Genomic DNA, 72089 nt, shown 5'->3' on the forward strand with positions numbered 1-72089 from the left:
TTAAATAAGAACATATCTTTTAGTTATTTTCAACTAAAGGTCTAACCTTTTAATATAAGGTTTATAAAGCTCAGGTTTGACTATGAAAAAAAGTGCATGGAAATGCTCATTGTTTGTGTTGAAGGCTCGGTCGGTTATGGTGTTGCCTCTTGTTATTGGTCCATGCCATTTCTCATGAAGTCACTCAGTAAAAAAATAAAAGGAATTTAATAAAATAGTGTCTTCCTTTTATATAATAGTATCTCATTAACATGACATTTACATCTTAATACATTTTTTTAATCAAGTTTTCACTATGCTACCTCGTTAGTTAAGTTATTGTCAAACTGATACCTTCCCTTTTCTCTAAAGTTAGTTGAAAGAATATTTTTCCTTAAAATGATAAAAATGACCACCAATCAATGAGATTGCTTCATAAGAATTAAATGAGTACCTACTTGTAAGTAGGTGTTATTAAAAAAAATATTCTTAAAAAGGAAAAAATCTTTGCAGATGTCCTATGGGAGATACATGATGTATCGACAAAGTCCATCCAGCCCAGAAATGAGGCGGATCCAAATCTCAGGTGGGCCGCGCCATTGAAAACAGTATGATTCAATGGCCACCACTTAAAACTTTCTAGTGCCCGCCTTAAAGCCCATGATAATGTTTATTTCCCATACAACATGTTGATCATGTTACAATGACCTGAATGAAGGCAAAAGACAAATATCAGCTTTATCCAAAACTTTTATATCCCATAAGAAGTTTTTAATGGTAGGCGTTCATGGCCACTATTTGTGGTGTGGTACAATTAAGATTTTGATCTACCTCGGTTTTTGCCAGAAAATGATCTGTAAAAATGCATAGATAATGTGGATTAAACACATACGGTATGGTAGAGCCCACAGACCACCTTATGCAAACCAGTTGAAGGTACAGCTTTGGTGTCTTTTCCCCATGCGGAATGCCTGTGAGAAGTTTATGTGGTACGGAAATGATGTGGGGCCGCAGAAATTCCCTACCATTTTTTTAGATCACATACAAGTACACGAGTCTAAAGATGGGGACAGATCGAAAATTCATGTAGACCACATCACATCAAAGGATGGGAATGTAAATGAAGGCTGTTGAAACCTTGTTAGAGCCGAGCATGAGTTTATTAGTTATCCAAACGGTTCATAGGGTTATTATTACTCAGAAAAATTGTAGGCACAAATATCATCCTGATACAAAACTTCTGTGGCCCTCACAAACTTTCCATTGGCGACATCGAATTCCTACTTTTTCAGATGGTGCGGTCCATATAAAATTTGGATCTCACTGATTTTCAGATTCTTGTTCTTTCGTGCTCTTGAAAAACTGATGGGCGGAGTAGATTTGTTATGAAAATCTTTATAGACCCCACACAGCTTTTAACTAGAGGAAGACCAGGGAGCTCAGGCAACCTGATACAAAATCTTTACTAACATGATTAATGAAGTACCTTAATGAAAATTTAATTAAAAAGGTGCTGGGATGTAAATAGAATACCAATGAGGTACTATTTTTTTTGAAAATTTTAAAAATAAAACTGCTTAGGTATTTACATATATTTTGGTGATATAGGTATTTCTTCATTCCCTGCCCCGCATGTCTCTTTTTTGTTTTTTTTGTTTTTTTTTTTTTTTTTTTCAGTTAGTACACACCCATGTCAGTACACACACTCCATGTTAGCCACCCCCACTAGGGATCGATAGCAAGACCTCAAGTGTTGAAACCAGGTATCTCCACTCGGTCTACCAGTTGAGCTATGGATTTAGGTGTGCCGCGCATTTCTCTCATTGGTAGAAACCGACCTATTGGCGTGGCACTTCTGTGGGCCCACCATGATACATGTGTTATATCCATGCCATCAATCTAATTTGCAAGATCTTTTTGGGTAATGAACCCTAAAGCCAAGTAGATCCAAAGTTCAAGTGGACCACATCATAGAAATCAAGGGGATAGTGATGCCCACCATTGAAACCTTCCAAGGGCCCACCGTGATGTTTATTAGTCCCAAAGACACGGATGAAGGTAAAACGTAAATATCAACTTCATCCGAAACTTTTTCAGTTTTTTAGTGGTTTGGTCCACTTGGACCTGGGTATCCTTCAAATTTTGAGATTGATGCCCAAAATTAAGTTAGACGAAATGGATGGATGGTGATAATAAAGTCACATTTACTGTAGTGGGTCTCACAGTGTCCTTACCCCCAAGAAGGGTCCCGCAATGTCCTTACATCACCAAAACGAATACGCGGGTCAACAGCCAGCTAACTAGGGTCAAAGCACTGTGGGCCCACCATAATGTACGTGTTCTATCCACTCTGTCCATCCACTTTTCTAGCTCATTTTAGGACGTGAGTTTATGATGTAGATCCAAAGCTCAAGTGGACTGTTCCACGGAAAAAGTGGAGGATTGAACTCTTACCGTTGAAATCTTCTTGGGGTGCCATGGAAGCTTGGAATCAAGCTGATATTTGTGCTTTCCTTTGTCAAGGTTTATGTGACCTGTTAAATGGCAATCGAATAAACATTAGTCGCCCGAGGAAGTTTTTTACTGTGGGAGTTCAATCACCACTGTTTGGAGCTGATGTGGTCCACTTGAGATTTAGATCTATCTCATTTTTGGGCTCATGCCCTAAAACGAACTGCCAGAATGGATGGCATGCATGGATAAAACTAGAGGTGGGCATCAAGTTCGACCGGATTGGTCCAACTCGACTCAGTACCAAATTTTCAATGCTCCATCGGAACTTGATCCGATTCGGGCCAAGTTATGGCTCGATCCGATTCGTCATACTGCTGGCTTGACCTGAACCAAGTCCGACTCAGTCAGGGAAACCGAGTCGAATCGGGTTGGGTACAGTTTGGATCAAATCCTCTGTTTCAATGGTAGACATTCAACCCCACTGTTTTTTACATTGTGGTCTACTTGATCTTTAGATCTGTCTTATTTTTTGACTCAAGCCTTAAGACGAGCCCACCAAATGGATGGACGGTTTGGATATAACAAGAACATGGTGGTGGGCCTCACTAGGGGTTAAAAGAGATTCCTCTACCTCTGTGTTACGAAGGCTCAGAGACAAGTTGTGTCCAGTTGGAATCGTTGGTAACCCCTGCTTCACTCAGGGAAAAAAACAACAAGCTCTGTGTGGCCAACCATGCTTTAAATATAAAGGAAGAGGATTGGCTGGTGTACCACACGCCACCTATCTGGCTGCTGTGTGACGTCATCAACTTCTGTGGGTCCCAACATGTATGTGTTATAGCTAAACCGTCAGTCCATTTCGTGAGCTCATCATAAGGCTTTATCATAAAAATATGAGATATCCAAAGATCAAGTGGACCTGATGTAGAGCGGGTCGCAGACACTTTCATGTCCAAGATGGATCAGAGAAGGCCCAATCAAAGGCAGAAGTCATCAGGACCGTCAGAACCTTAAAACAGGCATATCTCACAAACTGGAATGAGTTACTCGACGTACCAAATATGATTTTGGGGTAGGACGAGCTACTTTAGCCAACCAACTCGGCTATGCCAGGATGCCCACGTCTAATTTGCGAGATTCCATCAGATTGACTGTCAAATTTCATGTTTATTTCCGTTTTTACTATTTATACTAAGTTTTAATTTGATTATAACTCTTCATCCGTTGGGCTTTAGGAGTTGTGTCCAACATTAAAAATGCTTAGAATAATTAGGAGAATAATGTCGTTAAGCAACATACGACACTTACTAGCAAAGTAAATTTACTATTTATATTAAGTTACGAATTTTAAGGAGTTTTAGTTATAGTTTGCTTCTGATTTCTCTGTCATTGCTTCGTATCCCTATTTAAAAGGTTGTGAACTCGTTTATTTAAATCAATTAATCAAAATTTGAATTTATTAGAATTTATTTCTATTTTCTTGCTTTCTTTCCTCGTGGATTCGAGAAGTCTCCACGAGGTGTCCCTTGAAGCTCCATGGGTTCGGACTAGTTATCCTTGAGGAAGACGGTGATCGACCTCATCACGTTCATCCTTGCATCAAGACCACAAGTACAAAAATAAGTGGGGGATTGAACATCTACTAGCTAAACCCTTTTAGGGTTACGAAAGTTTTGGATCAACATGATATTTGTTTTCCCTCTTCATCCAGGTTTGTGTGACCTTATGAACAGATTAGATGGAAAATAAACGGTATATGGTGGGTCTACCAATGTTTTAACAGTGACAATCATTTTCCCTACTGCTATTTGTGAGCTATTTGTGATGTGGTCGACTTGAGATTTGGATATGACTCATTTTTAGTATCATGCTCTAAACTGATCTCTTCAAATGGATATATCATTGTGGGCCCCTGTAACTTTGATCTCCTTTGAACCATTTTTACAACTCAGAGCTTGAGGACCGTCGCCACTCATCTTCGCACGACATGTACCCACACCAACCAGGTCGGTGGTGTGTGGTACACTAGCCAATCAACTTTCATATGTATATAAAGGATTTTTCCAAACAAAACTCCTTTAGGCCTAAAAAAAAAATTGCTAACGTACCGTTTCTCCTAAAACCTATGAAGTACAGACGGTGTTGCATGCCTGCTTGAGTTTTGAATCACAGAGAATTTTGTGTCTTCTTCTTGGTGAGTTACACCTATTAAGGTGTTTGATTAAAGATACTGACCCATACACAAATGTATGAAGTAGAGTTTTGGCCTGAGGTCCTGTGGAATGGCCCATCCCCATTGTTCCATGTGGAATGGCCCACCAAAGTTGTGCATCTGGCTGATATTTTGGCCTGAGGTCCTAGCATCAATGATAACCTGATCAATGAAGTAGAGTTTCCATATAAATCTTGAAAGTCCCCCTAAGATTCTGGTTTGACCTCCAAATTCGAAGAAATACGAAACTCCTTTTCCTACTTCATATGACACCGTCCGTGTGACAAAACTCTGGGCCATTATATCTTGCCAGCTGATCTTAGGACATGAGGGCAAAATTAGGCAGATCCAAAACTTAAGTGGGCCACACCACCAGAAATTCCCACCATGATCAAATGTTCAATGTTTTGGATCAGTCGCACACTATACAATGGGCCACACATGCATTTAAATTCATATGGCCCCATGTGCACTGTGGGACCCACATGCATGATCAGATGGTAAGTAGATCAGATCATTGACTGGATCATTAAACCGTAGGTCCATGGCGCAAAATGTTTACAGCCCCATATAAATGCACTACCAGCCCATTTGTCTGTAAATATCGATGATTGAAATAAAATCGTCTGGATCACTAATCAACGGGGCCTATGGTGCGGAGCATTTACAGTGCCTTGTTTTCATAGATGGATCTATATTGCTTTGTTATTATAGTAAAACTAAATGATTAGAATTACTATCCAACTAATCGATCCAGAGGATCCAAAATACATGGCAACCATGAAAAAAAACCACACCCATCCATGTTGCAAGTGAGCCATCTCATTCATACGTTTGGTCATGAGGCACTTGTTGTTTTAAAGCATCACTTTCATCCATGGGTGGGGAAATGGATGGCTATAAAACAGAATGTCAACTTACAAATTGATTGGATCATCAAATTCGTGCAATTTTTTCCTATGGTAGCCCATGAAAGATTCCATTGATGTAACCGGCAACTTAGATCGATCAATTGGACTACAAGCTCTTACCCATAGTACTTAATTAGAACACTATAACTCTTATTACATTCAGAGCACAGGATCATTTCTCTTATGACCAAATGAATTTTGTAGTGATAAGTTAATTACATTTTCATTTTTGTAGATTTGTGTAATCTGGAGAATCTCCAAGAACTGGATCTTCGAAGAAATGAATTGGAAGGGAGCCTTCCTCCATGTCTTAGCAACTTGTCATCCCTCCAACTACTTGATCTCTCCGAGAATAGACTCAGTGGGCAAATCTCCTCATCTCTCATCTCTAGCCTCACAATGATCCGGTTCCTTTCTCTCTCTTACAACCGCTTTGAGGGGTCTCTCTCATTTAGCTCATTTGCTAATCTTTCCAAGCTCGAGGTTGTGGAACTTTCGGTACTGAACGGTGCACATCCTGATGGCGATGTTATAACTTATCCCAATCAGTTAGAGGTTGAAACTGAATCCACACCTTGGGTTCCAAAATTCCAGTTGAAAGTCTTCCACCTATCAAACTGCAACATCAACAAGCTCACTGGTACCATTCCCAGCTTCCTTTCCACCCAATATGACTTGATATCATTGGACCTTTCCCACAACAACATGAAGGGAAACTTCCCATCTTGGTTGTTAGAGAATAATAAAAGACTTGGAATGCTAGACCTTGGAAGCAACTCCTTAGCTGGCCCATTCCATCTGCCACCTCATTCTAACAACCTGAATGCATATTTTCTGGACGTCTCGAGCAACCACATCTCCGGACAACTTCCTGAAAATATCGGTTTCCACCTTCCAAATTTAAGCTACTTAAACATGTCTACAAATGCTCTTCATGGTACCTTTCCTCTGTCGATGGGTAACATGAGAGAATTGTTTTCTTTAGATTTGTCGAGAAACAATTTCTCAGGAGAAATACCAGAGCAGTTGACCATGGGTTGCATCAGATTAGAAATTTTGAAGCTATCAAACAATAGATTACAAGGCCCAGTGTTTCCGACTCGTTCCAACTTGACTTGGTTACAGTATCTGTATTTGGATGGCAATCAATTCACCGGGAGAATCTCAGCTGGTATATTCAAAAGCCCTCATCTACAGTTTTTGGATGTTGGTAAAAACAACATATCAGGTCGTCTTCCTGCACAGATTGGGAACTTTTCTGAGTTGCAGTGGCTTTCCATGCCAGAAAATTATTTAGAAGGTCCTATTCCAGACGAGTATTGCACCCTATCTAGTCTTTCGCTTTTGGACCTTTCCCAAAATAGGATTTTTGGTTCCATGCCTTCATGCTTCCATCTATCTCTGAAATTCTTACATTTGGAAGGAAATGAGCTTACAGGATTGATGCCAAATGCTTTATCCAACATTTCCTCCCTTGTTACATTGGATGTCAGCCATAACAACATCTCTGGTAATATTCCAAATTGGATTGGAGCATTTCCTAATTTAAGGGTTGTTCTCCTCAGAGGAAATAATTTGCAAGGTCACATTCCCATGCAGTTGTGTCAACTGAAGGACGTCAGCATATTAGATCTTTCACACAATGATCTCTCTGGTCCAATACCGCCATGCCTTGGTGATATGACATTCTTACATTTGGAAGGAATAATTGGCTTCTCAACTTTTGTTGTCTATCCAATGGTTTTCGGTTTCAGTGCAGGCGAGCTACCCGGATACCGTATTGAAGTTTTTTTGCCTAGTAAACATGTACGTTTGACAAAATCTGAGGAAGAAGTGGAGTTCATAACAAAGAAGAGGTCTGAAACTTACAAGGGCGATGCTCTGTACTTCATGTCCGGTGTAGATCTGTCATGTAACCAGTTAACAGGTGAAATTCCTCATGAAATTGGACATCTAACTGATATTCATGCATTGAACTTGTCCCACAATCAATTGAGTGGACCAATTCCAGAAACCTTCTCAAATCTAAAACAGATTGAGAGCTTGGACCTTTCTCACAATAGATTGAGTGGGGAGATTCCTCCGCAACTAACTAAGCTCAACTTCTTATCTGCATTCAATGTCTCTCACAATAACTTATCCGGCGTCCTACCGGACATGATGAAGGGGCAGTTTGGCACCTTTGGAGAAACCAGCTACGAAGGCAATCCCCTGCTCTGTGGACCTCCACTGAAGAGTTGCTTCTCCACTTCTCCGCTACCACCTTCAATGCCAACAACGTCAGGCGACGAGGATTATGGACATGACATAATTTTCTATGCGTGCTTTTCGGTGTCATGTATTATGTCGTTCTTGGTTTTCATAGCACTTCTCTACATCAACCGCTATTGGAGAGGTCTATACTTCTATTTCGTTGATGCATGTATCTATTCATGCTATTATTTTGCTTTAGACAGCTACTATTTTGCTTTAGACAATGTTCAGGAGGCTTTCACCCAGCCACGTGCATAACCTTCAAGTCAGATCAGTTTCTCCCTGTAACTCTTATTGTAAGACAATAATAATCATCTTTATCATGGCGTGACTTTTATTTCAACTAATGTTTCCATCGCTTCTTTGTTTGGTTGTGCAAGTGAACTGAAGTATGCGGTTGCATGTAAGGGGAGACCCACAGATGCTTGCTAGTGTGAAATCAGAATCATTCGTTAAATTGCCCAACCACACATGCCATGTCTAATCCGAATATTTCTTAAGGGAATCCGGATCCTCTTCAGGTGCTCTGCAGCACGCACCATGTGAAATCCAAGTCAGTCATTAGGCAGTCCCCACCACATTTGGAACCGACCAAAAGAAAAATAGATACATTCTTCCTGGTCTGGCCATTGCATATACACGATGAGGCTGTAAGATGTCGTCTTGCTAATGTTTAGGTGGGAAAAGGTCAGAACACTTCCCGTGGTCCAAATTCAATAGACGTTTGATGCCCACCTGGTGAGTGGACTTGCAACATCTTTTCACCTTGCCCATAGAATATTTCTTCCCTACTTGAGCTTGGACAAGCGGAGGCTGCTGGATGATCAAGACAGACGATTTAATAGGCCACGACATAGATGGAAGACTCCACAAAATCTTTAAGATTAGAAGATCCTGACCGTCAACAACTCTATGGCCTCTTTCCCACACAGAAATTCGATCACGGCCCTTTTATATTTCTTGTTAACCATCTATTGCGTTTAGGGCACTCAGTGAAAAGAGGTAGAATTTTTTCACCAGTGTTAGTTTTTGCTTAATCCTTTATTCATAGTAGGGCCCGTAAGTTTTAAATCAGTGAGAAATGGGCCTCACCATAGGAGGGGTATACCTTGGGCCTCACCAGTGAGAAACCAGCCTAAAAAACGCTACCACAAGAGAACTTTGTCATGTCAATACCGTAAGATGGTGATCCGTTCTGCACTACGCAGTCAAACACCCATGCTACAATGATTCTTCGTGGCTCGACGAGGATTTCGCCATGTTACAGCAACAAATGTGGTCTCTTCTAGGTAGAGGTGTACACGAGTCGATCCGAGCCGAGCTTTGCCCAAATCGGCTCGACTCGGCTAGCTCAGCTCGGCTCAGCTCAGCTCGGCCTTCAAGCTTGGATTAGCAACTTAGTCCAATTGGAGCCGAGTTCAAGTTCGAGTCTTTGGGCTGATATGAGCTTAAGTTTTCAAGCCGAGTTTCGAGTTCAAATTTTCGAGTTCGAATTTTCAAGCAGGGTTCAAGTCCGACTGTACAAGAGCCACCCGGCCAGTGGTCGGGTGGGGTCCACTAATCGGATGAACACTACTCACCAAACAAATGCTGGAAAAATGGAGAGAGAGGAGAGGAGCCTCACTTTTAGTTGTCGGTCATTCAGACAGACGCTAGAAGGAGAGTAATGGCCGGTCAGGCATTGGAGAACGGCGAGAAGTTTGGTTTAGATTTGGCGAACGACCGAGTGGATTTGGGCGAACGGCCAAGAGGATTTGAGCACTGGAGTTAGACTCGGGCAAATGGGTGAGACGATTTGGGCGCTGGGGTTAGGGTTGGGTGAATGGGAGAGAGTTGACTCGAGACTATTTGGGCGCTGGGGTTAGGGTTGGGTGAATGGGAGAGAGTTGACTCGAGACTATTTGGGCGCTGGGGTTAGGGTTGGGCGAATGAGTAAGGATTTTTTATTTTTTTTAAAAAACATATATACTTTACTCAAAAATCGATCCGAGTCGATCCGAGCTAAACCGAGTCGAGTCAAGCTCAATGCCGAGTCGATCTAGCTCCAACTCGGACTCAACTCGAAATATTTTGAGCTCATTAAAATTGGTTCGACTCGACTCGAACATAGTTTCAATCCGAGTCAAGTTGAGCTTTTCCGAGTCCATCCAATTGAGCGAACGAGCTAACTCGACTCATGTATACCCGTACTTCCAGGGTTGGCAACATAATGTCGGTGGGCCCAGCAAGACATATATGTGACTTCCACTCCATCCATCATTTGAGCCAGATAATTTTAGGCAAAAAGTCAATAATTCAAGCCAATTCCAGAACTTAAGTAGGCCAAACCATAGGTAAATATGGGAATAGAAACCTCCACCGTTGAAATCTTTGCAACGTGATGTTCATATGACATTCAACTCATACATAAGGTGCGTGCATGAAAGTTGAAGGAAAATAAATAAATATATGCTTTATACAAGAGTAGGATGGTTTACAAGGAGATTTCAATGGTACACGTTCTATCTTGCTATTTTCTATGTGTGGCCTACTTGAATTTTTGATGGGCCTGATTTCAGATATCGAGTGTTACAATACCCACTGCTTTTGTGCAATGTACAGCAGAGCATAGGATGAGTTGTTGGCATGCATAAAAGCGTGAATCACCCGGGCGAGTCTCGCGGAGCAGTCTGCGGGCATCAGTCCACGAAATTTCAGAATGGCATGCGTCCAATGTCTTTCACGAGCAATCACAAGGCCCTTTTTCTTAAACGTGGTGCTATGGTTTGGTGATCCAAATCATGACTTGACCAGATACATAGTTTGGGGGCTTCACTCAAAATCTTTAAAATTACAAGCAGCCCACATGAAAATAGTCAGGCGATGGTTTCTATTATAAAAAAATAAAATTAAAAAATAAAAATAAAAAAAATCTGTTAAATGCAGCTAGTGTCCTCTCACCTACTGGAAGGAAAATATCTAAATGATTATGAGTGCTGAAGCATTACCAAAGGGAGACATCCCAACGCTGGACGTTCACGGCATACACGGACGGAAGTGGATTGCGCAGTGAGTAACTCAGTACACTAATCGTACTGGGTAAATTCTGTGGGGTCCACCATGATTTATATATTTTATCCACTGCTTCCATCCATTTTACAAGATAATTTTAGGGCTTGAGCCAAAAAAATGAAGCATATCCAAAGTTCAAATGGACTACACTTCGGGAAACAGTGTGAATTATATGTCAACTATTGAAAAATTCTTGAGGGCCACTGAAGTTTTGGATCAAGCTTATATTTTTTTTTTCCCTCCATCTATGTTTTTTGATCTCATGAACAGGTTGGATGACAAATAAACATCACTATGGGGCCTAGCAATTTTTCAACGGTGGAAATTATTGTTCCCATTGTTTCCCGTGGTCCACTTGAGCTTTGTATATACTTTAATTTTAGTCTCAACCCCTTAAATGATTTAGAAATAAGGATGGACGGTGTGGATAAACCACTTACATTCACAGTGGGCCCAACAAAGTTTACTCAGTACGACGTGAGCCTATTGAGTAACTTATAGTACCTAATCCGATTTCGTCTGGGAAGGACACCGTCCGTTTTCCTGCGAAAGCATTTTGCAGGAAGCTCCTCTGTAGGAAACTTATTTGGGGCTCACGTAATGTTTATTAGAAATCCAGCCCATCCATCTGTTTTGTGACATCTTTTTAGTACATGTGACCAAAAGTAAGCAGGATCCAAGACTCAAGTGGGTCGTGGTAAAGGAAAAGGTGCTTAAGAAAATTCCCACTGTTGAAACCTTACTGAGTCCACAGTTATGTTTACGTGCCATCCGTGCCATTCATAACGTCGTTCCTACTGGGATGAACTGAAAATACAAATATTAACATGATTCAAAGCTTTTGTGGCCCATGAGTATTTCAACGGTGGAGTTCAATTATCATGTTTTCAGTCCACTTGATTATTGGAGCAGCTCATTTTTTGCCCCATGTCCTAAAATGATCTCACAAAACAGATGGATGGGGTGGATTTCTCACAAACAGCACGCTGGGTTCCATCTAGGTTTCCATAGCAGGAGCTGGCCAATGGCTTACACTTGAAATCCGTGGAAGCCCTCTTTGGGGCGTGGGGAAGGCCCAACTCATAGATGTCTCCATCTCCTACTCCCCTGGATTACTCGGAGGGGTAGCAGTAGTCAGACCCACCATGTCTTTTGTCCATGTTCAAAGGCCTTCTCTTCCTGAATAAAGTAGGTCTAATAAGTTATTTACATGAGTTGTAAAGGGCATTTGTCGCCTCTACTTTATTTGTGGGTCTGCCTCTCCTGTTTTTGCCAGCAGACTCATCCATACGGTGTACAGCTCTTCTTTAGGGATATATATATATATATATAGACACACACACACACACACATATACATATACGATGGCTCTCTTTAAAATAAAAAATTAAAAACCAATAATTTTTTTATAAAAAATTTAAAAAAATAATTAAAAAAAAAAAAACTCATGGGATCCACATTGATGTATTTTTGTAATTCACACCACCCATTCTTTTTGACGTGTCATTTTAGGGTTAGACACCAAATATTAGCCTAATCCAGAGCTTGTAAGAGCTATATAATAGAAAACAATGGTAACAGTGGCATCCACTGTTGAAACTTTCCTGGCTCACTGTGATGTTTGTTAGAAGTATACCCTGCACAAGTGAGGTCTTCTTTGTTCCACGGTGAGCCGGCCGACAAGATGGACGGAACATATTAGCCTATTGTGGGCCCTAGAATAGCTATTGACATTCGCTATGGATTTAGTCGGTATCCTTTAAACCCATGACAACCTCAGCATGGCAACCGTTTATGGGGTCTATCATTAAATATGTGTGGAATCTATTCCATCCATTAACTTTGGAATTTCATGAAAGGTCATGATTGAAAGCATGATCAACATCCGCTAACTATATTAACTACATTATAAGAAAATAGTTTGTATCGAACGAACACCATTATAAATTATCAAGTTTTGTGGGCCACAAAAACATTATGTCATCATGAAATTAGCATCTTTTTATATAAATAAATGACCACGGACAGACAGAATGAATGAATTGGAAATATATTCCATAAGCCCGATAACAACTTCGGTCAACCTCACAATCGACAACTACTAATACAACGTGGTGTGAAAACTTTTCAAGTGAGATAGCTACATGAGAATATTTAAAAGTTCTCTTCTATTTCGAGAACTCAACCATAGTACGGTCAAAATTCGGTACTACCCATATGGTCCCTAGATAGGAAGGGACCAGTGCTCTGAAGGTCACCGTGATGTGTAGGTTTTATCCACACTGTCCATCCATTTTCCCATATCTTATTAGGGTACAAGAAAAGAAATGAGGTAGTTCCGAAGCTCAAGTGAACCACAGTGAACCACACCATGGGTATTAAACAGATACCGTTGAAAACTTCTTGGCGACCGCAGGAATTTTGGATGAAGCTAATATTCATGTTTTTCCTTCATTCAGGTCTACGTGACCTTAAATTGGATGGCAACTAATCATCGCAGTTGTCCCTAGGATAGTTTCAACGGTAGGTTTCACGCTTCCTGTGGTGTGATCCACTTGAGCCCGAGATCTGCTTCTTTTTTGTGCTTATGTCCTAAAACGATATAGAAAATTGATCGACTGGATCAAATCCATACATCAAGGTGGCCACTCCCAGCCCCTGTCTGTTACTAGCTGTTCCCGGAGTGAACGGCGGTTATTATTCCACAGAGAAATTCCTTACAATGCATGACTGAAATTTCAAAGATAACGGCGTGCTGTCTCAGTCACGAGGAGTCATAGGGTCCTCATCAAACGGTACATTTGATCAGGACGCACGTGATTTGATACAGGTGGGCCACGTTTTGGTGATCCAAACCATTGACGGGACGAGATACATCGTTGAAGCGGCTTCATTCAAAATCTTCGAAATTACAGGATGCTATATTTACCATGAATGGTTCACATACAGACGGTCACGGAGATGGTCTTGTTATTATTATTATTATTATTATATATATAGGGAATTGGTACTATGAGGTCGAGTTGTGTGGGCCCCACCGTGATGTGTGTCGAACATCTATCCCATCAGTTAGATGCACCATTCCATGGTGAGCCGGGGGATTAAACATCAAGTCAATATATGCATGACTTGGGTAGGCCACACCACATACAATAGTTGAGAAGGTTTACCCTCTCATTAAAACATTCATAATCATTTATTGGGCTCATCAAGATGTGGTTCACAAATCCAAACCATCCATCGTGTGTATCCCAGTTGGATGAGGGCCCATACCAAGTTTCAGCCCTATACAAAACTCAGATGTGCCCTATCAAGTGCTTTTATATATTTTAGGCATGTCTTCACATGGTTTTAAATGTTATGGCCCACCTGAATTCCATATATGGAAGTTTTTTGGGAAATTCCATAACCTAAAGGGGACCCATCAAATGCGCGTTGTTAATGTTCGACTCACGTCATGGTGGGGCCCACACAGCTCGACCGCATGGGAAGTTCCCATGAGGTCAACCTCATAGGGCCCCACCATGATGTATGTCAAACATCAACACCGTGCATTTGATGGGTCCCCTTTAAATTATGGGATATCCCAAAAATCAGCCGTATACGAACTCAGGTGGGTCATACCATCTAAAATCATGTGAAGACATGCCTAAAACATATAAAAGTACTTGATGGGGCCCACCAGAAATTTGTATGCGTCTGAAACTTGGTCTGACCCCTCATCCAAGTGGGACACACATAATGGATGGGCTGAATTTGTGAACCACATCTCGATGGGCCCAAGAAATGATTATGAATGTTTTAATGGAGGGTAACCCCTCTCAATTTTTGTATGTGGTGTGGCCCACACAAGTCACGGATTGACTTGATTTTTAAGCCCTAGGCCCACTATGGAATGGTGCATCTGACTGATGGGGTAGATGTTCGACATACATCATGGTGGGGCCCACATAGCTCGACCTCATGGGGAGTTCCCATGAGCTCGACCGTATAGAACATTTTCATATATATATATATATATATCAAAAGTAGTTGGTGTGCTATCACCTTTTGGAAGTAAAATAGCTCAATGTGATTAAGTTGCCAATGTATTCTAAAACTGAAAATATTTGAATTGCTTCGGATCCATGGTGAGGCCCGTCTGATGCATGATTTTGATTATTGAAACATGTCCTCAAATGCACGTATATGCAAATGTGATATATGGCCTTTTTGTGCGTCTGAAGAGTAATTGTAAGATTCTAGAGAGGTGCACGAGATCCTCTATCCTTAATATTGTAAGTGGACCCATCTCTTCCTAATCGAGACTTGTGAACTTATGTGCCTCTCACCCTGTCCAAAATGAGCTAGTATCTGTGGATACATGTTAGGGCCTGGAAGTAAATGCCAAAAATATGATGGATGGGATCTTCTAATTTACGAGATTGCCTGGCTTCAAGGTGTACCCATCATCGATTTTGTGGCATGTCATGTGACATTGACATTCTGATTACCGATCCAAGTACCAACTTGTTTGAAGCTTTGAGTCGCTAGCATGGCTTTGGCAAGTGCTCATGAATGTTGAGAATGACCAGATTAGTCGGTGGCGAATTGACGAAGAAAAACGTGTTCTACCATGGTATGGAATTGTCTATCAGTACTGTTTAGGCAATGTGTATAATGGCCTCCATCTCTCATGTCCTCCACAATTAGTTTTAAAATATGATGAATGACACATGAACATCTACCTACACCTACAAGGCATGCTTAATTTCCAGATTATCACCCAAGTCCAAACCCTAGAGAAGCAATTACAAACATAAAACTAGAAGAAGATGCTCCTATAAGATATGTCCTCAAAATATATGAGATCACTAATTAGCTTAAGATTTTGGGAACAATCAAGGAGAAGGTCGCCATAGAAAATGCAATTCTAACGTCTTTCACTCCAATGTATAAAAGGTTCGTTAATAACTATAGCATAGCATGAATAGGTTTTCTTATTCTAACGAGTTCACACTCATTTAGTCATCTTTAGGGCCAACAATAAGACCGATAAACCCTGTGTTGCTCACTTAATTGAGGCATCCTTTAGCAATAAGCCCTAATTTAAGGGATATTAGAAGAGGGGGCAAAGGGAGAACGGTAACCCTAATAACTGAAAGGGTAATGTCCAAAAGCTAGGAAAGGGCAAGTCAAGGCACAATCGCAAGAGAAAGAACCCTATTGGCATTGTGGGAAGCTTGGCCATTTCAAGAGAGTGTTTAGCACTCAACAAACAACTTGCTCATAAGGCAAATGAAGATGATCGAAAAGCTCAAGATAAAAAGTGAAGTGATGACGAGGCTTGCAGGACTCTTAAGTTGAGGAGTACAATGAGGATAGAAGCACAGTAGCCACATGATGCATGCTTTGAGGATTATCGGTCCATGACCAGCTTACCTACTTTTACATTGGTTGACACTATAGTCATTCATTTGAGAAACGGTCTTACACTTTATAATTACCAAATTGAGTTTTATCACTATTATTCATCATTATGACTTCATGTCTGATGCTCATTCTCTTTTATTGATGATTTATGCTGTGTGGCATGGTGGACGTAATCCGCATCAGGGGTTGGATTTTGATGATGTTATTTTGGTGAGTTGAATCACAAATATTAATCCATAATAGATATCCAATTAAAGGGTTCATAACTTTGATAAATACTCATAATGAGATGTCATATGGGATGTTTGAAGAAGATGGAATTGATAATATGATGCTCACTTCATATGAAAAGATTGATTCACTACATATGTCAAGATCCTTAATAAAAAGTGTTTACCCTAGTCATGTACTTGAGATAGTAGTAGTTTAAATCTTAAAATTTATATGAGTTACATAAAAGATATATTAAGATGGAAGTACCCTTATATTCCATGTGGGTTTGTTAACATGATTGAGTGAGCATGTAATCCTAGAACAAAGCATCACACATGCTTCATTAATATTTCATCATAAACTTGGCTTGAATTATATTAGGTGGCTCTTTTTTCTTTTTTCTTAACGCACGCACACACACCCCACACACTCACGCCTAAGTGGAATTTCACCACCTGTGGGTACTTGAACCCTTGACCCGGTGTTGAAACTCTTGAGAGTCTACCACCCGAGCAAGAGTAAGGACCCTTATTAGGTGGCTCCTTAATACTCTAAAGCAGCCATTATGTTATCTTGTCTAGATATTCCTTAAAATGCATGATATGTGTATATGTCATGGTATCTCGCTCATGTCCTAATGATGGGGCTTAAGATGTTTATCACAATGGATGTGATATGTATCATACTCGTGGTAGGTCACCACATATAAGATGGTTCGAGGCATCACTCGTTCTTACTAGTAATGGAGAAGGATGCCTTCAAGTAGGGTTGTCAACGGGCCTGATTAGGATCGGCCAAGCTCTCTCTAAGATAGCCTGCATTGTTCAACATAGGCTTAGACCCAGCCCCTTCTCATGACAGATCAAAATAGTCCAACCCGAATCCAACCCAAAATGTTTAAGCTAGGCCTGAGCTCAAGCTCAAGCTCAAGCCCAAATCTAAGTTTTCTTGGTAGGCCCATCACAAGCCCTAAGTTATTTCTAAACACACACACACACACACACACACACACACACACACACACACACAGAGGCGAATCCGCTACAATGACCACGAGAGGCATGGATTGTTGGATTGGGGGAGGCATGGGTTGTTGGAGAGAGAGAGAGAGAGAGAGAGAGAGAGAGAGAGAGAGAGTTCTTTTAGAGAGAACGAGGAATGGGATTTTTTATATTCTTATATTATAAAATTGCCCTCTCAAACCTTAATGGGCCAAATTGGGTCAGTTTCGGGTCAAACCGACGGGCTGTTGTAGACGATCCAAACCTAGCCTGACTGAAAACTGGGATTTAATTTCAAGCCCAAGCCTGGCCCTCGGACCTGATACTCCACCCCAAGTCTAACTCAAGGTAGGTCCAACTTAAAAGCCCAGCGGGCCAACCCAGCCCATTAACAGCCCTACCTTCAGGAAAGTTTGATCCACTACTAATAACCTTTAAGTGAAATGAGAAAGTATGGTTCTTGACCTTTATGATTAAAAGGAAAGTGATGTACACTGTACATTGTATATGAGATGTATAGACTTCTTATTCAATGGGAGAAAGTAAGACACACCATGAATACCTAGTTATAGATTTCACATATGAGGTAACTAAATGTGGATATTGTATTTGTGCACTTGAGTAATATTTCATATAGTGAATTTTCTTATCCTTCTTATAATAATGTTGTCAAGCATTGTGTGTACAATACATGTTAGTTCCATGATTATTTAGATGCATGGCTTGTGAATGTTTCCTTCTTGAGGATCATGACATCCTTGGGTGAATTTCGGTTTGTTTGATGAACGGCTCGAATCACATGATTAAATGCACAATGAATGGACAACGGTGGAAGGTGTTGCACAATTTGTACATATGGCTTCGTGTTGTGATTAATTTGTGCATGTGATTGTGTTAATAACCATTAGAGCTTACATGCTTGCATACTTTCTGCCAAGCTTATGTTATGATCCTCGGTATTACTATGATTGGATGAAGTTACACTCGACATGTGCACTTAAGTTTAAGGAAAGTATAATTGACGCAAGTGAGAGTTTGTTGGTATTGTGTCCTACCAAGCCAATGTGTTAATCTTACCTTTGATTTTATGATATTCACTGCAGATCATCATGATGACCATGGGCCATGTTCGGACATATTATTAATGTCATAACCAATATGTAGGTATGCCTTAAAACATACACGTAGATCAGATAAAGAAGAGGGACTCCCTTAGCTATCCCTAGGGACTTAAGATTCAACACAACAGTCATGGGTCAAGGGAAAGTTGTGTTCCATGGATCTTGGTACACTATTGTTTCATAACCACCTAGCAGGTTGTAGGACAAACTTGCGATTGTTATTTTTATATGATTGATCCTCTGTGAGGAAATCGGTGACTAATCAGGATGGATAGTCTCTACCGTCGGGTTTGATGACCAATCATTGTGTTTGTGCCCTACCCTATATAGGAGTGTTAGTATTTATGGTAATGGAATCATGGTATTAGACCGGTTGAAGACTTACATTGGATGATTACTTCAAGTCATCAAACTCATCATGCTTGATCCATATTGCCTTATGTATGTACTAGCTTTTAAGTAATCCTTAAACTTGAGAATGTAATAAGCATTCAAGTTGATGATATAATATGTTTGAACATGCCTCACCAAGTCAATTGCAATAACTCATATGAAAGTGTTGTTAGGTTCATGCCTTAGGATGCAATTGAGGTGCATATAATCAATCATACAAGAGATCTACTAGCTGAGATTCGATGGATTGAATCATCAAGTGGTTTTTATTAATATCGATACCTCAAAAGCTTTAACTTATTTTACAAATGCTTTTAACCATTGACATCTTATTTTAATCATTGAATATCTTCATCACACTTGATAATTTCGACAATTAGGATCTTGTAATATATCACTTGATTTGCATGAGAATTAGATCGATGATGAATAACTATGTTGAGTAAAGGGATAAAGTCAATTTGGGTGCAAGGTTAACAGGATTCCAGACTTAGATGTAGTGGGGTATTATACCCAAGCCTATATGGTGGTAAAGTACCACACTAGTAAGTCTTCCTAAAACCCTAACTCCTTATAAATAAGTTCTTATCCCAGAGGGAGAGTATATAGAGAACGAGAGAGCTTTAGACACCTATGCCTCATAGGACGTCACCGCTTAAAGATAGAAATGGAAAAAAAATGAGATCAAGAAGAGAGATTGCTACTCTCCTCCTCTTGCCCCCATCCATACGTCCACTCGTGCGGAATCCACTGAGCGTGCATCTCTCAAGTGCATCCCTAACCCCATTTTAACGTTTGCATGTTGGCACGTTTGAAACAAAAAGAGAGAATAGATGGTTTCTATTAAGAAATGACTGCATGTATGCCCTTACACAAAAGCGTTTCATGCATTAACCGACCATATTACTTCAACATTTTTTTTTCACTTGAATTCTAGTTTCCCTAATAGTATGAAAAACATTTCCAATAAAAGTTGCACAAATGTTACCAATCACTAGAAAATAATAAGTTCAAGAAAAGTCTTACACTAATAAACTGATCTCTTGAAATGGGCTTCAACAACATATCTTCTACATGATCATTGTTGTGGATCTCCTATAATGAACTATACACATCTTCCACAATGTCATGAACAAAGTGATGTTGCACATCAATGTGCTTGGTTCAGGAATGAAATATTAGATTTGTTTTTCTCTAAGTATAACATGCTCTGATTGTCACAATTAATCTTTGCAACTTTCTTCTTGAATTTTAATTATTCTTGCAATCATTTCCACCAAATATCTTCCCCGCATGCTCATATAACTAACATGTACTCTACTTTCAAAGTAAATAAAGTCACCACTAACTGCAATATCCACATCTAACTACTTGCACTACTAGCTAAAGAGAATGTAACCAGTGATATAGCTTCTTTCATCACAATTTTTTACATAATCTGAATCCATAAACTCAAAGAACTCTAAATTTTGACCACCATAACAAATAACTATCTTAGAAGTACTCTTTGAGTGACGATCGATCAACTTCACCACAATTCAGTGATCTCTACCTGAGTTTGTCATGTATATATTGTCTGCTTCTATTACTTGTGCAATTTCTAATTTAGTGCATGCCAGGGTAAATATAAGACTTTCTATCACCAATGATTATAGTACTTGGGATACATCTGCCTTTTCTGCTTTTGTGCTAGGACACTAATCTAAAATAGCTTGAAATCAACCAGTAATGGAGTACTGACTTGATTAAAATCCCCATATTGCAGCAACACAGAATTGTCCCAATACAACATGAGTTATCCAAACTTTCTTATTCCTTCAACATAAAACGCTTATAATAACCATTTTGTAAGGTAAAATAATTTAGTACATTGTTCATCAAATTATCCAAAACAAGGCATCGATATCAAAGAACAAAGTACGTGCAACAGTAATAGCGGAAGACCTAACATACATTTCTTGATGTCTAACTACATTATGTATTTAACAACACTTCATTGCTCAATGTGTAATGGCATAGTGACATTTCATTTACATCTTTCAAGGTTAAACTAGATATGCATTAAGTAATTCATGAGCTTGTGTTTATACCCAATATTGTCAATTGCAATTGCACATATGCATATGCGATCGGATATGCTCATATATGTGAAAAGATTGCATATGCCATGCTGGCAAGTATACCATAGCATACTTTGTCATGCGATCACATATGTGAGTATGCATATGCGATCACATATTGCCCTGCAATCAGAAATATTATCAGTGGGACTTTTCTTTTCTTTTCTTTTTTAATTTCAGCCTCTCTCTCCCTCTGTTCAAAGTTTTTAATAATTAATTCTCACTTAATGTAGATTGTAGATTATCTTATTAAAATTCATGTAAATATAATATAAGTAATTAAATATATAATTTAATGAAACATTCAAACAACAACGAAATAAGTAAAATATGTTATCCAATCACTTTTACTAATTAGATAATTTCTTCCCTAACTTTTTATAAATTTTTTATTTTTCTTTTTTTAGTTTTTTTTTGAAGAAAAAATAATAATAAAAGAGAAGAAAAAGTGATTATGCAATCGCAGATGCGAACAGCATATGCGGATCGCATGCAATCGCATATGTGATTTGACAACATTGTTTATACCTTTTATGCCCTTTCACAAATATATAATTTCATGAATCAATCGTCTCATAATACTCAAGTTCTAAAATATCTCAATCTTTATTTTAAAATTAGTTCCAAAATAGAGCTTGGTATCAATAGTGATGTTGAGCTTAACCAAGGGTCAATAATGAACAAACTACTTCACAAGTTGTCACACGAGTTGAATTAATTTGAGCAAAGAAATATATTTTTCATGAATAATGATCCCATGGGCAAAGTGGATGGGACCATTTCCATGAACATAGATTCATTTGAACCCTGTCATCTAACATCAAAGACAACATTAACCTTTGATTCTCTCATACCCTTCACTAAGGCAACTCAGTAGCAGATGGACTTGCGAAACTTGCTAGCAGCAGGATCCCGAACAAAGTATATCTCGCTCGAAACATCTTCTTCCAAGATACATCAGAGGAATCTTAGTGATGGATAACTCTGGCCTTGGGGAAATTAGGAGGAATAAGGCTAGAAAGGGAGTGGGATGACTCTCTAGGCGCCTCCCTGCCTTTTCGATTGCTACCGCAAACTTCTTATGCTTAGTCACAATCAGAATTTAGTAGCAGTGGGTGGTAAGGCCAGTGTCCAGCCTCAAGCTAAGTTGGGAGCTTCCTCTGGTTGCAGGAAGTTCTTCCTGCTGGAGGTCCAGGCGCAGCTCAGGCGAAGTGTTCGATGCAAGAGGTTTGCATGATTCTGGATGTTTGCCATTTGCTGCCGTTTTTTTTTTTTTTTCTGCGGAGCTTGGGTCTGGTTCCTAAGGTGCTGGGGCAATCCTCTTCCTGAGTGGAATCTAAGCTGCAGGGATTTGTGTTGTCTCGATGGAAGGTCCTGTTTTTGTTTCTGCAGGCAGGGTCTCAGCTTCTAATGAGCTTCAGGTTGCTGGTAGGAGAGATCGGCCTAAGTAGGAGCAGGGATAGGTTTCCTCTACTGGTAGGAGAGATCAGCTGGATCATGATGTGCTTCAGGGAGGTTCAAGCCTTTCCTTTTTCCATCTTGTGTATGCAATTTAGGAGATATGATAGATGAGGCCCGGAGTTTTTGTGGAGCCCATCCGAAAATCAGGATGTACATCCTCTGTTCACTCCATAAGAATTATAGGGGCGTGCCCCATCTTTAAAAAAATAATAATAAATAAATAAATAAACCCTGTCATCTCCATCACCTATCCAGACCATCCATTAGGTCCAGTGTACTCTTCAAAGGCTGTCTTGAAAATAATCATACCGATTAGATTATCTAAACCATTCAGTTAGTGGCATGAAAAATGGATGTAGACGATTGTTTTGAATGACAGGCACAATCACAGATGTTTAGAACCAACTAACTACTGTGATTTTTGCCCAATAGCAGAAGAGGGAACTGGACCTAACAGACAGTTCAGATTGGTGATGTGAATGTCAACAAGTCCAGATGTAATTATATACATGGGAAGGTTTCCAAACACTTAGCCCACTAGATCATTATTCTCTGTTCATATGTATCATGGAGAAGCACAAAGAAGACACCCATATCTTGGGTTTTACCACCCTTTCTATTTGCCCATGGAAAAAGAGGTTGGCTCCAAAATATACCCAAGCATCGCATTAAAAGTGAAGAACAAACCCAAACATTACATCAGTATTTGAAGAACAATGGAACCAAGTATTTCCGAACAAGGTGACAATATTTAAGCAGAAGTACATTCAACAAAATAAGTAGATCTAATATGCATTCATCTATTGAAGATGTACTCATTCAAGAAAGGTTGCATAATTTTTTATGAGAACGTCTCCTGTTAAGGCCTTATATAAATTATTTTATCAAAAATATATAAACACTCTATAATTAAATTACAGTACAAATATGCATGTCCTTCTATGGGTGATTGAACATTGGTGCCAAAACAATGTAGATCTAAGGTTGTGATTCGCGATTCAAGAAAAAAAAAATGCAAGGCAGGCCCCTACATATGCCATTGCAGCAATGGCACCCAATAAAGTCCAAATGACAAGCGGCAGTCACCTTATAAGATGGAAATTGCAAATAGGGCGTCCACCATCTATGGTGGAACCTATCAATTACATCATTTTGATTGAGAAAACACGAGCCCACATGTACCAAGACCCAAAATGTGCTGTCCTAAGACTCCAAAATCTCTTGATGGGAGGCAGAAGATCTAGGCCTCTTCTTCAAGGCACTTAGGGCACCTACATCTGAAACCATAATCCGCAAGTAAAGCTTGTCTCTCTTTGTACGGAAGGTCCTCATCAATGTACGAAATGGTAATCTGCAAGCATGTGAGAATCAAATATTGTGTTTGCTCATGTTTTTATCCCCAACAACTAAGATTGTCCAGAGACATGAAAGATCATTCCTCAAGGAACTACAAGGTCCTGAAGCACTAGTGTGCATAGTGACTAGATGCATCTAATTTGTACAAGTAGGACTCGTGCCAATGATCCAGACCATTGACATGATGTTCCCCACCACGGATGGAGAATGCCCCGAAAGTTTTCCAGGTCAAATGCATATATCCATCCCACCATTTTTTTTATAACAAAAAGGTGGAAGCACACCACTTGTAGCTTTGTTGATATGATAACAGGATGTACAAACATTTGGGTGGGCTCCACAGAAAAAAAAAGGAGGGGGGGGCCTCTGATCCATAATTCTCTCCGTCCATTTGTTCGTTGGCCACTGATCCAAGAGTTATTTATTGTTGGATAATGGGATCTACATGTGGGTTCCAACAGCACAAAAGTCAGGAACAAAATGGAGCACCAGGATATTGTTCATGTCCTATTGCATCAAGAGCATATAATTCCTCTTGGTCATCCAGGAGCCAGGAAGAGTTTGTAATTATAAATGAAAGCTTGAATCAGAACCAGATACCATGGCTGAAAGTGAATACCTCTTCTCCTTTCAAGATGGGCCGCAGAGCTATTATTGTTGCTTGGCCATCTCTATCCTGAGAGTGAGAATCAGCCATTCTATATGATTAAGGTGAAAAAGTAAAAGACTCATCAATAGCCATGACAAGAGCTACCAATTGTGGTATTATAAGAGTGAATCTACTGAACGAGTTAAAGGGAGTGCTATTTTTATCCATTCACCCTGTCTTTCTACTTTTTTTAGTACAATACTGCAAAGTTGTACTACACTACTAATGAAAGTAGAAAGAGGGTGCCTCTATCAAACAGGGTAAGTGCACATATCAATTCCCTTAACAGCCTAATGTGGTGGATGTTTGGCTCCCTGTAAAAAATAACACCAAAATTCAATGATTACCTCATCTCTTTTGAATGCTTTGGCATTTGGATAGCAAGAATGATTCATACAACTTTGTATAGGAAAGAATGCGGTGCCTGAAACATAATAGGGGAAACAAACACTTGAGAAGGATATAAAATCTCAAGGCAAAAGGATATAATAAACTGAAAAGTTGAAGATCTGAAATAACCAGCAATTAGCTTATTTTGCAAAGAGTAACGATAGGAACTATGAACACTAAGCAAAATATTGGAAATGAGAGGATGTCGAGGTGTCTAAGATTTTCCAAAAGTCCATTTGGAAAGCTAAATTTCGATCATAATTGCACAAAGCATGAAATGAAGAGGCAACATGTTTGGGTGACCATGCAGGGAAAGGTCTGTCTCGTCATTAGCTAGTATAAACAGTTATGAAGCAGGGAACATGAGTCTGGAGTGTGATCCATAATTCAAATACTGTTTGGATATATGTTTTGACAATATTTATAAAAAAATAAAAAAATAAAAAAATGTTTTGACGTTAGACAAATTCATATTGAGCACAACTCCAAAAGTACAGTTGATAAACTTTCTAATCCAATCTATATTTTCCTTTTTCGGTGCTCATTTTGTTGGTTCATTTCGATTCACAAGCCAAATAGGAAATTACCCATTTTTTAAATAAATCAACTGGTAACTTTGTGAATTGGATCATATAGAAGCAAACAAGGTACCCTACTTTTATTCACACAACCAATTCCAAGACAGAGAACCCCAACTTCTCATTAAGAACCCTAATAAAATTTCAAATATGCCAACAAGGATGGAATTTACTCATAGAAGGATTGAAATTCTAAGCCATACCTTGACAACAAACTGAATAATCATCGCCAAGAGCATCTAGAAAGGGCTGTGTAACTTTTTCAGCTTCTTCCTACAAGATATGATGTTATAATCCTAAGAAAAGGGCAGAAACAACACTGGCATATCTTCAATGAGCAGTCTTATGGAAGTCACAGAACAAGTGGTGGGAGAATTGCACTAACCTTATCAGGATATGGGAGATCATCAATGTATATAAAATAATCCTCCACAGGTGATGCTACAACCAAATCACTACACAAATAACAAAGATGTTGTCAAGGATTTTTGTACGTGAGGACAACCAATAGAGTTGGTTCGGAATGGAGTATCCCAACCTTTTTCTGATTTTCCATCCGAAAGGATTTGAATCAGAAAAAGTTGGATGTTTGGTCTCTCCAAGACGTCCAGCACCAAAGTGGAAATTCATTGAAAGGCCATCTTTCTTCAATCCATTCTCTTCCTTCTCCCACTCGTAATGAAACAGTTAGGGCTGCTGTATTTGATTCAATTAACGCCAACATATGAAACCAGCCATTAATATATTTTACAAGATAAAAGGATAGCACTCATTTACATGAGAGACCATTCAGAACTGGTTTCTCAGCAATCAGGAGACATTCTTGGCATCAGGAGACATGCAGCCCCAAGCCGATAATTTAGGATGCTTTCCGAAGCACAGCAAACCAGTTGAGAATGGTTTCCCACCAAAACACACCCCCAGATGTCCCTTTTAATGCACGCTATTATTAAAAAGAAGACTACGACATGAATATAAATGAAAACAGAAAAGGAAACATGATAATAATTCTTGCAGAAATGCCATAACTTACAGATTGTTTAGCTCAAACATGCCAATAATATGCCCATAGATTTCAAGTGAAAATACTTTAGCAGAGTCAAGGAGTCTGATAGATGAAACCCACCTGATGAATAAGATATTCACTTTTGCACACAATAAACAGAGAGCCGCTAACTTGTAAACATAAAAGGATACATGGCGCATACTCCTTGTCAAAGATGGCTTCCTTGAGAAGCTGCAGCGACTGCAAAATTAAATTGAATCCTTAGAACAAAAGATTTAAAAAATTTTAAAAAAAAATCTACGTAACTCCAATTATAACTTCGATGAGAACTATAAGCCTACTTAAAGAGAGTAGAAGCCTACTTAAGAGAGTAGGATTCCTAGTCCAACTCTCGTCATATATCCAAATGCACCACATGCATGTGAGATCCGGATTAATCCTCAGCTGGGCCCTGTTGTCTATGTATTGTGGCCCAAAATCAGGCTCTCAGGTCGTTATATGGAACATTCGTACAAGAACAAATACAGTTTAAAACATGATGCAGAGGTATTGGGATCAACTGTTGTCACACAATGTATCATAGAGCAGACCAAGATAATGGCCACAAAGTACTGGGCTTTTGCAGCTTCACTTGAGGGTCATCCTATTCAACCTGGGAGCAATTTTTTTGCAGTATCAATAAATCGACCAATATTATCAGTATCGTATGTATCCGATATGATAAAGAAGAGGAATTATAAAATTCACCGTGTTGCATGATATTTAGCCATTTATCGTCAAAAATTCTTTATAATGTTCCCTTGAATCATTGATCTATGTGATACATATTGACAATACTCAGACAACACTGGTACCTCCTGAAAATTCCACAAAAAAAAAAAAATTACAATCAAAACCCCATTTTCCGGAGAAGTAATACTCATCCATTTTTGCAATTGTTATCATACTAGGCCTCCCTACAAATTTCAGTGTGCCCTACAACATCAAAAATCCATCATCCTGCCCATTCCACACACCCAAACAGACCGATGTCCTTCCACCTTACTCTGGCATCCAATCTAAGCCTTCAAAAACCCAATGCAAGGCTCTAAATTAGATATCAAACGATCTTACCATTCGATTTCCATCAAGCTTGATAAAAACATATCTATAATGAAAACAAACAATCCAATGGTTAAAATTCATCTAAAAACATCTGAAAAACATATGACGGTGTTGGCCGGCTATTTTAAGCTTGATGGAGCATCCAAGAGGTAGGTCTAGCTACTAAACTTAATCCTAGGCAACAAGTGGATTCTTTTTTGAAGTACATCAAGCCTCACCTGAATCTTAACATGAGAACCCAATATCGCATGTGCCAACCAGTATGTAATATCAAAGGTGTATCAAAGACCTATATTAAGACCCCTGAAGTCCCTTGTAATCTCAAGTATGAGGACAAGTCCAGGTTAGTGCACGATTAAGTTGCTCCAGTCCAAACATGATGGGTTCTCTTGGTAAGGAGACTTCACACGATCCATCCAATGTAGATATTCAATCGAGTATAGAACTAGATCTCAATAAACAAATGACCTGTACTATTGTCTGTGAAGGACAACAACAACCAAATGTAGATGGTGAAGATAAATCCATCCCGTTTCATCATTGGCTAATATCACGTAGGATGACCATAAAACTGACCAGGGGTTGCCTTCCCCCACTGAGATGGTTGGGGAGAATTATGGGTACTCAAGTGTATTGAACATCAACCTCCACTAGCCAATCTGGGCTGTTGTGTCCCTTGCATTCTTTACCCAAAGGTAAAGGAATTTCAGGAGAAATCCTTACAGCCCATTAATCTGTCCCAGTTTCCAATCAAAATTAACAATAAAGCGCATAATAAAGTAGATCACAAGTGAACCTGTTCCATTCACCAAAAGAGGTCACTAATGACCAAATTCCAAACATCAAAACGATCGAATGAGTCAACTTGGCTTGAAAGGGCACACATAACTCCAACAATGGATGCATGGATATATCATGTATGTGGGGACAAAGATAATGACTATGAACCGCCTTATAACTCCATGTGGGTTTGAGGCAAAGGTATTGTTTTCATTCTCTTTGATTTCTGGATGTAATGCTCATGTTTTATCACTTGCAATGCATGGTTTGAACAATATGAACTCATTTTGAATATATCATATAACTGCATTGTTTTTTTTTTTTCCAACAGCACTTGTTTAGGGCCTTATAAAAAGGAAACTTATTATGTATATGTATTGTCTGCAATATTTTGATACCTAAATGTGTAAACATGTATCATTTGACATCTCTTGAGATGTCATTGAAAAAATCCTCCTTTTCCCAATGTTCCCTCAGTCATCGATACATGTAACAAAACCGATACTCTGAATAGACCCTTTGATCTTCATTGAGTCTTTGCATATCACCCAATTTTGGAAGATTTCATATTTCCATTCTTGAGTCCTCATTGAGACCAGTATTCTCAACCGTATCAGGTAGTGTTGGGAATTCGACAACCCGGCCTATGTTACTTGGCATCATATGGCACAATTCACCAAAAGGAAAACAATTACAATTCAGTTGAGTCGGATCAACGAGTTGGGAGATGAATGCAAGTTCATACAAAGTTTAGGCAGTTGCACATACGTATGCCAAGCTTTTAACAGTCAGCTTAAGTCGCTCTCAGATCCCCAATTTCAGAGGTTTCAGACTACCCATGCTCAAGCTCCTCACTAGCTTGGAATCCTCACCCCATAGCCAATTGCATCGTGAATTCGGTGCTACTGGGGCTTGCTTAAGTTGGTAACAGAGTAGGGTTCTTCGGGAGGGAGACAATTGCAATTGTCGGATCAACAAGTCGGAGATCAATGCAATTTTCTACAACCATTTGGTAATTGTAGATACACACACGAATTGTTCGATGATTGCTTGATTCATGCAAATTTCTATGAAGGTTCGGTGAATTGTAGTTGTGCACATCAATTTCAACCAATAACAGTAACGGTGGTAGTAACAGCCACTGTCGTTACCGTTATGATACAGGCCGTAACAGCCGTGATGGCATTTTTTATTTTTTATTTTTTATTTTGAAAAAAAAAAAAAAAACATGTTTCTGGACCGTTATGGATCCGTTACAATTACAGGGCCATTACAGGCAATTTTTTCTGTAATGGCCACTACGGCTGTTTCAGCCCCGTAACGCGCAATTTTTATGGTTGTTACCTTTACGTAACAGTTTTTGTATACCTTGATTTCAATAAAATTGTTGGATCCACATCTAGGCTCTAAGGAGTTAGTTGCAACTACAATCTGCACATGTTCGACAGATCACTCGAACATCGACAAAGTTCTTTAGGAGGGGCGGTTTAGCTTCAAAGACTACGTGTTCGACAAATTGAATGATCCAGGTAACCTCTCCCTACAGTCTTCCTTTCTATTTCCATTTCCTTCCACAACAAGCCGCCATACCATCCGAATCCCATCCATAAACCCCATCACAGATATTACCTGTCCATCACCAAAAATCACCTCAACCACATCCAACTGACCAAACATCCAATCAGCCCAACAGATTTTGCAAATTTGTTCATACATCCTTCATGGCTCTAGATGACCAAGGCTGTGGGCAACATACCGAAGACACGAAAGACGGAAATTGGAGGCCTCCAATAACAAATCAAACAATTGACTCAACACATTGAACTTAAAACACTATGAGCCAAGTAGATAACACAAATCTAATAGCTTGCAACCCACGTGTGGTCCATTGATTTACACACGTAATCAGGTGGAAGACTCCAACCACTTGATCGTCACCAAATTCCCTATGGCTTTTGAGCATCTATTCTATGAAGTTATGCCTCGTGCACATGTGAGATAGTTGGATTTGGACAAAACTCCAATCTTCAATGAGGTGCCTAACGAGTACCCAGACTCCATTGGAGATTTGACCTACGACAAGGAACCAGAGAAGTATCAAGACAGAGATCCATTCTTTGACAAATGGCCAGAATAAGTGTGTAAACTTCAGTAACTATTGGCAGTTGGATCTAACAGCTCCCACTATTGCCTACTTAGATGAATATGGTGATTACGATAGTCCAGGCTAACAAGATGCTAGCATTGGTCTGCATTCATCAAATCTATGACAATGGAAATGATTTTTATGGCCCCTTGGTAGATGAGTTGCAGGAAGACATAATGAAGCAATTTCAATTACCTCCGAGGGTACCCATGAGCCACAATGCACTCAAGTTAGGTAGATAGCATTCACGGACATAAAGCTTACCCCAGGACAAGTTCTTCACAACCGGAGAAGACTGATGCAACACATCCCTCACCACACCATGTGTCACCAAGCAAACCATGATCATGGTCCATGAAGTGTCGGGTTTTCACAGCTTCACTTGAGGATCATCGTATTCGACTCATAAAGACAGCAAAGGACCTCGCTTGCAAGCCCCATGGGCACTGAGACATTTAGATCACCAGAAATCTTGAAGAAAACACCATTCAAGTGGGCCCATAAACAATAGGTCCCAGGATAAAGCCCGGATGGAAGAAAATCATTGATCAATTAACACAATGAAAACAGGTGGAAATTGTTTTTTGCCAGCCTGAGATGTTTTGGAAACCATTACCAGTTGGCAGAAATCCATTTCCCACCAATCAGACCGAGACAAGCTTGCATGTTTTGCTTCTCTACTTCAGGAATAAGTGTGTAGTTAACAACTGTTGCTATGTTTTGATCGTTTTACAGTTGAAAACAGATGCTAAGGGATTGATCAATGGTCTAGATTGCCAGTTGCTAGGGCTTAGTATATATACATCTAATGTAATATAATGGGGAGACTTTTTGCAAATGAAATGAAATTTATTTCTCTTGTGAGAAAGAGGACAAAAGATGAAGGATGGATTTCCCTTCTCCTGTTCTAAAGATCAGATCCAATCTTTAATTGAGTCAATCATGGATCGCCCAATTGGAGGATTCCGTGTCCCATTGCTTGAGTTGCTCACTAGGACTGGAATTCTTAACCGCATACAATTGTTTCATGGATTTAGCACATTCAGGCCTGCATTAAAAGCGTTGATTGACATCTAACAATTGATGCATAAATGTCACTCACTGGTCCAGATCAGACTAATTTTCAGGCCACAAGACATGCATCAGTGCCTACTTGATAGACATTCTGGATCTTGGACACATAAATGGGGAGGGCAGGACTCAAAATTGAGTAGCCATAGTATCTAATGATAGGGACAGTACAGGTTAATAACTTAGAATGAATCACATGCTCATATGATGACGATAAGGCAATACCAGCTCCGACGTTTATGATAATCAACATTAACAAGCGTTACAACAATCTAAAATATGGTTTGTTTGTTTTTTCAATCTATCCATCTAATTAATATATAGAACCCTAATGAGTGTGAAGCAAATAATGAACATTTTATTTACTCATATAAACTCAATCATAACTTTATCATCATTCTCCTTTTTCTTGTTTGGAACCTGAACTCACCATTCATAACTTATCATCTCTATGTTAGAACATGGGACATAAAAGTAAAAGGTGAAAAATAGAAAGGGGCCCAGAGTGCAAAGAGTCCTCTATCTAACATTTCTGGGAGGACCTCATTCTAGTACTATCTCCTTGTTCCATCATCATCTAGTGAAATAAGACGGTATAGTTCTCTTAGACATTGTGGCACCATGTGTAGGTCCTGTCAGCCATCAGTTACTATAGAGTGTCTAGTTAATCTAAGTATGGTTATCTTAGGTCACATCCAATACTGTATCTGATAGCGTAAACAACTCTGTGAGAGTTGCAACTTGGGGCACCCACCAATTTTCTTTTAATGATAACAAAAATTCTTTTCTTTTTTATGGAAAACAAATTCTATTCAAATAAGATGAGATTACCCCACTGGCAACGAATTCCCTGTACAAAGCAATGTGCAATAGAGCCCTGTCATTGCTATTTCTACATTTCATCTTGTAGGTTTTGTTGTAGGGGTCTCTACTTCAGTTGCTGCTAAGAGTGCTAGTTTGTTTCACATTACTTTGCCGATGTTCAGCAGGGTAGCTCAGGTAAAAATACTTTAAAGGAAAAAGACTAATGGAACTTCAATGCAATCTGCATAACAATAAAACTTAGTTTGAATAAAAACAGCAGAAGTGATACATTTATACTCAAGGAGAACTATTAGTGCATCAAGTTTCAGTCATAACTTTGGAGAGGGAGGATGGTTAATGCAAGACAATTAATCAACTTTTAGAGCAAGTGGTTAATTGTCCTGCATCAAATTAGTATCAGAGCAGGACGTCTCATGTTCAAGACTCCTCACCGGGGGTGATTAATGCAGGGGTATTTTCATACCGGGCTCGAGTGGGGTGGCTTGTGGGATGCGGGGACACACTCGGGGTGGGAGGCCCGTGTGAAGCGGGTGGCTCGTGTAAGGCAAAACCCATGTGATTTGGGGCCCATGAGGGGGCGGAACCCATGTGATTTGGGCCCACGAGGAGGGTTCGGCCGAGGACCTAACCCATGGATGTGGAACCCAGGCTATGAGATAAAGGGATTAATTCGCCATGCTCTATCAGTTCGAGCTTATAGAGCAAGTGGATAATTGTCCTGCATCAATGGTGTACCTCTATTCATGCCCTCACACCCTCAACAGAATGGGCTAGCAGAGTGTAAGAATGGACATATCATTTAAATTACAAGATTTCTCTTTATGGCTTCATGGATGCTCAAGTCATTTTATCAGAGCAGCAGTTCTTGCAGGAGAATCAAAGAGCTTCCATGGTTTGAACAATAACATTCCATCTTTTGGTTAACAGGTAGGCATCATTAGCTTTGTGGTCATGTGTACATGCACAGTAATGGATCCCAAACATGAGAGAGACAAACCTAAAACACATCAAAATTAATAAAATATTTTAATGATAAAGAAACAAAATGTTAATGTATATTTATTAGTGCCTATCTACCCTGTGATTTAGGTGTAAAACACATCCTACACAAGATCTGTACCAGTCCAAAAAACCATGCCCAAGAAACATAGATGTCCGTTTTTTTTTCTTGAGCCTATACCTAAGATACTTTGCACGTATCAACTCAAGTCAAAAATAAATAAATAAATAAAATAATAACAATAAACTGAACTTACTGATGCTCAATCATGCGAAGAACTAAAAAGATCAGATTATAAAATATTTATTTCTGTATATTGTGTACACAGTTTTCCATTGAGACTAATGGGCTCTCCAAGTGATTATGAGAAAGATACTAGTGCAATTTTCAACTTAAAGGTCCTGAAGAATCGATACTGTTAGGAGGGATGCAACACTAGAAATCTATCCAAAAATGATGGTCCATGCACGACACCAGTTGCTGGAGAGCGTACCGTGAATGCAAGTTCCTTTATTTGCTGTCTAAATGATGTTTCATCATGACAATCAACATCATCTGGCAAAGCAATGCAGTCCCACCACCTACAGGCATATTATAAATACATGTCTTAATTTGTTTTAACAATAATCTTCTACTCCCACAACAAAGCAACATGAAAATGAAATGAAAAAGGAAAGAAATGAATTAAGAGTAACATCCATAATAACTGATAACTTATGATACTCGAAACTTAATGATATGCATCAATGGAACCATAACACCTTAAAATTATTGAATAGGTAAATACAAGGGAATTTATGCTGTTTCATATAATTCAATACAACATGAGAAGGTATAAGCATAAAAATGGCGCAGAACTCGTGTTGACGCCAATGTACTAACGAGTTATGGGACTGACCAGGACCTAGGCATGAACCATAGCAAGTTGCCATGCTTGACTCCAAAGAGCGGACAAGGCACCTATGTGCAGCTCCTTGTAAAAATGAGGTGCTGCATGGGGCCATGTTGGTCATTTTACAACCAGAAAAGGATAGGAATTTTTTAGAAAATATCTTTTGCAAGGAAAATTCACTCTCAAAATTTTGTCTTCATTATGGTATTCATTTTAAGTAAGCTTCTCGACACTGATGGACACTCAGATATTAAACATGGAGGGACGCTAGATTGCTTTAGCCTTGTGTGTCCAAATGAATGGTTTAATTATTTAGTATATGGATGTTTAATTGTTTACTTTTAATGGTTTGTATATCTCTGTTTTTTATTTTTTTTTACATGATTTAGATAAGATTGGATTTTTATCAAAGGAAAAAAAAAAAGTGAATGTATCTTGAAAAGAAGAGAGTATATTATCGTTTGTCAGAGGAGAATGAAGCTCATCAGGTAAAGTCCCAACATGGTCCATCTAACGCACAGTTGGTGGATGTCCCTATAAAAGGCCTATCAAGGGAACGAAAGCTGTCTTAAGCAAGCTTTCAGTGCACCAAAACTGCATCTAATCTTGAAGGGGAATGTTCAAGAAATGACATGACTTAATATTTTTTTGCCTCTCATCATTTCTTCACATGAAGAGGTTAGAGAAGGGTGCATCCATCATCTGTATTTTACTAGTGGAAAAGCCTGAAAGTTCAGTTTACATGTGTAAAATGTATATCAGATTATCTAAGCCCGCACACAGCAGACAGTCATTCATGCATGTGGAGCATTGGAGCCAAGCATCAGGTGGGGGCCCCTTGTAGATGATCAGGCTCAAAAATCAGGCTAGTCCATTTATCAGGTGGGGCACACGTCAGTGGATGTGGATCATCAGAAAATTTTGTTAAGCTGAACATTGTTTTCCCACGTGTGACCCACCTGATGACTGGACTGTCCTGATATCCAGAACAACACATATGCCCACCTATGACTTGGATGTCCCAGAAAAAGGCTAGGTATGCATGCATGTCTGTGTGCAGAGATACATGCTGGCCTTAGGGAAGCTCATGCATATGCATGTATCAACAAGGAGTCCAGTTTTTTTTTTTTTTTTTTCCAAAGGTAACAAAAAGTCCAATAGCACTTTAATAAGATTCTTAGCTCAACAACGTCTCACATATCCATGCACAAATATCTCTACATTGTTTACATTATAAGGCAAATGCTTTGACTAAATTGATAAGCTACATCAATTGTAAGATGACAGAGAAACACGACACACCTTCTCTTGAATCCCATTGAGATTGGTTTCCAAGCCTCCAAAAGCAGACGAAATCTGGAATCATCCACTCCATTTACCATGGTAGGCTGTTTTTGGTCTTGATGACATGATTTCAACTTCTTGTACCTCAAAATCGTGAATGAGATAACCTACAAAATGCAAATGAAGAAATATGATCAGGAAAGAGGTATCATTTAACTTCCATCTGTCTATATACATATCATAAAATTTTCTCCATTTGTGATGTGCTAGTTTGACCCTTATCCTTTTTCAATTAACGTAATTTTGTTAGAAAAGTATGGGACGTCTTCTTGTATTAGAGTGAGCATAAAAACATTGAGAAAAGCAAAAATTAATAATAAAATAATAAACAACGACGAAGAAGAAGAAGAAAATAAAAAAGTGAACACAACATGTTCACAAAATATTGCTCATGAATAGTGTATAGAGATGCTTACCGACCTTTTTTTCCTTTGCTAACCTTTTAGTTAGGAAGTTCAGCAGATGATTGGGCATAAGCTTTGGGATGTAGAACACTCAAAAAATACAACTTTGTATAGAATACAAAGGTTCTTTCACTTATTTATTTGTGATAAGAAGAAGTACTTAATCCGACCCATCATTGTCACAAGCAGACGCCTGTGTACCCAAGGGCACTTTAATCAGGGCTTCAAATTGGGCCAGGCTCAACCTGATCCCAACTGGCCCAACCTGATTCTAACTTGGGTTGGGTTGGTTTGGTTTAGGTTCAGACCGGATTCTTGTAAACTGATTCTAATCCAGATCAGGTTCAGGTTGAGTCACAACTTGTAACCCAACCTGGACATGCAGCACTCAACCCAACCTGGCTCCAATCTATAAGAGTTTTAAACCATTCGTGGCATGGTTTACGTTCCCATTTTAGAATGCAACTCGTTTCAAACCAAAACCGAGTCAAATTGGACTTGATCAGTTTGTCCTAGCAGGTCATGACAAAACCAACTCAGCTCTCCCTCAAGGCTTGGTTACTTGCTATATTTAAAACATGATCCCTAGTGGGGATCTTCATATCAATGGTTTGGATCAAGTTTCATTACTCAAACAGAAGAATTGGGGTCAAGCCAAGTTCAAGTCATACAATATGAAAATGGGTCAGGTCAGTGTTCAAAATATCGGTATCGCATTACATATCGCATCCTTGGGATACAAATACGCATCGGTTATCTCACGGAATACATCATTTGTATTAGATAATTTATCATACTTTTTGCAAAACATGGGGAAACATTGGTAAAATGGTTGAATTTTTCAATGAAACTTCAGGGATTGTTAAAAAAGACCTTAATACACACTTTTAAATCATAACATCTAAAAAAAGAAGTACACATAATAGGTTTTCTTCGTATAGGGTCCTAAGTTGTGTTGTCTGACTGAACTAATGCAACTATATTCAAATTGAATGCATAACAATTAGAATGTATGTGATGATCATTTAATCAAACACTCCTAAATATTTCAAAATTAGTCTCAATTGACAGCTGGTTGAAGGAAAAAGTAAATAATAATAATAATAATTTTTAATTAAAAATGATTTTTATTTACCGAAAATTGTCTAGGACTTAAGAAATCAGTAGATCGGGCCTCATACATGCTCTGATTTCATGTGTGGAGTGCAACATTGTAAGCAATTTGGGAGAAATTGGGAAATTTTTGAATTTTTCTCAAATCGGATCACCTACACTCAAAATTTCGAAATTAGAGTATATGTGATGATCATTTCATCGAATACTCGTAAATACTTCAAAATTAGTCACAATTGACAACTGGTTGAAAGAAAATTAAAGAGTTAACCTAATGAGTGTCGGGAAAGAAAGGAGTTTAGAGAGGATACATTGACATGATTGAGGATATGTATAAGGGAGCGGTAACAAATGTGAGGACCACTAGTAGATAGACAAGTGACTTTTCAATTACTGTACGCTTGCACCAAGGTCGGCATTGAGCAACCAAACAAGTTAGTGAAGCATTTCCAAGAAGAGATCCCATGCATTATGTTGTTTGCAAGTGGCATAGTTTGATTAACAAGATGAGGGAGGGTGTAAGCACAAAGCTAGATTTATGGAGAGACACTTAATGAAGGATTTAAAATTAGTTGGTATATGGAATGCAATTTTAGTAACAATAGTAATGGAAGCAATGAATAGTTAAGATTGCCAACCAAAAAGTTTCCCAAAAGGACCACTTTCAACATCTGGGGTCAACAATTCATGAGAGTAGGGAGATTGAGAAGGATGCCCATAGAATTCAAGCTAGGTGGAAGAAATGGAGATGTGCCTTTGGAGTTTTATGTGATCATCATGTAACACTCAAACTGAAAGGGATATTTCATAAGATAGCTATAAGACCAGCCATACATTATGGGGCAAAATGTTGGGCAGTTAAGGAACGACATGTTCATAGGATGAGAGTAGTTGACATGAGGATGTTGAGATGGATGAGTGGCAAGATGAGGAAAGATAGTATTAGAAATGAACGCATTCAAGGGAACTTAAAAGTAGCACCAATAGCTGATAAGATGAGGGAAAGTAGATTTACATGATTTGGTCATGTGCAATAGAGATCATGAACAGCACTAGTTCGAAGGAGTGAGCAGGTACAAGTTGAAGTCTCTCAAAAGAGGGCAAGGAGAAGGCCCAAAAGGACATGGGTGGAGGTAATAACAAAATACTTGATGACCTATGGTCTAACCGAAGTTATGGCCCTTGATAGAGTGACTGATGGAATAGGATTAATGTAGCCGACCCAGATTAGTTGGGATAAGGCTAGATGGTGATGATAAGTGCTAGTGCATGAGGTTCTTGAGCAAAACTTAAAATCTCAAACAAATGAAAATAGATAAATATCATGAGTACCTTGGCAGCAAGGAGGAAAATATCATTCGTTCCTGGAAAGAAAGAAAATGATATAAAGATAATTAGAAGGGATAAAAAGTATTAGGACACAATTGTGGCTTCAAAAATGAGAAAAAGAAAATTATTAAAATGGTTCCCAATGAGAACTGTATGATTCTAATCGAGCAGAATGTGCACTGGAGTTGACATCTTACTGTTAGCATGTTCTATAAATTTAACAAGTGCTTCCCGATGTGAGGATCCTGAGCTCTCTCCAGTACATAGTAAGGAATGAAACAATTCCCAATCAGCCTCCGCACATAATTTGCTACAAAAGGTTGGCAATTCAACATTACTCACAAGCATGTCAAATTACGTACCTAGAATTAAATGAAAGAAAAATAGGCATCAATCACTAAACCAAATTAAAGAATGTAGCCAAGCTCAGACAAATTACATTTGGGAAACAATGTCATGGGGTGTATCCTCCATGTAGAAATTATTGGGTCCTGATGTGTCACACCATGAATGACTGCTAATACACCTATTTTGTACAAGCAGGCTAATGATCAATGATCAAGAGTGTTGATCTGATGAGGCCCAGTCTTGGGGGATATCTAAAAGATCTTCCAGATTAGAGGATCCTGAGCCATCCAAATGTTCAGCCTTGTTTTACTGACCATTGTTGTCCATTTCCATTAATTTTCTACCAAGGATGCCCGAATAGCAAATTGCCACTCCTCTTGAATCCTGCCCTACTCTCACTCAGTACTTTCTGGAACCAAGCTTTTATCTCCGCCAACTCCCTGTCACCACCATCATCACATCCCTTTCATCTATCAATTTTGATCTAGATATTAGCTATTTATTAGTTACAAAATTTATTAAATGAATCTTACCCAATCAAAATTGAAGGGAAATTTTTATAGGATTGCCTTAAGACCAGTCATGATTTATGGGAGAGAATGTTAAGCAATCAAGGAACAACATGTTCATAAGATGAATGTAACTGAAATGAGAATGATGAGAAGAATGAGTTGCAAGAAGAGGATGGATAAAATTAGATGACAAAGATGAGAGAATTTAGGAGTAAAACTAATAGGTAAATAATATGAGAAGTCAACTTAGATGCTTTGGCCATGTGCAACAGAGACCAAAAACTGCACTAGTATGAAGTGAGTTGGTTCAAGTTGAAGGCTCTAAAAGCGCAAAGAGAAGCCTAGAAGGATGTCGGTAGGTAGTCAAATGGGCCCAACCACCTGGTCCAAATGTTAGGCTGGTCCAGTCATCATGCAGGCCACTGTTGGCAATTTATTTGATGCTAACGTTGGCGTGACCTGTGTGATTAGTGGATCACCTCCATCTTTAGGCCAGGTTATCTACACAATGTGGTCCACTTGATGCATGGGTACAGTGTCACACACAAGTGCCATTTTGAAATGATTTGCTGCTTTTTGAAGTGTGCAGGTGCATGTGAGCTTTAGCAAAACTCTAGAACAGAAACATGTTGTGTTACCAACATCTATCTTTCATTTACTAAGGTAGGAAATAACATCAGTATCCATAGAAACTTACTGACAGTAAAGCAACAGAAATTACATTTAACCATAACAAATTCTCATACAAATCCAGAAAGATACAATCTCTTTGTGGAAGCCAACTATCAAAAACAACACTCAAATTTTATGGAATATACAACCCTTGCTTAGAAGTTTCTTGCGGCCTTGACTTCTAGGCTTTCGCTATTGCTTACACCTGTAATTATAGTTAACATGGCTACATTTCTCTATAACTAGAATCAGTCTTTATAGGATTACATGGATTGAATACAATAGACATGTGATATGTTGGCAAGAAAGACAGTTGCATGTGAAAGTTCACAATCACATGCATCCCATGAATGGAAACTTCACCAAGAAGCAATGTGTGACATGCATCAACTGAACCCAAGCGCAGTTAAAGGAGCAGAATTTATGTCCAGTGAGCAGCCCATTGTAGAACTTTTTGCAAGAATCATAAGAATTCTTGCTTTGGATATGATTGGCAAAACGGAATAGTAATGCCAACCCCAAATAGTTGGGAGTTGGGACAAGGCTATAATGATGGGTTGAACACAATAATGAAAATTTGCACATGAGGTGCGCATATTTATTAGCTTTGTTCACCTGCAGTAATGTTCTTCTTCACACCCTCGAGGACATGGAATGACCGAAGGCAATGTAAACTGCTTAGAGTGAGGCAAAGCCAAGCTACCATTTACTAGCGCCTCCAAGACCTCTTTTGGTACAAGATTGTTGTTCTTCATATTACTTGAAGAACATGACTGTACACTGTCATAGTTCGCCATGAGAGTATTATCTTCTTCATCCGATAATTCAACTGGACAAGGCTCTTCTAAAGAATGTGAAGATGTCTCATGATCATGTTCTGAATTTGCTGGTAATCCCAGAGATTGCAAATAGAGTTTCCTACCAATCTGAAGTTCTATTGAACCAATATAACAAAAACAGTAGCTACATACAAGGCAGTCAACCTGCAAAACATAAGAAATTAGTGAGCGATATGTATATATGAGAGGCCAATGTAAGAAGAGTGAGACTAAACCACTGCATGACCTCCACACTTGTTGGATGGCGGTTACTCATCCACCATACACGTGGGACATGGCATATATGTATTTCAATGCCAACCACCAAAATAGTCAGCCCCACTGTGGGTGCAGCAAAGCCCAAAAATCACACCGAGTGACTGATCTTAACCACACATCCAACTAATTTGGACATTTGACCATTTTCCTCTTAGGCGTGTGTTGGCTGCAAATTGGATGGCTACATACATCCAATAAGTGCGATTTCAGGACACAATACATCCTCATTAGAACCGAGTGACCATGTATGCCACATGTACAGTGGATGAGGCACCACCATCAAGAAATCACAGAGAAACCATATAGAAGTCTAGCCCAAGAATATGAAGAAACTGCAAATTCCAAAGAAAGAATGGAAAAATGAAAGATTAGATAGAGATAAAAGCAAAAACATGGTCATTGGCACAACCTTATTCGAACTGTGTTGAGCACCAACAAGCATTTGGTCCCTAAAAACCAACTCCCCCTCTTTGAATTCCAAGCTTGCATAGACAGCTGCAGTTGCCAATCCAAATTGAAGATATCACAATTCATGAGAAGTACAATAAAAGTGAATAGACAGTGCAAATAGATTTTTCTAAGGGAGTGTTTGGGTTGAGGGTATACTACAGAAAGCAAATAATTTTCCTTTGATTTGACATTTCCTTTTTTTTCTCTCTTTTTCATTTTTCCTTTCGAAAGGCTTTCATTTGACATTTTTCTCTGTTTGATAAACATAAAAGGAGAAGGAAATCAATTTCCTTTGCTAAGCAAGGGAGTAAAACCTTTTTTTCAAAATATCAATTAATGGGGAAAGAGGTTTCTGTATGATGTGACGCTTTTAGTACAAAATTGGAAGGAAAAATGTTTCCCTTTGAAAATTGAAATTCAAACCAGACAGTTTCTGTAGTAAAACGAACAGGTGCAAAGGTTTTCCTTCCCCCAACGTCAATCTCACTTTACCATCTGCTTGTGTCACACTTGTACTTTCCCTTGCCTTCCCTAGTTTACCGTCAATCCAAACACACCCTAATAGATCACAAAATGTAAAAGATAATCCTCAACATTGAAAAGGCAAAGTATGATCTACGAATTGTTTCTAGCATCATTCGTAATGCCTTTTCTAACTTTTCCAATTTTTCCTGTTTTCTCACACATTAGTAATTGAGCACAAAACTTTTTAGACCCAGTCTGCAAAAAACCATAATCTTCAGCAAAGCATTGGAATGCAGCTGCAATACACTATAACAGAACTGTACTCTATAGTATATACTGTACCGAAGCGGGTTGGATGTCATAAAAATTATTGGGTGTACACAAAAAAAAAAATATATATGGGGGTACTATCATCGAACAGATTCTAGGCGATACACTAAGATCATATGCATATGCATCATTTCTTGCATTTACATTTTCGAGCATGAGAATATTATCCTCATATGGAAATGTTATGAATTAGTTTATAGTCTGGCAAAGCATGACCATCCATAAGCATGCACATAGTTATTGTACACTTAGCATATACATGTATGCTGTAATTCAGTCCAAATCACACCCAACTAGAGATAGTTCATGCCTCAAAATGGACACATGGACACATACTGCTGAACTAGACCCTTGGCTATTTTACATTTTACACTTGATGGCCGCTGACTGGATATTTCGGATCATACTTTCAGTGTGATCTTTGGCTTATGAGACCCATCTACAGTTTGGTGCCACTTTCTTTTTTTGAAAGATAACGATTTATATTAAAAGAGAAGGAGATACAAAAGAGGAGAATCTGCTGAGAGGGCAGAAACTCCTAACAAGCCAAAAAACAAAAAACGTTACATGCCAATAAAACAAAGATCTTGACCCTTAAGCCTATCTACTTGGGACGCCCATTCAATCAATAGGCGTTAAGCTCTAGAAATAACCACATGAGCAGACATAGAGACATTCGAAAAGCATCTCTGATTTCTTTCCTCCCAGACTGCCCACCAGACCGCGAGAATGCCCATCCTCCATAGGATGGTTCTGAAATTACCGAAACTAACCCCATGCCAGGCTTGGAGGAAAAGGGCTGTCGAGCTGGGGGCGCACCAACTGACATTAAATCGGAGGCAGAACTCAGCCCATATTTGGGAGGAGAAGGGACAGTGAAGCAGAAGGTGATCCACAGACTCTTCATTCCGCATGCAGCACAGACATATGTTGACAAGAAACATACCTCTCTTGCGCAGATTATCAATGGTGAGGATTTTCTGCTTACACGCAAGCCAACCGAAAACCTGGAATTTTGGCTGGACCAGGTACTTCCAAATACAGTGGACCTTCTGAGCTTCAGGGACCGTCGAGCTGTTGAGAAGAGAGATATACAGGGAATTTACGGAAAAAACACTATCCTTTTCCAAGTTCCAAATTAAGGAATCTTCAGCGGACTGATCTGGAGAAGTTGCGGCAACACAATTCAATAATTCTGCATATTCAGCGACTTCCCAATCCTACAAATTGCGTCTGCACGGCAGATTCCACACGATATTGTTGCCGAAGAGGTCATAGCAATCAGCTACAAAGGAGTCCTTTGAAGGGGCTAAGAGATAGATGTTAGGGAATCTATCTTTCAGGGGGGAGGAACCGATCCAAAGATCAGTCCAAAAACGAATTCTAGACCCTATACCCAACTCAAAAGCCACGCCTTTCAAGACTACTTGTTTCTGCTTTAGAATACCTTTCCAGATTGCCGATGCCTTGTAGAGTGAAGACGCTTTGGTCCACTAGCCTCCCGGAGATTTACCATATTTACTTTTAATAACCAAATTCCACAAGGCCCCATTTTCTATCCCTAATCTCCAAACCCACTTGCCAAGGAGAGCCCGATTCATAACCTTTAAATCCTTTACACCAGCCCCGCCTGCTCTGTAATGATGACACACCTCTTTCCAGTGCAAGAGGTGAAACTTCCTCTCTTCCCTGTCATGCCAAAGGAAGTCACGCCTTAATTTATCAATGGATGACATAATCGACCTAGGCATCTGAACAGGGACATATAGTAGAGCGGCAGATTCAAGAGGGCAGCCTTGATGAGGGTGAGACAACCTCCCAGTGACAGATAGCGACATTTCCATCTAGCCAAATAATTCTGAACTCTAGAGATAACCTTCTCCCAATAGAACTTTGGGGGACTGCCAATGCATAGAGGCAACCCCACAAAAGTAGATGGAGGGGCAGCAGGCGAGCAGTGGAGAATTCTAGCAAAAGATTCAAGCTCACCAGGCTCTATGTTTACCCCAAACAGCTTGGATTTGGCGAGATTGACTCTCAAACCCGACACGGCTTCAAAACAGCAGATAGTTGTGCGCAGATTTTGCAGCAGCTAAGGGATAGCTTCAGAGAAGATCAGCGTGTCGTCTACGAACTGAATGTGCGAAACGGGGCTGCTCATTCCTTTGATATGAATGCCTCCTAGGATGCCGATAGAAAGACCTTTAAAGAGGAGCTTTGATAGGGCCTCGACCACCATGAGAAAAAGGAAAGGGGAGAGAGGGTCGCCTTGCCTGAGGCGTCTAGAGTTCTTAAAAAACCCCTTGGGGGGCCTATTGAGAAGCACCGAGAAGTACGATGAACCGATACATTCTCTTATCCACTTGCGCCATTTGTCCCCAAAGCCCATCCTCTTCATCATGTAGTCTAGGAATTTCCAATCCACATGATCATAAGCTTTCTCGATATCTAATTTGCAAACAAGACTCTTCACCCCAGACCTGTGGCTAGAATCCAAACACTCGTTGGCTATTAAAGCGCTGTCGATAATCTGCCTCCTAGCTATGAGGCACTTTGGTGGCCCGAGATTACCTTGCCGATCACCTGCTTAAGTCGGGAAGCAAGGACTTTCGCCAGAATTTTGTAGGGCCCTCCAACCAGACTGATCGGTCTGAAGTCCTGGAAGGAGGCAACCCCTGGCATTTTGGGAATGAGGGCGATAAAGGAAGCCCCCAGACCCTTAGACAATCTGCCTCTATCAAAAAATTCCTTGAAAAAGGCCATCACGTCTGCGCTAATGACCTCCCAGAAGCGTTGGAAGAACATAATAGGGAAACCATCCAGCCCTGGGGCCTTTTCGCTGCCGAGAGAATCAATAGCTAAGTTCACCTCTTCAACGGAGAACAGGGCTTCTAGTTGAGTGGCTTCATCCAACGAGATGCTTTCTATATGAAGTTGATCCAGACTTGGACGCTGTCACTCCTCTCCTTTGAGTTGAGAGCTGAAGTGCGAGATCGCCTCTTCAGCAATGGAGACTTCGTCTTCAATTCTGACACCTTCCACAATAATGTTGGAAATCTTGTTACAACTAACATGAATGTTGGCAATTCTGTGGAAGTAGCTGGTATTCTTGTCCCCCTCCTTGATCCACTTAGCTCTTGACTTCTGCTTCCAAGCAATTTCCTTTTTGAGAGCCCTCGAGGAGAGGGATTGAATCAGCTGGATTCTGTTTCTCATCGATGCAGGGAACATGGGGGAAGATTCAGTTTCCTGATCTATCCTGTGCAGCTCAGATAACAGCGCGTCTATTTCCTGTTCTCTGGCACGAAATTCCTTCTTCTTCCACAGCTTCAAACGCCCCTACAACTGTTTCAGTTTAGAAAACAACGAGTACCTTGCAAAACCATCGTCCTGAAAGGCAGCCCACCATTCAGCTATCATCTGATAAAATCCTTCTATTCTAAGCCAAGAGGAATCAAACTTGAAGGGCTTTGGCCCCCAATTATGGTCCTCATTCGAGAGAAAGATGGGGGAGCGGTCGGACGTCACTCTGGGAAGGACCAACTGAGAGACCGTAGGGAAAAGATCGACCCAGTCATTAGAGAGGAGAAATTTGTCCAAGCGAGAGAGGATTGGAGAGGCTCGGCCATTGGACCAAGTGAATCTAGAGCCCAGCAGAGGAAGGTCCACTAGCTCCTGATCGTCGATTCATTGCGAGAAAGATGCCATCGCGGGGGAGCTGTGCTTCCCATGAGATTTCTTAGCAACAAATCTGATAATGTTGAAGTCTCCTGCGATACAAATGGGTCCTTGGAAGCTCTGACGAATAAGGCTCAATTCCTCCCTGAAATCTGCCCTGCTAGCATCAATGGTGGGGCCATAAACTGAGGCAACAAGGACCTGAACACCAGACGATGTCTCTTGCAAAATAGCAGAAACAGAGAAAGCACTTATCCTGCTACTCTGCAGAGCCCACTGAAACGACCTCCACGCTAGAAGGACACCACCTGAACTACTAGTCGAGTCCAGCGCATTCCATTTTGCGTCTGCTGCCCTCCATAAAGTGCCCATCAGCCAATCGTTGAAGAGCTGGACTTTTGTCTCCTGCAAACAGATGACGTCTGGGCTGTGTCTACTACATAGATCTTTGATGAGGCATCTCTTCTGCTTGGATCTCACTCCCCTAACATTCCAGGAGATGATCTTCATTTGGTAACCATGTTGCCCCAATTACCCTGATTTTCCATGGATAGGTTGATCGAATTCGGCTCGCCGGACTGCGACTTGAGATGCTGCAGGTTTCTGCTGCGACCTGATCTGGAGGTTCGTCGACGGGGGGAAGATGAAGCTGAGAGAGGCCTCCCGCGCGATTCAACGCATTGGAATAGGGCAATGAAAGACAGGCCTAAGCATCTCCCTACGTGGCCAATCGTGTCCCTGATCCACTTTTTCTTGTGAATAGTGTCGAGGATCTTTGCTATGTGGGCAGCGTCAATGAACATGAGCCCGTCTCCTTTGACAGAGGCCAAGTCTGATCCTGCACAGCACTGGAGGGGCTTGACTTCAATGATCTCGACACCGCAGTCCCCCTGGAAAAGCGTGAGGAGACCATGGTTCATCTTATCAGAGGAAGCAGAGGGGCTGGAAGGGAGACTGGAGATCGGCGATGAAAGGTTCTTCGACAGCATGGAGAAACTGTCGAAATCTACTCCAACATCGGAAGACCAATATCGATTTGAACGGGCAGGATTGGGCTCAGGGATGGCACCACAGGCTATCCAGAGAGGGGACAGCAGTTTGGGTTGGAGTACTTGAGATGGAGAGGAGTCCTTTTCTCTCAAATGAAGGGGGATCAGGATACAATGAGGTTCCGGGCCTGGGGGACTAGGATAGTTTAGAGTAATAAGGGTATCCGGTTCCACCGGGTTTGGACCCGACTCGTGAGACCTGGATCAACCTAAAGAAACATTAGCTCGGCCGGATTCGGATTCAGGTCTCACACGAAGGACTCCCGAGATAGGAGAGGTCCCACACGTGCGCTAAAGTTGACCGTCGAAACTCTGTTGATGCCGACATGTCAAGATCTCTGCCCTCCTATCCGACAAAGAGGGGCGACGTGGCGATAAGGTATCGAAATTGGCGCCCAATACAGAAGTTGGGACGACACGTGTTTGGTGGAGTGTACGATGCAGGCTAGGCATCGACGCGTTGTTGGCACGCGTCTCTCTTCGGGATGGGAGACTGACCAAGGCGTCAGGGGCGACAGCCGTGGCAGGAGAAAATGGAAACGTTGGCCCTCAGGAGCATGGATTACGTGCACCTTCTTGGCCCTGGATCGTAGCCGACGCCATGAGAGGAAGGTCGGCTTCCTTCGCTCTCCACCGAGCACCCCACCTTGGAACAGGCCTATCTCGCTCTTCCTTATGGATGGGGAGATTAAACAGTCTTCCTTCAGCGAAAACCTGGGTATGACTGGGTAGCATCTCTCCCTTGTTCCGCCGGACACGCACCCTAGCAACTCCCATCTCTTCGCCATTTTTTGTCAGGGGGTCGAGTTCAATGAAGATCCCGAGTGAGGAGGTGGCCGAAACGAAGAAGTCTTCGTAACATAGTTGCAGGGGAATCCACCAGATGAGGATCCAGACGTCTTCCTTTCCGAAGATAGAGAAATCGTCTCAGGATTGGATTCTAAGAACTGGACTGTCTGAATGTATTGCTCCTGCCATCAGCAGGCTATCAGAGCCTAATCCCGGAGCGATTTTACACCATAACTCATTGTGCCAAATCGGTCTGATGGAGTAAGAATCCAGTCGGATCCGTGTGCAGCCATCGATCCACTCTCTGACTTGAGAGATGGATATCCCCTCTTTGGTGCCATTTTCAGCATCCTGAGCTGAGGAATCATATGATACACGGCCTATATGTTTGCTCAATATACACAGATTTTCAGTTCTGAAAACTGGGACCCACAGTTCAGCAGTCCAGACAATTGGTATATTGCCTCGCACTGCTAGTGGACTACTCCCCAAAAATTTCCCAGATTGGTATATCCCAGCAACCAATCTTGGAATTTTTGATCAGCTGAATGTGGACCATCACTGCATTTCTCTTCTTAACTATCCATTTGTGGACCACAAATCGAATGGTTAGGATTGTCTCATTGAGGAGAGTTTTATGACTTGGATAATAAAAGTCTTACTTTTCAGAACCAAAAACACACAGATAACATGCAAACAATTCCTCTTTCACAATATGTTCAGGACCATCCCTGATATATACGGCATGAAACATTTTATCATGGAGCCAACCTACAAATGGCTCGGTTTACATGATGGTGGGCCGCACTTGTACCATTTCTGGGCCAATTAAAACAAACAATGTTCCTCTCAATCAAGCATTATATAATCACTCTCCGCAACATATTATTATGTGGAGTAAACATCGTCAAGCATGCCAAATTTACAGCAAAAGGAAGTGAATATCTACACTGACTATTACTGCTAAACATGCCATCATTTCTATTCTTGGTTATAAATAAATAAATAAAAGTATAAAATATTTACCATAGTATAACCGAAAACAGGAAAGATAGGCGTATTAAGTAGACAGTGGGTAAAATGAGTAGACAGAGAAGATACCCTTTCCATGTTCTTCACTCTGCTTAATTTCGAGACCATGACATCGCCTTTCTGTAATAAGCTGGTCATAGTAGTCCAGTATCAAAAATAAGGGTGAGAATGTCAACTTAGGTCACAGGCAACCAAATTGATATTTACACCCGCCTTTTTATATACTTGCACCCCATTTCTTAGGCACATTGAAAAGGGGTATGTGTATAAAAACAGAGGGAGAGTTTGGAAAATAAAAATACAAGAGAAAGGTGTCGTTGGAGATGGAATGCCTGAGAAGATTGAGGAGAGGGAGGCACGAGCAGGGCTGCAATTATATCTGAGTACTCCTTGTCCAAAGGGCAGATTATACTCGCCATCCAAAGGTTTTGAAAATCCTTCGAGAGTGCCGGGAAGAATGGAAGAGGAAGCTTGCCACACGAACGCTCCAGCTCTACAAGAGATGATTAATGTGGTAGGTACATGGATAAAGAGAAGAGATCATCATTTGCTTCTCAAGTGTAGAGCTTGAATCGACAAAGAAAGATAAATTCTCTAAAAACAAGAAATGAACTTTGATACAATTGAATTAAGTAATGTTTACATCCTATACAATGGCATTGTATAAGCAAAATAAAAACTAGATCTTTGATTTGAAATAAATACTTTCCCGAAATAGTATAAATTAACAAAAATAGTAATAAGTTGTCTAATCGTTTCAAAACTCATAAAAAATCTGCAGATGAGTTAAACTCGAAGAGGTTGTTTGCCAGTGACGATTTGGAGGTATTTGGGGGTATTTAGAAGTTGTTGAGGTTTTTGGGTGCATTTGGAGGTTGGATTTGGGGTATTTGGGTTCCCCAAATCGGTGATTTTGAAAAATGCAATCCCCCTCTTGGACCGTTGCTACTATCGTTTATAAAGGAGATATTCGCGGCGGTTAGAAAGAGAGATGTAGAGAGAGCGAGAGAGGTAGCAACCGGTGCATGGGAAGAGGGATAGAGAGAGAGTGGCTATAAGAGAGAGAGGGAGCTGACCTGATTACGAGCGTCGTACTTTTTGGCCGGAGAAGATGGTAGTGTCGGCTTACAAGAGATGGAAGCGGAAGAGGAATGGGTTTCGGACGCGGAATGCCAGCGACCACGAGGGAGGAAGTTCCTGCGGTCGGAACCTGTGTGGGGCCCACCGTGATGTTTGTGACAAATCCACCCCGTCCATCTGTTTTTTCTAGCTCGTCTTAGGACACTCGCCCAAAAATGAGGCAAATATAAAACTCAAGTGGGGCACACGAGGGCAAACACTGAGTATTGAACGACCACCGTTGAAATACATGGACTACGTTTTGGGCGGGGGCGGATTGGGTGCTTCCCCGCCAGTACGAGGCCGGCTTCGGCGGATCCCCGGATCCACCAGGGTGGGTGGCACCCCTGACTGTGAGGCCCACCATAATGCATGTTACTACATCTATGGCATCCATCTGCATTGAGAGCTCATCCTATGTCATGATCCAAAAATTTAAAGCAGAGCCAAATTTCACATCTATGGCATCCATCTGTATTGGGAGATCATCTTAGGTCATGGTCCAAAAAATAAAGTAGATCCAAATTTCACATCAATGGCATCCATCTGTATTGAGAGCTCATCTTAGGTCATGGTCCAAAAAATAAAGTAGATCCAAATTTTAGATGGACCATTGTAGAGGAAATAGTGGTAATTGACCATTAACAAATATTTTGTGGGCCAAAAAGCTTTGGATGAATATGAAATTTGTGGTCTTTATATATGTCTTTGTGACCTTATCAATAGGTTGTCTTTGTGACCTTATTAACAGGTTGGATGGCAAATAAATATTTCGATGGAATGCATGAGGTTTTTAATGGTGAGGTTCAATCTTGATTGTTTCCTGTGGTGTGGTCAACCTAAGATTTGGGTCAATTTTATTTTTGAGATCGTGCCTTAAAATGAGCTTGTCAAAATGGTTGGATGGTGTGGATTTACGGCACATACATCAATATGAGCCCCTCGGACGGGTCCCACCAAGCTCAATGGAGACGCGGATTGGGTACAACCCCACCAGGACGTCGCTACAGACAGAATAGATTAGGTGAGACCTCGGCTCCACCTAAGATGGTGCGGCCTTACATGGGGCCCACCTTGATGTGTGTATTCCACATTCATTTGATTCATTCGAATTAGGGGAAATTTTATTTGCTAGCATGTAGATTTTAGGATCACTTTTGAAAGGTCAAACATGTTCAAACGAAATGATTTCAATGTTATTTAAAAGCTCGTTGAATTATCTTTTCAATGAGTCAAAGATCACTTTGATTTAACTTGTAACGAGAGAATTATGACAATTTTTGTAGGATTGCACATTGCTAGAAATGAGAGCAAACACAGATAGTTTGTTAATGTCATTATAGACTTTAGGCCCACTTTCGAAAAGCCAAAGGTATTTAAATAAGATTATTCTAATTATATTTGAAAGCTTGTCGAATTATCTTTACAATAAGATCAAGATCATCTTGATTTAGCCTATAATAAGGGAGTTATAATCATTTTTGTAAGATTGCATGATGCTGGAAATGAGAGTGAACATGAGTGTACTCGCATTCGCGTTTGCACTCCTTTCTAGCATCAAACGATTCCACAAAAATGGTCATAAGTCAAATTGGTGCGTTCTTGGGCTCATTATCCTTATGGTGTTCAAACGAGACAATTTTAGTCATATTTGAAAGTCTATCGAATTATCTTTACAATGAGACCAAGATCACCCAATTTGCCCTATAATAAAGGGAGTTATAATCATTTTCGTAAAATTGTATTTGTGTCTGCACTTCTTTCCAGCATCGAATAATCCAATAAACAACAATCATAACTCCCTCGTCATAGGTCGAATTGGAGCATTCTTAGGCTCACTATCTTTATGGTGTTTAAATGGGATGATTTTAGTCATATTTAAAAGCTTATCAAATTATCTTTACAGTGAAACCAAGATCGCCTCGATTTGGCTTATAATATGAGAGTTATAAGCATTTTCGTGAAATCGAATGATGGTAGAAATGAGAATGAATATGAGTGTACTCACATTCGTGTTTACATTCCTTTCTAGCATCAAACAATCCCACAAAAACGGTCATTACTCCCTCGTCAATCATCATAGGTTGGATCGAAGCGTTCATGTCACACCCTAGACTTAGTAACCGGACTCACAAGGAACCCGATGACTGGTTCTGACCACAACAGCCTTCATAGTACCTCATTCTCAGCTTCTGAGGCAGGTTCCGATCCTGGGATCCTACAAGGAGAATTTCCATAATAGTATAATCATTTCCGATAGAAGCATACCCAAGATCACAGCAAGTACATCTGAGAATAACTAAGGGCACACATCACAAAATCCACTAAGAATTTGAACTTTTACAAATATCCATAAGGTCCAAAAGGACATACATAAGATAATAGAAGAATGAGAGGAAAGGAAAGTCTGCAATACTAGGTCCTCAAGCTTAGCTCTAATCCACTCTCTGCCGCTCTACGACAGCTGCCTAGGATCACCTGCACACATCAATAGTGCATAAGCTTATAGAAGCTTAGAGGGTGGTGAAAGTGTGTGACAATAGTGCACAGAAGAATAGTAGGAGTTACAAGAAGGGAAACATGCTCAATGACAATATCATTAGCCTTACCAAGGCTTATCATGAATAAGATGCAATGAGTACTGGGGGCCATACCAAGGCGATGCATGGAGGGGCTTATATAGCCGATGCGAATGTGATGCAAAGTAATGCCTGTGCTCATAACCAATCCACATATCAAGTACATTTCTAATCATAAGGAAATCGTCGGGGTCCATTACACTGCTGAATGACTGCTGCTCTACAGACCTCGCACAGTCAAACGAGTGTAAGAGACCTCACTACCCGCCTGTGAACAACCAATCACCAACAGGGCCGACGGTAACGAACCCATTTCACGAGCTGATTAGACTCAGCCTAACAATGCCTCCTCACACCAGGTAGGTAAGGCCACACCCTTACCCAACCGACTACATGACGGTGGGAGTCACAGCCTAGCGGTATAAGGCCCTCGTGCGCTCATAATTTCCACTCAGTCGCGTATTGGGGTAGATCCTTGGTACCATGGAAGTTTTGGGAATTTCACCCACGGGCATCTTATGCACCCGATATGCTCAAGTAATATTTTTGGTGTCCACACATCCAGTCATCTAAGAATATCCTTGTGGAGGCAAGGCCCTGATAAAGCAAGGGCGGTATCATCATGAAATGCGATGTCAATGCATGAGTCACACATACTGATCATGCACAAGCTTCAGGCACTCAACGTGCACAAGGGGAAAAACTCCGTCCCTCAATGACCACCGTATAATGCAATCAATTCACACAAATGATGCGTATGGGTCATAACGACATAAGTTTGCTACCTATAAAATATGCATTCCTCATTCTCAAGGAGAGACAATGACAAGATATATATATATATATATAGACAGGTACTCTAAGGAGAAACGAAGTTCTCTTAGTGGGGGCCCAACAGTTCAGGATGACCCACAAGCTAGGAGAGTTCTAAGGCCTCCAAAAAAGAAACGGGCCTAACAAGGTCCAAGGTGGGCCTTCAACCACCTATAAGGTCCTTATGGGCCTATCTTAGGGCCACCAAGGAGGACATCTAACCTCAATTGGTTCCCAAAAAGGTATCCTGCTACGTATGTAAAGAAAAGTACAAGGCCCAATCAATCTATGGCCTAGTGGGCCATACACTAAGCCCAATACATAAGCAACCTGGTGGGCCCTTAAGCAAGGTTAGGGCCCAACCATAAGGGTCATGGGTTCACTCATTATGGTGGCCCTAATGGGTAGCCCATTATCCCAACATATGAGAAATCCTTATATTTAACATAAGTAAGTTGGGCTTTACATCTCGGCCCAAGTATGGACTTATTGTAGTGGGCAAGCAAGGGGCCAACTACTTGAGTATTTAGCCCATAAGACCTATCACAATGACATAGTAAATATAAGACCCAAGGGTCCAACGGGCCTATCAAAAGTTCTGGCCCAATCAAAGTTATAAGGCCTATTAATTAACTAGAAGACTAGCCCAAGAAGAATCCAATTGGAATGAGCATTTAATCATGCACTAATTAAGCCCAAAAATAAAATTAAAATAATAAAATAACTAACTTAAATCCTCCTTAAATTTAGTGGGCCATATAACTCATATATCAAGTGAGCCGTGCCGTTGGAGTGCAGGCCCAGCAGCGGCCCAAGACAAGGATGCCTCAAGTGTAGGCAGCCCTATGGGCCCAGGTATTTAGCCCAGAATCTCATCTAAATGGGCCCCAATTGGAAACCAACGAAGGAGAAGATGATCAAGTCCCTTAAGGACCCCACATGGATGGATGATGGGATATACAACACGTTTAGGTGGGCCCACAAAGCAGACTGGACAGCCACCCAAGGCTGGACGCCCCGGCCTGGGCATCCCTGCCTGGTGGGCCAATCCAGGCTGCACCACGGGCAGTTCAAGCTCCCGATGGCTCTGAAATTTTACAGGGTCATATTTCCATGAGTGGGCCACACCCCAACAAAATTTCAAGATTTTTGTACATCTAAAAATATTTTAATTAATTTAAATAAAGCAGTTTGTCCATAAAATTGGACTGACATGGATGTCCCAACGTGGTGGGCCAGTCTAGCCCTTACCACGGTGTGCACAGGGGTCCGTTGGCCCCAAAAATTGGTAAGTGGGTTCTACCATGGGTGGATCACACCTCCACAAAATTTTAGAATTTTTGGACAAGTAGATATATTTTAATTTATTTTAAGAAAACAATCTGTCTTGAGATACTGCCTGATCTGGACGCCACAATATACTGGGTCGGTCCAGCCACCACCATGGTGTGTACAAGTGTCCATTGACCCCTAAATTTTGTAGGTGGGTCCTACCATGGGTGGGCCACCTCTCTAAAAATTTTTATAATTTTTAAGTTAGTATAAATATTTTATTTAATTCGCACAAATTATGGACAGCAAGGTCCTGAAATAATTCATGCTGAAATAATGTTGCTGCCCCTGACTTGTGCACCCTATTAGAGTGGGCCCAGATCTGCCAAAATTTGGGAAATCATAGGGCCAACATCCCTGTACAAGTATACAACAAGGTGGGGTCCACAAAGGTAGCCCACCATTTCAGAAACAAGCTGATATTTATGTTTTTACAACATGCAAAGTGGCTGGACAGTCCAGAAAATCTCGACTGACCAACCTTCTTGGCCCACCTTTTTGGGTGATCAATCAAGGGCGGATGGAGGTGGGATTCAACACACATCAAGGTGGGGTCCACACCTCTAAGAATCATCTATCAATGGGGGTGAAACATCCCTCTTATCAGTTCATAATCCTGACCCAAAAACCATCCAGCAACTGTCCAGAAAATTTCTGGACAGCAACATGTATATGAAATGGACTGAGCATGGGAACCAACATAAGGGGAATCTCCCCATGAAATCAGTGTTGTGGTCCACCTTAGTGGGCCCCACAAACATCCAGATCAATTCCCCTTCATAAAACCCATTGCATGCATTCGATATTGAGCAATTAGGGTGCCAGCGTCCAAGGAATGGACAACCATGGGCGTCCACCTTGCGTAGACGGTCTGGATATTCTAGGGCCCCCAAGTGGGCCACACACATTAGAAATGAAAGATAAAATAAGGAAAAAATGAATGTCTGGCCACAAGAGAGGATCTCCGCCAATATTGAGATCCTCCATTCATCACAACACATTCATGTCATCCATTGGATCATATAAAATCTAGATTTGACACATGCATGTAGTTAAGAATCAATCAAATGGTGGGAATGCCTTTCTTACCTAAATCTATGGTCTAGATGACCCGTAAAGGACATGCATCAAAGGAAAAAAGCCGTGATGAGGTCCATAGAGAATGACCCATCTATGGAACTTGCATGCAAAGGAATGGACCATTGGCCTCGATCATGGAGACATGGGGTACCTTCATCATCACTTGATAGGCCCCATAAGATTCTAAGGATGAGATGAAGGAGAATCTACCACAAGAAAATTAGAAAATCTTAAGCTAAGTGCACCCACCTTAATGGATTTTCAAGATTCTCCTATCTCCAAGCTCCTTAAGCTCCAAGGGTTATAGATCTATGGTTGAGATTACTTTTCAAAGGTTAGATTAGGACGTTTTTGAGAGAAAATGGGCTGGAGTTGCTGGAATATAGGGAACGTCAAGGGCTTTCTCTTGGGTTGCTAGAGGAGAGAAAATGAAGGATATGAGAAGAAGATGGAGTGTTGTAGAGAACTCATCATTGCAATGTAGGGAAATCATTGCTTTTTGGGAAGAAAGCTCATGATGACCTTTTTGGGAAGAAAATCCATGATGGCTTGTAAGAGAGTTGACTAGATAGCTATAAGTAATGATAGCTCTCATAGGAAATGATGGAACTAGGGTGGGTCCACCTAGGAAAACGTGCACAAGCACCAAGTGGGTCCCACATCGTGATCAATGACCCAAATAATGTGCGGCCTACAACTTTTGATGCATACGTCGGATTTACGCATGAGACGCGGTGTTGGAACCACGGTGACGATGCGGTCGTAATGACATAGGTCTTGGGTCAATCCGGGTGGGTCTTCGTGACCAAACTCAAGGATGACTGCAAACACTACCCGATGGTCGCAGGTCGACGAAATTTGATTCATAGGACCGCGGGACCAAAATGAACGAGATGTATACTCACACATACACATGCATACTCACACATCTATTTTGAGGATGTGATAAAAGCAATTGATTACTCAGATCGGTTCTTGTGTCCCTATATCCAAAAAAGATGGGCGAGTTCAGTTCGAATCTTCATCAATCAGGTGACTTTTGGTTTCAAAGGAATAGCCCAACTTCAAAACTACTGAGCGTGCTAGTGCGCAGCGGTTTTGAAGCAGCCAGGAAGCTTGCTGGCTTCATAGCTTATTACTAACCTAAAATGCGCCGGCGCAACAAACTTCTTGAGGTGTGGGTAGGGCAGTTGGGGTGCATGCGGGGCCACTGAATAACCATAAAAGAGAGTGGGGCCCACTGTAATGTTTGTGTTTTATCCATGCCGTTCATCTGTTTTTGCCCGCTCATGGTACGGCATCAGCCAGAAAAAGCCGTAGATCCAATGCTGAATTGGACCACACCACAGGAAAAAAAAAAAAAACCGTAAGATTAGTGACAACCTTTCCAGGGCCCACATTAAAGTTACTCGCCATCCAACCTGCATAAACTCACACGGACCTGGAAAAGCAGGCCTTCAATCGTCACTGTTTCACTTGAGCCATGCTTTAAAATGAGCTTGAAGAGCGGATGGACGGTGTGTATAAAACACATACATCACAGTGGGCCCACAGAGTTGGGTCACCATGCAATCCCCATCCGAAAAAATGCGGCCATTTGATAGGCTAGTATGATATGACCAATGATGCATAGATATGCTGCTACTGTACAAGTGGCACGATCCTAATCGTCCGAATGGTGGGCCACACAGTAGATGGACTATGTTCCTAAAGAAAACGGATTGGACGATCGTAGCCTCATATTGATATGTGCATTTGTCTGTTGATTTTGGACCATTGGATTGTTTTATTCCAACCGTCAATTTTCTGACCACAAGTCGTGCTGATCCTTTTGCGGTGATTTGTTGTGTTATGATGCATCAGATCTCATCCCCACCGTTCGAACAGTTTGAATAAGGAATGCATACGCAAGTATCAAGATGTGCATTCGCATGTCTGCACTCTGCATTTCACTTTGGAAGTTTCGTCTTCCACATTCCGTTTAATCCCAATGATTTTAATGAACGCTTCCTCAACGCCTGGCCTACCTGATGAGGCCCCTGATGAATGGCTTGGATACTGCTTTCATGTGCCACATTGACACGCTTACATATTCGTATTGTGTTCCTTCCTCATCACGCTAGTTTCTTCGTGCTGGGTCCTTACTCTTGCTCGGTTGGTAGACTCTCAGGAGTTTCAACTCCCGGTCAAGGGTTCGAGAACCCATAGGTGGTGAAATTCCACTAGCGTGAGTGTGCGGGGTGTGTGTGCGTGTGTTTAAAAAAAAAAAAAATAATGTTTCTTCGTGCTCTCTAGTTTTATCGCGTAGAAGATGATGCACACCATTTGTTCGACGTTTGGCCTCAACGAGATTTAGTACTCTGCAGTGTACGTGTAAGCAGCAGTTGAAAAGGTAGGGGGGTAAAAGGTGTGACTTGATTGAAGAGACCTGCAGAAGAGTGAAGACTGGGACCGCATGACAAGTGATTGTTTAAATGTCTAAAAGAAGAAGAAGAAGAAGAAGAAGTAAAAGACTTGGCTGGTAAAACTATCCAATTTTTTTAAAAATCTTTACATACAAAATAAATTGGAAACCTCACTTATCCTGTTTCTCACTTTCAACAATGATAGTCACAAATCTTCATCTCAGCAATTTCTTGGGAGATTTAAATATTTTGATGGCGTTATTTATTTATTTATTTATTTATTTATTATTATTATTATTATTATTTAACGGAAAAAATCCTCATAAATCCCAAATTTACCAAGGGATTCCGCTACAAATCAAAATACCTACTAGTGCTTTTTGAGAAGGAAATTACAAGTACCCTCGTTTATTGTTTTGCTTTGGGCCTGTTGGTTCATGTAAGTGGACCATCGCTATCATTTCCCATTATCTGTTTAGACAAGTATTAGGCACATAAATCTAAATGGAGAGAGGTCACTGCAATTTTACCTTCATGAAATCTCAGTCTGCACAATTTTACATTGCTAAAACAAATAATGGAAGAACCTTGTTGTGATCAAATGTGACTGACATCACCAAACAAGTAAACAAAATAATAATCATTACCCATTTCATTCATTTACTAGGGTAATTGGAAAAATGAATATACCCTAAAAGTAATATAATTAGGAAAATCTGGGGCCCAAATGGTTTTTGTTTGAGATCCAGCCTGTCAAGTAGACACACTCAACCGTAATAATCACATGAACTGAAAATCTTTCTGATTGAAACCGTAGATGGACCACACATGCATTTTGATGTTTTTGATTGGTGTATATTATTTATTATGGTGGGACACACATTATGCTTATATTGACTAAATTTTTGGTTCTTTTGAACATCATGGCAGAGTACATCAATGGACGGGTTAAATATCATAAAATTATCATCATATGGGCCCCACATTTCTCCACTTTACCACATTCTAAAGAAAGAGCTGCACAGTGTGCATTATGGGAATATCACCACTCAAAAACAACTAAATTTCAGTTATAGAGTCATTGGGTTTGGGAGGAATTTTGTGGTAAAAATCCCTATTTTAAAATCTACTAATATTTTTAAAAATCTTGCGATGAAATGGTTTAGTGTATTTCGCGAGATTTTCAAAATCTCAATGACACTTGTCCCACCCAGCAGAGTGATCTGGGTTGAACCATCGATCCACTAGGATTGTCCTGTCTAGGAGATTTTGTCCTAGCCAGTAGAGTGATCTAGGTGCTGAACCATCAGTCCACTAGAACTGAAGAGCTTAATATATTATGCAAGAGAAAAACTTTGATACGCAGGCAGGGTATGGTGGTCGACACATATAAACATATGCACTAAGAAAGCATACAAGTGGCATATAAGCAACTTAAGTTAAACCATTCAAATGTCCATTAATCATAGGATTGTATAATATCCACTAGTTGAATCAAAATAGAGATTTTAAGAAATGGTAGATTTATTCACTCTATCAATAACCAAGATAGATCTAATGTAGCATAAGAGGTTTGCCTTTTCTACCACTTCCTATGGATTGATCAGTAAAATTCTTGAATGAGGTATTCAATTCCATAGAAGAATGGGTTCTGCCTCCTATTTTTTAACAAAGAGAATGAATCTTTTTATTGAAGGATAAAAAAAAAAATCGGTCTGTATCTCCTGCGGGAATGATTTGGAAGATGCAAAAGGGTTTTGTATTGGAGCCTTGATTTATTAAAGGCCACATCTTTTACCTCATACTCCAATAGAAATTATCACATACAACTGTTTGTGTGGTGCAAATAGGAAATCTCTCTTCTACTAAATCAAAACAAATTTCATTACCATGGTTAAATTAAAAAAGATTCTTTGAAAATCTTCATTGAATTTGAAGGTGAAATTCCCTATTGTACCATATATCAATTGCATGTGATTTCTTTTTTTCTTCTCGAAATGTCTGCATACCCCACATGCACCTTTTCCACAAGCAATCTAATCCGTTTATCAAGTGGACCCACTGTCTTATAGATAATCCGGCTGAAATATCATGCCCATCCATGGATAGAATGAGGTTGACAGTACCGTACATCAAAAGCGCAACTTAATACATTTCCTATCTTTTATCCAATGAGGTACAATGTATAAGAACTTAAGAAACTATTACAGGGAATAAAAATAGTGGAAAACAAAATTGAAGATTTATCTAAACAAATAAGCAAAGAAACTAAGTAAAAATAAATCTCCCAAATGAATTTCACAATGCTTAAATAGCTTATCCTGATACACTTTCCTGTGGGTGTGACCCAGACCCTAGGGTCTACCTCGATGTATGCGTTGTATATACATGCTGTCCATCTGTTTTCTGATTTATTTTAGGGTATGGTCCAAAAAATGAAGCTGATAAAAACTTCAGGTGGACCACACCACAGGAAAGAGTGATTATTGACCATTAAAAACCTTTTGTGGGCCACAAAAGTTTTGGATCAAGCTGATATTTATTTTTCCTTTCATCCAGGTTTGTGTGATGTTATCAACATGTTGGATGGTCAATAAAAATTGTGGTGAACCCTAGGAAGTTTTTAATGGGGGGCGTTCAATGAGCACTCTTTCCTGTTGTGTGGTCCACCTGAAATTTGTATCTGCTTCATTTTTGGGACCATGCCCTAAAATAAGATGGAAAAACGGATAGATGGTGTCAACAAATACAATGCATACATCTAGGTGGGCCCTAGGGTCAGGGTTCCACCCACATCGCTCGTTCTAGGGTTGCAGCCAAGTCGCACTCTCATGTGCTACTGTGAACAGACATGGGCTGAACTTTTTTCTAACTGCCATTTATATTCCTCAAGAGTCCTCCGATTGGGGGTAGGATCCATCTGAGTGCTGTGACTTCTGGGTGATGACACATGACTGCAGGGGCCTAACGACAAGAAGTCTAAGTATCATACTTAGAAGTGTATGTGTTTCATTCCCCATTTGGAAATAAGAACCTGCGACGATCTTCCAAGAACCTGGGATGAGCGACAAACTGAGAATCCTTTTGTAACAGTGGGCAATCACTCACTTTTAGGCTAAAGAGTTTCAAAATCCCTAGCCTTGGAATTGCATTTCCCTCTTCCTTGATGATATCCAATGCTTGTCCATCCACCACCTCCTCACTTGTGATTATCTCCTCCATCTGAGAACAGTTTCTTACTTCAATCTCTTCAAGGTTCTTTAATTGCCGAAGAAGATCATAGGAGATGAGACTTTTCGACAGCACACAATGGTCCACTTTTATGGTTCTTAATTTCCCAAGGCTTTCTCCATTAAGTTTCGTTACTTCAACCGCCTCCTTTTCTTCGAATATTGCCTGCATGTTATAACAGGAGCTTACCTTGATCTCTTCAAGGTTTTCCAGCTGCGGAAGAAGATCATAAGCAATAAGACTACTCAATGGACAACCACCCACTCGCAATGCCCTTAATTTCCTGGGACTTTCTCCATTAGGAACCACTCCTTCCCAAATGCAAGTCAAGTTCCTGAGCAAATGCAAGTCCAGTTCCTCCAAATTTGGTAATATGCTACCGTGTACATCTTCTCCTTTTATTACACTGGTGATCCTATGACAACCCTCAATCCGAACTGATTTTAGGGTTGCTAGATTGAAATTGCTCTTCTGAACTACTCCAGATATGCTGTTTAGGCCCTTACATGAACCCAACACTAGTGCACTTGTGCTGCTCAACAATGCATCGGCCCCTTCCGCTGAGAGATCAATGCCACTCATAATTATGCTTCTTTCATTGGTCCACATTGGCGAGTATTCTGAAACATAGGTTCTTGGACCAATGCATATGTGGAATCTTCTCAACCGTTTCAACCAACTGAAATCTAAGGCAAGACAAGCAATGCTGTGTATCCTGATGTAAAGAACAAACAAAAACCTGAGAGACGACAGTTCCTCAATTGTCGATCTTCCCTCATCAGCCTTCTGTTTGACATCCCAGGTGTAAGCACTCAAAGACACATCGAATACCTCCAAACTCGACAGCCTTGATACTGTACTGGCCTTAATACTTTCTAAATTGAGCGTGCGAGATAGATACAATTGCTTTCTCACTGGGCAGTTCGCTGATTTGGGTGCCAGAGAGATCAAGTGTTTGGAGTTCCGTGAATTGTCCCATTGGCGGTAACTCTGCTAGAAAAGTACAATCTCTTAGAAAAAGTGCACGAAGCTGTCGCAGTTCTGTAAGAGAAAGTGGCAACGATCTTATGAAAGTCTCACTTAAATTCAAGACTGTAAGTTCTTGCAACCCTGTAAAGAATCCATCCAGGATTTCTTTAATAGGATTGTTTTGTAAATGCAAAGTTGATAGCTTAGAGCATCCCACCACGCGATCTGGCAACCTTCTTTTCTTGTTTTGGATGAATGAAGCTCTCTTCGTCGATTCCCACATGCCTTCCTCTGGCAGCTGATTCAGTCCCATATCGGATTGAACAAAGAACTTGCTTCCATCTTTGAGTGAGGATGCTATCCAGATAGCAACATCTCGGACAATGTCATGCATCTTTACAGTCCCCTCGTGTGTGCCTTTGTCCAACAGGCATGAGTCCTTGAGATTTTCAATCAAGGCAATCCCCCTATTTGATGCTGCTTTGAAATTCTGCCTCTCATCGATTAATCCCTCGACTATCTAGTATTGTACAAGTTTGCTTGCTTCGATAGAGTAGTCTTCAGGGAGTAAAGAGCAATACAAGAAGCATGGTTTGATGTTCTTACCTTGTAATGAGCCGTAACTCCACTTCAATGGAGAAAAGACCTCCTTTTATATCCCTCTGATGTCTGGGACTGAACTTCGCAGTTCTTCCAAAGCATGCTTCCACAACTCGATCCTTGTCTTCCCCCCCATAGCCCTCCCTACGGTGATGATCGCCAGTGGCAGACCGCTACATTCTCTAGCAACAGCTCTTGCAAGATCTCCTACCCTGTCCAAATCAATCATGTCTCCTGCGTTTTGGCAAAACAACATCCAAGCTTCTTCGTCTCTAAGAACTTCCACTCTGATGTCTTTACCCGTCTTCATCCCCATATGCACATCGAGAGATCGAGTGGTCAATATGATCTTAAAACCTTTGTGACCTTCCCCATGTGGCATACCCAATTCATCCAGATCGATTTTCTCCATTAAAATAAACCCATACTTGGGCTGAGATGTGACGCTCAACTTACTTGTTTTAAATATAAGGATTACCCATATGTTGGAATAATGGGCTGCCCATTAGGCCCACCACAATATGTGGGTTTATGATCTTCATGGTTGGGCCCAAAAATTGCCTATGGGCCCACCATATTGCTTATGAGTTGGGCTTTGTATGTTTGCCCACTAGGCCCATGATTGGTTTAGGCCTTAGGCCTTGATCAGTATTTGATTAGAAGCGGGCTACCTCTTGGGAACCAGTTGAGGTTGGATGTCATCCTGGGTGATCCTAAGATAGGCCCATGAGTTTCTCTATGGGTGGTTTAAGGCCCACCATAGACTATAGGTCATTTATTTGAGATTCAATGTGGATGTACGTGGAGCCTACCTTAACATATGTTTGGTCCAGGTCATCCAAGCCTTGGAATGCCCGATCTTGGAGGCACTCTCTGCCTTGGATTGCTGCTGGACTCATAATCTAGTAGCAGGTCCACTTGATCTTTTTCATGATGTATACACACCCTCCATCTGGTGGGGTCCCCTGTGAGTATTGTTGGCCTTCATGAGATCATTCCCACATAGTTGACTAATTTCTAGGCTTTAGCAGGTCTAGGAAGTTGAGTGAGCTGAAAGCTTATCAAGCGGCTTTAAATGTATATTGTTATGGCTGAAACTTTATTGGATGTGAGGCCCGCCTTATTGAGAACTTGTGTACGTGTTGCATGCCTATATTTTATAATCCTTGGGTTTAATTAGTGCATTCTTTTGGGTCACCTTTAGTAATCATATGAGGACCACATCTTAAGATCAGATTTTTGGGACATCCAGTGGGCCCAAAAGGGGCAGGGACGTCCCAACTTGGCCCTGCCATACATTGGGCTGACTTCCACCACTTTAATGGACTTGTGGGCTGAGATAAGGATGATATTGGGCCCTTGGTTGCCCACTTAAATTGCTAGTTATTGGGCTGATGTAGTGGGGCCAATTTCATCTAAACTTAAACTTATTTTTTAGACTATACATTGTGTACGCAGGCTGCCCACCAAGTCCAACTTAATCTATGAAATTCTATGGCCATTGGGAATTGGGCCTTAGGCCTTAATTCCCCTCTTGGAGCCCATGTTGTTGAATGTAGCATTAGACCCTTTTTTTCTTATGACCCATTATGAGGGATATATGTATGTGGCCACCTATTTTTATCTTAATTGTGGGCCTTGGGCCTTCCATCCATATAGTTCATGGTTGATATCCCTCTGATGTCTGGGACTGAGCTTCGCAGTTCTTCCAAAGCATGCTTCCACAACTCGATCCTTGTCTTCCCCCTCATAGCCCTCCCTACGGTGATGATCGCCAGTGGCGGACTGCTACATTCTCTAGCAACAACTCTTGCAAGATCTCCTACCCTGTCCAAATCAGTCATGTCTCCTGCGTTTTGGCAAAACAGCATCCAAGCTTCTTCGTCGCTAAGAACTTCCACTCTGATGTCTTTATCCATCTTCATCCCCCTACACACATCGAGAGATCGAGTGGTCAATATGATCTTAAAACCTTTGTGACCTTCCCCATGTGGTATAACCAATTCATCCAGATCGATTTTCTCCCAGACATCATCGAGAATCAAGAGGAATTTCTTCCCCTTCAATTCTGCGAACAACCGAATAGCAAGTTCCTATATGGTTTCTCCCCTTCTCATCCTCACGTTCAATCTTTTAGCGACCTGCAATTGAACCCTCTTCATGTCTGAGTCCTTTGATACCGTTACCCATATGATAACATCGAAAGCTTGAGCTGAGGAAGAGCATTCAAGCTTGTTGTTCAAGTTTTTTACTAGAGTAGTCTTGCCTACTCCTCCCATACCCCACATCCCAATTTATCCGACTCGTTCATCCACCACAAGCTCCAAAATCCGTTCTAGTGTATCAAGTGCCGCTCTTTGACCCATGATTGGTGCAACCGGGATCTCCTCAACCGCTCGGGGATTCCTCACCACCATCCCCATTGGAAAACTAGCTGAATCTATAGCTTCTTTCACATCCACGAGCTTTTCCACCGCTTCTTTGCTCAATCTATATCGCATACAACAATTTAGCCCACACCCACTTAGATTTTCTTCATTTGCTGTGACTTCTTCCTCTGTCAAATTCACTTTGATCTAGATTTCTTCGACATCTTTCAGCCACTCTTTAACTTCCGCAGTTGGTAGCCTCCCTTCTTTATCGGTGGATTCAAGCTCTTTATTTATGGTGGTTTTCAGATTCACAAGTCGTTTCATGTACCGGTCGAGTTCTTCCACGTTAGATCAGAATTTGATGAATATGGTGGCCTTGGAGAATATGAAGCCACAGAGGTATTTTCCTGCTTGGAGGATTATAGAACCTAAGGTTTCCATGGCCATTTCTCTCCTGCAATGGTCGACGATCAATCGGCCAACAACAAAGAGAATTAGAGAAGAAGGAGATTTCAAGGAAAGGAAGCAAAGAGTGTTGGAGATTAGAGATCGGAGGAAACCAGGATCAATGATATGAGTTTTGGACTTTACCCAACTCACTAATTGACTTCATTGGAAATATTGTGCTTAGTTTATCATCGAGTTTAGTTCCTGATCAGCCAAAACAAGCGATGCATTGGTTTTTCTTGTGAAGGTGGGTCGCTCATCAGGTGGGTCCCACTTGTAATGGACAGTGGGGAGAGCTAGGTTGGTCAGTATGGTTATTTGGTGGGGCATGAGTTTACGTTGAACGTGGATTTTGGTCCATTTCTTGTAAGTGTGGTTCTCTTTAACTCATATGTTATGTGACCCACCTGATGATTGAAATTTCCTACAGTTGAGACCATCCATAAGCCTCCAAAATTGAGAAGAAAAGTGTTGTGAAACTAGAAATTCCATGCTCTCTCAGCTCCTATGATTTTCTTGTGTTTTCTCATTGTCTGACAATTGGATTACTATCATTTGCCACCCCATTTTAGGGCATGAGCCCAAAAATGACGGAGATCTAAATCTCAGGTGGACCAAACCATAGAAAACAGTGGTGGTTTAACGCCCACCATTAAAAACTTCCTAAGGCCCACAATAATGTTTATTTTCCATCCTACCTAGGTCACAAATATCAGCTTGATCCAAAACTTTCCAAAACCCACCACGGGGGTACCAGAGGTGTGACGATCTATAGAATCCGAGTCCAATCATAACAATATCATAGGCATAAGAGCGGATTAGGTGTTACCTGGGTGGGTGTTACCCTTATCATGTGGGGCCCACCTTGATGAATATGTTGTATATATATGTCCATCTCTTTTTTTAGCTCAGTATAAGATGTTATCCCAAAACTAGGCAGATCCAAATCTCGGGTGGACCACACTGCTAGAAAAAGGTGGTAAATGACCAATAAAAACATTTTGGAGGCCACAAGACTTTTGGATCAAAGCCGATCTCTGTATTTTCCCTTCATCCAGGTCTGGTTGACTTTATCGACGACTTCGATGCCAAATAAACATTGCGGATTTGCTTACGGTTGGCCTTGGGAAGTTTTTAATGGTGGGAGTTCAATCACCACTTTTCCTGTGGTGTGGTCACCTGAGATTTGGATCTGCTTAACCTTGTAAAAAAACAGATGGACAGAGTGGATATATAACACATCATCAAGGTGGACCACACCATAGGAAATAGTGGATATTGAATGCCCACCATTAAAACTTCTTAGGGCCCACCGTAATGTTTATTTTCCATCCAACATGTTGATAAGGTCACATAGACCCGAATGAAGGGAAAAGACAAATATTAGCTTGAGCCCCAGTAAGTTTTTAATGGGCAATCACCACTCTTTTGCTGTGGTGTGGTCCACTTGAGATTTTGATCTACTTTATTTTTTGGACCATAAGCTAAAGTGAGCTGAAAAAAGTGATGGATGGCATGGATATGTAACACATATATCAAGGTGGGCCGTATGGTCATGGAAACACCCATTGCGGTGTTACCTGGGTACACTAGATTGGCCATTGAACAGTTGTGAACACCCTCCAACGAGACAAATGCGCAGCTGCAGTGGAGGACCGCCTTTCACTAGATGGGGGTTTTCATTGTTGCGTGCAGTTGATCTTCTTGGGGTAACAAGGGCCTGATGTATATGGGTTGTTGGGCTTGTCTTGTCTTCCTTGGTTGTGTAGTGCCTTTCCAAGGGTGGCCTCTGGATGTTGTGTCTAAAAGACTTGAGTCGCCACTAGCAGGTTAGGCTGCGATATGCCCACAGTCGGCTATAGTCCAGGGACCTGTCCTAGGCTGGGGAATCGTGAATGACTCCTGGTGTTTAAAATGACTCCTAATGTATGGCCCACGACTTGGGTAAGGGTTTCGATTATGAGGGAAGAAGTTAGACACCTTCTTTCACCTGTACTCACGTGTATTCTCTACTTTAAGGGACGAGCAATTGCTAAGAAAATCATATATATGTAACAAAAGTTAGTTATACGGCTATGCTTCGCATAACCCCATAAGAGGATCCGACAGCCAAGAAAGAAAACAAAAAGAGTCCTAGACTTGCTTTGCAAAGTTGAAAGACAGTGAGTAGGAGGTAAAATAAACATGTAGCAAAGAAGATAAAATGTTCTAACCTTGTTTCGTAGAGCCAAGACTTTAAGCAAGTGGTAAAATAAACATGTAGCAAAGAAGATAAAAGGTTCTAGCTTTGTTTCATAGAGCGGAGACGTTGGGCAGGCAAGTAAAATAAGAAATAAATAACGACTAACGCAATAAAAGAAAAGAAATGGTATTTGTTGAGAGGAGAGATGTACATGATAGACCACGTTTCGAGCTTCATTGAGATGTGAGAAAGAGAAAAGCAAAGTCAAATACCATTTTCTTGAGTAAGAAAAGGATAATCAGACGTCCCTAACTCGACTCCAGACTTGACTTGCTGGCTTTGGTGAGTTGGATTGCTGTGCAGAACTTAGGTAGGAGCATGCGAGTTGTAGAGCACCCTAGGTGGTAGAATCTCCTCGTTGTTGGGGAGCAAAAACTGAAGATAATTTCTCCAACCATCTAGGCTACTCTCTTTACTATTTTCTGCCTCTCTGGAAAAATTCTTCTGCACCATGCTTGCCATGGGTTGAATGCAAGTACGGACCACACCACAGGGAACAAAAGTGGTGATTGAATGCCCACCATTAAAGACTTCTTGGGACCCAATGGAATGTTTATTGGCTATCTAACCTGTTGATAAAGTCCCAGATACCGGGATGAAGGGACCAAAAAATATATCATCTTAATCTAGAACCTTAGTGGGCCACATGAACTTTTCAATGGCCAATTACCACTGTTTCTTGTGGATCTGATTAATTTTTGAGATCATGCCATAGAATAAGCTGTCAAAACAAATGAACGGTGTGGATGGTGGGGCCCACAGTCAGGGATACATGACCTCTTTGGTGGCAGGGGGTGCCGATTAGGTGAGGCAGGGAGCTGTTAACCTGAGTAACATCGTATTGGTAGTGGCCCACCTTGATGAATGTATGGTATATCCACCACTAATCTCTGGTGGACTACACAACTGGAAAAGTGGCGAATGACCATTAAAAACTTTTTATAGGCAACAAAATTTTTGGATCAATCTCGTCTTCGTATTTTCCCTTCATCCAGGTCAGGTTGACCTTATCAAAAGGTTGGATGGCAAATAAACATGATGGATCTGCTTCCGATGGGCCTTAGGAAGTTTTAAACGGTAGGCGATCGATAACCACTATTTCCTGTGGTGTGTGTGATCCAGATATGCTTAATTTTTACGATCACATCCTAAAATGGGCTGAAAAACGGATGTACCAAATAGATATAAAACATATTATCAAGGTGGCCCCATGGTAACGGTAGGACCTTAGTAACACCTAATCCGCTCCCGACTGCCTACTGACAGCGTCGGCAGAGAGGTGGCTAGGGACAGTGCTATTTGAGCCCCGAATGTTGTATGTATATTTTATCCAAGCCGTCTATCTATTTTTCCAGATTATTATAGAGCATTATATGAAAAATGAGGGATATAAAAATCTCTAATGAACCACACTACAAAAAAACAATGAAGATTGAATGCCCACCATTAAAATCTCCCTAGGGTTCAATATAATGTTTTTTTAATCATCTAACCTGTTGATTAGATCACGAAAACTTGGAGGAAGAGAAAACGCAAATATAAGCTTAATCTAAAACTTTCGTGGCCCTTAAAAAGATTTTAATGGTGAGTGTTCAATCATCACTCTTTCCTGTGGTGTGGTTCGAATGAGATTTCGATCTGACTCATTTTTGAGGTCATGTAATAAAATAGTCTGAAAAAAATAGATGGATGGTGTGGATAGGACACACACATCATGATGTGTCCCACTGAGCACTATCTATAGCCACCTAGCTACTGAAGCTGTCAGTACGCAATCTGCGTCGGGTAAGACGCACCTGGACGTAGGTGTTGCATGTCCATGCCATCTATCCGCTTTGATAGCTCGTTTTAATGTATTGTGCTAAAAAATGAGACATACAAAATTCAATTGGACCACACCGGAACAAAACTGTAAAGTTTATTTGCCATACAATCTACTGATAAGGTCACAGAAGCATGCATGAAGAGAAAACACAAATAGCAGCTTGATCCGAAACTTCTGTGGCCCCATAAGCTTTTAATGGTGGGAATTTAATCACTAGTGTGGTCCATTTGAGATTAGGATCTGCTTCATTTATTAGTCCGTCTGCTAAAGTGATATGTAAAAACGGATGGATGGCATGGATGACACGTACATTGAGGTGGGCAAGTGGCACGTTCCAAACCATTGGAATGGTGGGCAACACAGTAGATGGATTATGTTTAGACAGAAAATAGGGATTGGATCAACATTGCCTCCGACGTGGATTTCCCTTTTACAGGAAGTTTCTGTGCAATGATGCTTGGTGGGGAGATGTTTACGAGAAATCCATCTGTCCATCTATTTTTGAGAGCTCATTTTAGTACATTAAAAAAAATGGAGTGGATCCAAAACTGAAGTGGATCACACGGGAAGGAAAATTAGGAAAAGAAATTTCTACCGTTGACACTTTCCTCGACTCCACCTTGTTGTTTATATGCCATCTAAACAGTTTATAAGGTCATTACTACTGGGGTGAAGTGAATATACCAAAAACATTGCCTGAAACAAAATTTTTATACCTATAAGAATGTTTCCACGATTCACATTGAATTACTACTGTATTCTTTTGTGTCACCCACTTAAGTTTTTGGATACACATTATTTTTAGTGGAATGTCCTAAAATGAGCTCTAAAAACAGTTATATTGAATTTGGGGCGATCAGAAATTTTATGAGCCCAGCTTCCGAGTTTGGGGCGTGACATTTAACCAACATTGCTCCCAGGGGGTGGTCCACATAGAGCCAAGCATATAGTGGGCCCACAGCCTTACACGAGGGCCTAATAAATATAATAATGGGCCTTACTCAAGGGCCACATATACATCATATCGGGCCTCACCATATGGGCCTCATGTATATCACGTCGGGTCTCACACATGGGTCATATATATACCACATCGGGCCTCACTCATGGGCCACAAATACATCACATTGGGCCTCACACATGGGCCACATGTATACCATATCGGGCCTCACTCATGGGCCACATATGCATCACGTTGGGCCGCAATACATGGGCCTCATATACATTAAATGGGCCGTATTACATGGGTCTCATATACAATGCAATGGGCCACAACAATGGGCCTCAAATACATCAAGTAGGCCACAGCACATGGGCCACACCAATGGGCCTCATATACATCAAGTGGGCCGCATCAATAGGCCGCACCAATGGGCCTCATATACATCAAGTTGGGCCCACCGTTCTAGGTGAACTATCTACACCATACATATATTCTTTTTTAGAGATCATTTTAGAACATTACCCAAAAATGAATCATATTGGAAGATCATCTGGACCATACCACAAATGGCAGCGGAGATGATGATTTAAAGATCATCTGGACCACACCATAACGTTGATTTTCCATCCAAACTATTCATACGGTCACAAAGACTTGAATTAAGAGGAAACAAATTTCATATTGATCCAAAACTTCCGTGACCCAAAAGGGTTTCAATTGTAGACGTTCAATCCCCCACTAACTTTTGCAGTGTGGTCCACTCGATAAACGAATCTGTCTTTTCTTTTTGTCACAAGCCTTAAGACGAGCTCGCAAGGTGGATGGACGGTTTGGATGTAACACATACACCAGCGGTGGGTCCCACTATCCAGCAAACAGGATGGTGTAGGATAAGACCCATACATCAGCGGTGGGTCCCACGCATCACATGAGGTGTATCTAAATTCAAGTAGGACCTATAGAACCTTCTGACGTCAATACCTCAGCTATATAGCTGGTGTGAGGTGCACCAGCCAATCCATCCAGCAGGTGGGTCCCACATGGGGCCCACCACGTACATATATATATATATATATATATATATATATATATATATATATATATATATATATATATATATATATATACACATATATATCACA

General features: G+C 40.6%; 3 protein-coding genes and 1 pseudogene across 5 annotated transcripts; 2 read left to right on the forward strand and 2 right to left on the reverse strand.

Moving 5' to 3' along the window:
- Window positions 1-5614: 5614 nt before the first annotated feature.
- Window positions 5615-7264, forward strand: LOC131220148 (receptor-like protein 1). Its single transcript, XM_058215117.1, has 3 exons — window positions 5615-5681; window positions 5792-7173; window positions 7259-7264. The coding sequence occupies exons 1-3, from the start codon at window positions 5615-5617 to the stop codon at window positions 7262-7264; spliced, it is 1455 nt and encodes a 484-aa protein (XP_058071100.1).
- Window positions 7265-7291: 27 nt separating this feature from the next.
- Window positions 7292-8169, forward strand: LOC131220571 (cuscuta receptor 1-like). Its single transcript, XM_058215412.1, has one exon. The coding sequence runs from the start codon at window positions 7294-7296 to the stop codon at window positions 8065-8067; it is 774 nt and encodes a 257-aa protein (XP_058071395.1). The 5' UTR covers window positions 7292-7293; the 3' UTR covers window positions 8068-8169.
- Window positions 8170-23474: 15305 nt separating this feature from the next.
- On the reverse strand, window positions 23475-49130 carry LOC131221510 (histone-lysine N-methyltransferase ATXR2-like). 3 transcript variants are annotated; one of them, XM_058216797.1, is made up of 14 exons: window positions 49060-49130; window positions 41607-41692; window positions 40716-41083; window positions 38766-38878; window positions 38572-38603; window positions 35681-35829; window positions 33980-34067; window positions 26752-26800; window positions 26588-26642; window positions 25940-26009; window positions 25758-25827; window positions 24934-25010; window positions 24557-24613; window positions 23475-23932 (listed from the first exon to the last, which is right to left on the reverse strand). In XM_058216797.1, the coding sequence occupies exons 2-14, from the start codon at window positions 41637-41639 to the stop codon at window positions 23822-23824; spliced, it is 1272 nt and encodes a 423-aa protein (XP_058072780.1). In that variant the 5' UTR covers window positions 41640-41692; window positions 49060-49130; the 3' UTR covers window positions 23475-23821. The 3 variants fall into 3 exon arrangements, with proteins under 3 accessions (XP_058072780.1, XP_058072779.1, XP_058072781.1); XM_058216796.1 differs by lacking the exon at window positions 33980-34067 and having other exon boundaries at window positions 26588-26800; XM_058216798.1 differs by lacking the exons at window positions 33980-34067; window positions 40716-41083 and having other exon boundaries at window positions 26588-26800.
- Window positions 49131-61327: 12197 nt separating this feature from the next.
- LOC131220149 (disease resistance protein At4g27190-like) lies at window positions 61328-66121 on the reverse strand (annotated as a pseudogene).
- Window positions 66122-72089: the final 5968 nt, after the last annotated feature.

The sequence above is a fragment of the Magnolia sinica genome, chromosome 12, assembly GCF_029962835.1.
Source record: "Magnolia sinica isolate HGM2019 chromosome 12, MsV1, whole genome shotgun sequence".
Taxonomy (NCBI): domain Eukaryota; kingdom Viridiplantae; phylum Streptophyta; class Magnoliopsida; order Magnoliales; family Magnoliaceae; genus Magnolia; species Magnolia sinica.

What these genes read in the sequence shown, in the direction of transcription:
- LOC131220148 (XM_058215117.1), top strand. Translation starts at nt 5,615, where the DNA reads ATGAAAGATTCCATTGATGTAACCGGCAACTTAGATCGATCAATTGGA. An exon ending in ACTACAAGCTCTTACCCATA is followed by an intron (nt 5,682 to 5,791) that starts GTACTTAATTAG and finishes TCATTTTTGTAG; the next exon opens with ATTTGTGTAATCTGGAGAAT.
- LOC131220571 (XM_058215412.1), top strand. Translation starts at nt 7,294, where the DNA reads ATGGTTTTCGGTTTCAGTGCAGGCGAGCTACCCGGATACCGTATTGAA.
- LOC131221510 (XM_058216796.1), bottom strand. Translation starts at nt 41,639, where the DNA reads ATGCTTGTTGGTGCTCAACACAGTTCGAATAAG. An exon ending in TTTTCCTCCTTGCTGCCAAG is followed by an intron (nt 35,830 to 38,571) that starts GTACTCATGATA and finishes TGCATTTTGTAG; the next exon opens with GTTATCTCATTCACGATTTT. An exon ending in CCATCTTGAAAGGAGAAGAG is followed by an intron (nt 23,933 to 24,556) that starts GTATTCACTTTC and finishes ACATGCTTGCAG; the next exon opens with ATTACCATTTCGTACATTGA.